Genomic DNA, 72,089 nt, shown 5'->3' with positions numbered 1-72,089 from the left:
AACCCCATGTATCTGGAGTAAAGCCCATTGAATTCAATAGAACTTACTTTTGAGAAGACATGGTTAGGATTGTGCTGTAAATTAATGGGACTTTTGAGTGAACATAGCAAAGAATTGTGTTTGTGTTGTAAATATTTCTCTCCCCCTCCAATCCTATTTTAAAGCAATTAGGCAGGGCTTACAAAGGTATGACTGCTTTTATTTTATAGGAAACTAATACTATTTTTTTAATGTTCTGCAATGACCAACTGGTTTTTACAATAAAGTATTATATGGGGTGTATGTATTTTTACATCTCCAGTGTGTGTGTGTATGGAGTCTTTTCAACAACCCTGTGAGGTAGGGTTGCAGACTGGAAACCAAGACAGCTCACAATAAGAAATAAATCCCTTTAAAATCCAATAACCATAAAAACAAGAATTAACAGTTGCCAAACCTGTTAAAGTGGCATGATTCTGAATTTTGGGTTGGGTGAATGAAGTTCCTTATCACTTGAGGTTGCAGTTCTCAGCATGCTTCCCTGTTTGAGTAAGCCCCACTGAATACATTGGGACTTGCTTCTGGGTAAACAAACATAGAATTCCGCGATAAATAGATTTACAGTTTGTGTAAATAATAAACATATTTGATACTCATGTTTATATAATTATTTCTTCATACTATGTCCTAATATCTGATTTCACACTATGGTTGTACAGTATTACTTCCTCTACATTTTAAGTTTGTCCTTCTTCGGGGTGTTCATGGTTCCCCTCTGTTGTTTTCATCCTGAGTGGCAGATTAGGCTGAGAGATGGTGAGTAGCCCATGGTCACCCAGTAAATTTTATAGCTCATTTCCATTTTAACAAATTAATTAAAACAATTTACATGCAGGCAAAGTTTATTAAGTAGATCCACACAATATGTTTAAAGCACATCCAACTTGCATTTAAAGCACATGTCTTCCCCTAAAGAATCCTGGGAAGTGTAGTTTTCCCTTCACAGTTATAGTTCCCACCACCCTTGACAAATGACAGTTCCCATGATTCTGTGATGTGATTCATGTGCTTCAAATATGTGTTGAATATGCTTTAAATGAATGGTGTGGATCTGCACTAGGTATGATGTGCATTCATTAGTGAAATGAAAAGAAAAAATATTTTTTTAAACAGGGGAAGGGTTATAGCTCAATTGTAGAGCATACGCTTTGCATGCAAAGATCCAAAATTCAATTTCTGGAAAAGATTACTGCCTAAAATCCTGGAGATCCAATGCTAGTCCATGTCAGTACTCAGCTAGATGGCACCAAATGGCTTGAGTAGGAGGTATAAGGCAGATTCTTTTGTTCCTAAAAATGGAAAGAGACCCAAGGGTCATAGTGACTCTAACATGTTTTAATTACAACATTGATATACCACTTTATTATAAAAAATCTTAAAGCACTTTACAGAAAGAATTAAAACACAATTATTGTCAAAAACAGTTAAAGACAGGTATTTAAAAATATTCAAAATAATAATAATATTGTGTGCTGACAGGATCTCACTCATGTCACCAATCGTGCCACAGCATTCTACACTAACTGCAACCCGCAGGTCACATTGTGCTGCATGGGGATTTCTGTGACCTTGGCTAACTGGCTGCCAGGATTTTTTTAGTTTTGGCTTTTGGTTAGGAATCCTGACTGGTTGTCGGGTGCTGAGTTTTCTGCCTTACTCATAGGAATCTTGTTGTGGTTGGTATGGTATTTCTTTTCTTATTTGCATTTTATTTACCTTTATCCTCACTCCCTTTCATTCGTAGAAGCAACAAGAGTGGTTCCATGCACTCTGCTCAACCCGCTTAAACTCACTGATGATGCACCTTGTTGTTTGCATGATGGTTTGTTTCTTGCCCAGTAGTGGTATAAGAGAATTCACATACTGGGAAGTGTGGCTGCAGTTGTTGTTGTTCCCCAGCTGCTGCCTGTGAAGGTAGACCAAACCATGTGTGTTTTCTCTCTTCACTGGAATTGGGCTGGCTGTCAAAGTGAGTTTATAGCAGCTCACAGGAGAGACAGAAAAAAGTAGAGAATCTTCTTATTCATTTCTCAGACCTCTTTCTGAAGTGAAGGGTCAAATCTGTAAAGAAATTTGGAGGAGCCATGTTAAAAGGTAGGGGCAGAGCATTTCAAGCAGGGGGATGCCAACCCTGCTTGGATATGGATATATTTGCAGAGGATTCCTGGTCAACGTTTACCAATAATCCAAACCATATCTACTGAGAAGTAAGTCCTAATGAGTTCTATGGGGCTTAGTTCATATTGGGTCTGTGACCGCATAATAAAATTTGATTTATTTATTTATTTATTTATTATCATTATTTTTGCCTCGTCCTTTTTCCAAAACTGGAACTCACGGCAGCTTCCAGATAAAAGCACACATATAATTAAAAACATACAAAAGTCTAGATTAAAATCAAATTAAACAATTTACAGTATTAAAACCATTCATACATACAGTTAAAATAATTCAAACTCAGTTTAAAATAATACAATTAGGCGACAGCAATGCAGCACCCTTCAAGACCTGTCCTTAACAGCTTTCAGTTCCAAAGGCTTGTTGAAATAAAAAAGTCTTTGCTTGCTGACGGAAGGACTGCAAGGAGGGGGCCATTCTTGCTTCCCTAGGAAGGGAGTTCCAAAGCCTTGGGGCAGCCACTGAAAAGGCCCTATCTCGCGTCCCCACTAGTCATGCTTGTGAGGACGTAGGTATTGAGAGAAGGGCCTCTCCTGAGGATCTCAGGGCCCGGGCAGGCTCATATAGGGAGATACGGTCTGACAGATAGCCTGGACCTAAGCCATATAGGGCTTTATAGGTCATCACTAGCACTTTGAATTGTGTCCGGAAACAGAGTGGCAACCAGTGGAGCTTTTGTATTTGATATTTGATATGATCCTTAGTAAGTGTATGTTTAGAACTGCAGCCTTTGGGGGCATCCATCTTTACTCCTGAGTGCTCCCATCTAACATCTCCACAACACTAGGCTCCTTTCTTCCTACAATGGCCTTCTGTTAACTAGCCTGGCCTGAGGGCACTTAAATCCTTTTTGCCAGAAGCAAGTTGGCGAGATTAAATTTTCCCTATCCAGGCTCCATCTTTTAGCTAAGATTTCTATCTTAATTTCCAATCAGATAAATGTTTTTATTTGAATTGTATGCACCAAGCAACTGTGGTTGATGCTTAATGTATCATGCTTAATTACATCACTCGGTCCTGCCCTGTGACATCACTCGAACCTGCCCTGTGACATCACTCGAACCTGCCCTGTTACATCACTTGGACCAGCCCCGTGATATCACTTGGTCCTGCCCCATGACATCACTCGGGCCCGCCCCCCCAAATCTCAGGAAATTTCCAATCAGAGAAATGTTTTTGTTTGAATTGTATGCACCAAGCAATTGTGGTTGATGCTTAATGTATCATGCTTAATGACATCACTTGGGCCTGCCCCATGACATCACTCAGGCATGTCCCTATGACATCACTAGCTCCCACCCCCAAAATCGCAGGGTTTGAGATGCTTCTGACCAGGCAGCCCTATGAGAGATTCCCAGCAGAAGCTGCTTGGTATGTAAATGCAGGAAAAGCTGGACTTTCTGAACTTTCCCCTTCTACACAACAATTAAAAGTACAAGAATGGCTTCTCTCTTTGTCTCTGGTTGTCCAGCCTATGAGCCTGTTAGAGTTACTGTTTAATTTTTTTTCTCTGTCTTTTCAATTTTGCTCCTCTGCCCAAAGTTGATCTTTTTCAATCTGGACATTTGTTTTCCTTCCTAAATTTTTGCTGTCATGCTGGTGCCCTGCCGGACCAAAAAGAAAAATGGGGGGGGAAGGTAACCACAGACCAATTTGTGTATGTTTATTTTAACACAACATGCACATTCAGGATAGGTACATGCTCAGTCTGCAGAATCCTATGCTATGGGTAGGTGCTGACCATTTTTCAGATTAATTTAAAATAAGTTTTCAATGTATGACTTTGTCCTTGGACACACCAACTGAAGAGGTGGGGATGGGGAACCTGTGGCCTTCCAGATGCTGATCACCATTTCTTTTCTTTTTTTGCAAATCACATTCTTGCTGCCAACACCATTATTAAAGATATATCGAGTGCTTTGAACACTATAAAAGTGCTATATAAATGCTAAACACATTATGTACCCAAAGCTCAGGAAAGAGTTGTGCTTCAGCTCTTATGAAATGAAGGGGAGAACTTATCCATGATTAACATTAGTCTCAGGACATGAGAACAATGAAGAGCCAAAGGAGACATGAAAGGAATTGTGTGAACACAATTAAATGCAGCCTTTTGATATGTAACTAGGAGACATGGAAAAGTCTGAGAAGTCTCTGGACTGTCACAGCCCTGACTATAACCATTCTCTGAAGGTGCTATTTGCATTTCAAGAGAAACCTCCATTGATGCCAAGTAGAATGTAATGTATCCTGTAGGGCTGTGCACAACCGCCTTATCCTGGGCCGACCTAGGGACTACCCACTCTGCCCTGGATCGAGCCTTGAATTACTAGTCAATGAACACAGGGTATGGTCCTGCTGGTGTCTGCTTCAGAAATGCCTTCCCCTCAGGAGGAGAGGGAGTGACCTTGTAAAGAAGTACCCTGTAGCTAGCAGGATTCAGTCCTGCTGGGTGCCATGCTGCTTCACAAGCGCCTTCCCTTTAAATTGCCCCTAGCCCAAAGACTGCTTGCGCTTTTCCTAACATGACTTTTTACATAGCAAGAGAAGATCAGAAACATGTAAACAGTGACAACTATACTTTAATACTTTGCTGTAAAAGTTACAGTTCTTTATACTAACCCTGGTAACTCCCCCCCCTTTTTTTCCTTTTGGCTACACTTTAGTCATTCTTATTCCACGCAGACAAAATAATTACGATAGCAATATCAACAGTTGTAACACTTTTTGATTTTCACTACCAGCAGTGTGATATGGGGAAGTAATATCTCATTACAGTTCAGATCTTTGAGTGTAAGAAATTATTGATAGCTGTATTGTAGCTCTGCTTTTATTATTTCATTTTTGTTTTGACATGTGGTGAATATATCTTTCTCTGGTTTCATTCTCTCCCTCCTCATACTGTTTTTTTCCCTCGTTATTGAGGTGCTTGATCCCCTGTGGCTTACCTACCATTACAAATATGTGTAATCTCTGCCCCCCCCCGGTAATACATTGAAGTAATCCTATACAATTTTTTTAAAATTACTATAATAAAACATATACGAATATATAGTGGTATAGTATATGCAGATTAATACACAGTAGACAATACATCAACTTTTTTAGAAAAACTATTAATTTTTTTCAAAATAAAGCAAAACAATATTGAATATTTGGCTGAATTGCCTTATTCCCGCAATAATCAATAAACCACATCCTATTTTCTCCAAATTTCTCTTTCAGTCTAAAGTGATGCACATTCTCACATTTTGTTTCACCCATTTTTCACAGAAGCTGTTTTTATAGCCTCCAATGTTTTGCATACAAAACCCTGGCCGCTATTTCTTTATCTGTTTGACTGACATAACCATCTACAGAATGATAAAGACAACATTGCTGATGGTAGAAGGTGAGAAACACCTGTTTCTGTGTTTTGTTACTGTTTTCCATTATACTTTTAAGGATGTAAACAATAAATCTGTAATGTTTTAATTCCCTATATTGAAATAGAAGTTGTTTGTGGAATATTAGAAATATTCTCATTGACTCAAACATGAATTCTCATTCTCTGATATCCCTTCAGTGACTATGCATATAGCCTGTGTTTCTCACCTTTCAACGTCTGCAATATTGTCAGAAAAGACAGCAATAAGAGCAGGAGTGAGCAACATTTTTTTCCACCAAGAGATGAATTTCCTTAGAAGTAATCTGTCAGCAGTGGACAGGGCCAGTATACCCAGTGGTTATAGCCACATGTACCTCACACTTTCTCATCCAGCCTTTTTCCCTGCTGGGTGACACTTCCTTTGTTGGTTAGCCCATCCACTGTGATCAAAATGATGATTGACCCCATACTGCTATGAAGTTTGACCCCATGCTTATGACAGTTGACATGGGGGACAATTTTAATCAAGATTGTGGGAGGGAAAGGAAAGGTTTAAACTCCCCTCTCCCTGCAATCCATTCTCTGCTGCTCAGCTGACTGGGAAACAGCTGAAAGTGAAGAAAAGGAGGTTGGACTGCAGAAAAATGTTAATCTGGAGCTCCATCTTTTCTTCCCTCTGCTCAGCTGCTAGGTGAAAGGCCCATGTGAGATTAGGCAGTGGACCAGAAACAGCTTGGGGGAGCAAATTTATTTATTTATTTAAAAAGTTTATATCCCGCTTCAGTTCCAAAGAATTCTAAGTGGCAAAAACAATAACATAATATAAACACCTTATACAATATACAATATATAAAATCAATTATCTCTCACATTATAAATTAAAAGCTAACCGAAATAAAAGGGTCTTAACTTGGCGGCGAAAACGAATCAAAGAAGGGGAAAAACGAATTTCCTGCGGAAGAGAATTCCAAAGGGTTGGAGCTACCACTGAAAAAGATTTGTTCCTAATGCCAATCCGATGAATTTGGGAGAAAGGAGGAATATTAAGGCCGGGGTCTAATGAAGATCTTAAAGGACGAGTAGGCTCATAAAACAAAATATGATTAGATAGATAGCTAGGGCCTGAACCAGATAACGCTCTGAACATTAACACCAAAATTTTAAACTGGACTCGATAAGAGATTGGGAGCCAATGTAGCTGTTTTAGAAGCGGAGTGGTGGGGACTCGCCAACCCGCTCCTGTTAGCATCCTGGTGGCTGCTCTTTGGACTAATTTTAATTGACCCAGTGTTTTTAAAGGAAGTCCTGTGTAAAGTGAATTACAATAGTCCAGCTTAGACGTAACCAGGGCATGGGTAACCGTGGTTAGGTCAGAAAGCTCCAGAAAAGGGTGCAATTGGCGAACAAGTTTTAGGCGGGCCAAGGCACTTCTGGACGTTGCTAAGACATGGGCCTCCAAAGTCAAGGCCGAATCCAGGAGGACACCCAGACTACGGACCTGGGTCTTTAAAGGGAGTAAAGTTCCATCTAATAACGGTACATTCCCTATTTCCAATTTGGTTCGGTCCCCAATCCAGAGCTTGGAAAAGTTACTTTTTTGGACTACAGCTCCCATCAGTGCAATCCAAGTGGCCATGTTGGCTGGGGCTGATGGGAATTGTAGTTCAAAAAAGTAACTTTTCCAAGCTCTGCCCCAATCACCAGCACCTCTGTTTTATCTGGGTTCAGTTTCAGCTTGTTCTGCGTCATCCAGATCTTAACTGCTGTTAGACATTTATTTAAAGGGAGAATGGCATCTCTCATATCCGGAGGGAAGGAAAAGTAAAGCTGGGTGTCATCAGCATATTGGTGAAATCGAATTCCAAAACTCTGGATAATCCCACCCAGCGGCTTCATGTAAATATTAAACAGCATCGGTGAAAGCACCGAACCTTGTGGTACTCTGCATGACAACGGCCAGGGGTTAGAGCTAAAGTCCCCAAACAGTACTGTCTGTGATCTGCCCTCCAAGAAAGAGGCGAGCCACTGAAAAACAGCGCCTCGTAAGCCCATCTCAGAGAGGCGTCCCAAGAGAATATCATGGTCAATCGTGTCAAACGCCACAGAAAGATCAAGAAGGACTAATAGAGACATTCTCCCGCTGTCCAACTCCCTCCGGAGATCATCCACTAAGGCCACCAATACGGTCTCAGTTCCATGACCCGGCCTAAATCCGGACTGAGATGAGTCATAGTAATCTGTCAGCTCCAGAAAACTCTGGAGCTGAGAGGCCACAACTCTCTCAATAATCTTACTTAAAAAAGGTAAGTTGGACACAGGGTGAAAATTGTCCAAGCAAGAAGGGTTCAAAGAAGGCTTTTAAAATAAGGGAATGATAATTGCTTCCTTTAGGCTTCCTGGGAGGCGGCCTTGCTGGAGGGAAGCATTAATCGCCTCGCAGATCCGATTTGCAAGTCCCTTCCTGGACTGTTTTATAATCCATGAGGGGCATGGATCCAATAAACACGTGGTGGGTCTCATCCCTTCCAGGAGATTGTCTATATCAGCAGGAAGGACAAGCTGAAAAGAGTCTAAAGTGGAGGAACAAACAGTCACCGTAGTCGGGGGCATAACATCGGTTAAAGTGTTATTAGAGTCAAGGTTAGAACGAATCTGGGTAATTTTAGTACTAAAATATGTGGCTAATTCTTGACAACGGGAAGCTGAATATTCAAAATTCGGTTTATGTTGGTCTTGGTTAAGTAAATTCTTAACCACCCGGAAGAGTTCTTTAGGTCGGTTGTCAGCAGACAAGATGGCAGCCGAGGAAAAGGCTTTTTGTGACGTTAGTCTAGATGTCATATAATACTTCAAAAAATTCCTAGCTTGAAGTTGGTCAGAAAGGCTCCAGGTCTTCAGACATCAGCGCTCTAAGCCTCTATAAGTCTGTTTCATATCTGCCAATTCCTTGGAAAACCATGGGGCAACTTTAGAACGAGAATGAGTGAGTGGACGTAGAGGGGCAATTGCATGCTTCTAAACCAGAGATAGAAAATAAAGGCATTTTTCTTGGACACTATGCATGCTGACTGGAGAATGTGCAGAATTCAGTTAACATATGCACATTCCACAATGCCTTTGGAACAAATATGCATCCTGCTAGCAGGGAGTGATATTTATTTGACCTTTTAGGTGGCAAATTTTGCTCTGGCTGCTGCGAAAATTAGAGCTAGACATCAAAAACAATTGACGGCGAGCCAGGAACAGTCTTGTATTTAGGCTTTTTATCATTTTTAACCCAATTGTAGATTGTGAACTCTTTTTAATTTTGATATGTGTGTTTGTATATATATTAGTATTTGTATCTGTATTAGTATTTGCATTAGCTTGCGATGGCCGATGGCTATAAGCAATAAAGAATTATTCATTCATTCACAATGCCTGTTGAGGATTATGGATCATGACAAGAAAATGTGTAAAATTCGGTCAATATATGCAGATTCCCCAAGGCCTGTTGAGGATTGTGTACATTGACCAGGAAATGTGCACAATTTCCTCTTCATGGATGGAGTATATGCACATTCTCCATGAGGTTTGGGGAATGTGCACAATGACCAGTCATTATATATATTAACCACTCAACCTACATTCCCCTTAACACACAGACACACACACAAGGGGCTGCCGTCCCTGCTTGCTTTGCTTGCCAAACCCACCTATATCCCATCCAACAGCACCCCAAGCCCTCCCCCACCCACTCTGCCATGTGCCCCCTAGCACTACCCTCATTGTCTCTTCCAGGAACATTTTGCCCTCCCCCACCACCCAGAGCCCCCCACGAGTCTCCAGAGCCTCCCAGCACATGAGTCACTGGAGTTCCCCCATCCACCACTGGTTGCCATAGCTCCCACACACATACAGGCCACCATAGCTGCCCCATGGGTTGCCATAGCCCCCCCACTCCCAGGAAGCTCCCTAAACTGCTCCGAAGCACTTGCCACAGCCCTGCCACCACTGCTTACCTCACTGCCTTCTTTTTGCTGCTGCTACTGTTGCTTACCTGCCCGTCCACCCACTCGCTCCTCACTGCTGCTCCCCTCCCGCTACCATTGCTGCCCTTCTCTCCACCCCTCTCTGCCACCCATGCCCCCTCTTGCTGCTGCTGCCCTCTTACTGTCACCTCTCACCATTGCCCCTCTTGCCACCACCATCACTGTCACAATTTGCGCAACACTACCCAGGAGCACCTGCACAGAAGCATGCTGCTTATAAAAATAATATATATATGATAGTGCTGATATCCACACTAAAATGATTGCATTGTATCCAATGACACATGCACAGTGAAACATCCCCTCCCTCTCCTCTCCCCATCTATCCTATGTTCTGGTGGGTTCCCCCAGCCCTCCAGAGCTGATTTGGGATGTATGGAGGTGCATGGATAGAGGAGAGGGAAGGGATGTTCCTCTGTGCATGTGGAAGTCCTTGTGCAAATGGGAAGACTCCATTTGAAACACTCTGTTACTTCCAAATTTCATCAATAACGCCCACACAAGCAAAAAGCATCTCCCTCCACTCCTTTGCCACTGCCAAATACCCAGTTATAGTTAAAAGACTTACATAGGGATTGCATATCTTGCTACAATTTTTCATTTTCAAAAGTATGACGTATCATATCAGAACTAGGATTTGAAAAACTCGCAATTCTGTCTCTAAGGGAAGATTTATTCTTCCTCCATGTGTAAAATGAAGATATCACATATTTTCATTGACTTGTGGGTCCTCTCGATTTTATTTAGGATGTTGCTGGCCTGAGAAAGAGTGTTGATAGGGCATAAGGTGATCTCATGCTTTAAAAAAATCAGGAATTTCAGCTCAGGAAAAATTAAACATTCATGAAGAATGCATCACTTGCATCCATTTTTCACCAGATGTTATGGGTACTAATATTTTTCTCTCTCATCCCCTAAACCAATAGAAAATAATTGGACAGAAAATGCTCATCTCTTTGATACATGCTTAATAAATAAAATCTTACTTCCCTTACTCCTGGGTCTATAGACTCTGAGCCATTTTAGAAGATGTGATGAATGTCTAGAATTTAAGTGTCTGATTATTTTCTAACTGTACTGTTGTATTATCTGAAGACATTCTCACTAAGGCCCCATAGAGACAATGTGGGCCTTCTATGTCTGGAAAGTCTAAAAACATCTCTCAGTAATTCTACAAGCATTTCCTAGGGTCTTGCAAACTTGTCACTAGCATCTCTTGAACAATGGAAGGGATGGCTGCAGATGTTTTTAAAAAAGAAGGGCGGAAAAGATCAATACAATGCAATTCCCCATCTAGGTGGAGATCATTGATAAATAGCACAGCCTCTGTGAGATTCCCAAGAGTCCATACAGCTGAGCTAATGGCTTTTAGGTGTGCCAAAAGCTATGGAATGGCTTCTCGCTTGGTACAATTCTCCTTAAAAGGGGAAAAAAATGGAAATACATTGATGACTGGCTAGACAGATGGATGCTGGAAAACTGAAGAGGAGAGTTGTAGCTAATGAAACATGGTGTACAGAAGGCAGAGATGAGATAGAGCCTTGCTGGAATCCCCAGCGCTTGGAGAAGTTATTTTTTGAACTACAACTCCCATCAGCCCAATCCAGTGGCCATGCTGGCTGGGGCTGATGGGAGTTGTAGTTGAAAAAAGTAACTTTTCCAAGCTCGGGGAATCCCGGATGGAATGATCAGAGGAAAAGGTGAGATGACAGGGCTTTCCTTATCAACTTGGCTGGGAATAAGTTGCATTTGGTTCCTCCCATCCAAGAACAATGTCCACTTGTGTAGTCATTCCACCTGGCTTCATCAGAGGGAGAAGTATCAACAAGTATCAACATTAGCGGAATAATCAGGAAAGCAAGGCCCCCTCAATTGGCCTAGTTGATACCAACTGGCAATTTGCTCCTTCCCTCCCTGTTGTTGGTCAAAGTAGCAGCACAGATCCAAGTTTTACATTTTTAGGGGGTTTTTTTGGTAAACCACCTGAAGGCATTTAAATTTTAGAGGGTGGGGTAAAACCTTAAATAAATAAATATGCATCTAGCTGTGGCATTCTGAATTTCTGATACATCCATATACAGGGGCGTCACTACTGGGGTGCGGGGGGTGCGGATCGCACCCGGGTGACACCATGAGGGGGGTGACACCCAGAGCTACACCTCCCCCACACTCCTGGTAGTGACACCGCTGCCCCTCGGCACCTGGTCCAGTGCGCGCCGAAAGCAGACACCTGCTCACTGGCGGTGAAGCCTGGACGGGCCTTCCACCATCAGCTTGGAGCGCGGCGAGCACGCACGCATGACCAGCCACCCCTGTCCATGCCCCTGGGAGGGCGCACGCCAGAGGTCCGCACCCCCCCCGCACTCCCGCTAGTGACGCCGCTGTCCATACAAATATATTTAGGAATATATTGTTTTGGAATTGCTGCATTCAAGAAAGAATGACTGTTTATACTTCTATCTGTTTCTATCAGGCAACCAGAGAACTAAAAGATGAATGGAGAGTCGGAGGCCAAAGAAAAATAAATTCAACACTGTGATGTTGACTTACCCATTGGATGACCTTTTTGAAGTCATCAGAAACTGAGAGCCCAGCATCAAAGTGTAGTTCACATTTGTTATGAAAGAGAGTGCAAAACAAAAGAAAGAAAAAAGGATCATGTCACATTCAATTTGTCGCTTAGCAATACTGTAAGGTTATGCTATTGTTGAAAGGAGGCAGTACTATCACATGAAAGAACACAACAGTGGATTTGGCTGAAAGATCCTATGTTCTCTGTGAGATAAAAAGTGCATTAATGCATTTTGTACATCTCTTGGCATATAACATCATGACTGGCTATTTAATCCTGGGCCCAGACATGTCCTTTTGATATGGCTGGGTCAGGTATGAGCATCTAACAATTGCAACTAGATAAAATAATTATCTGTACAACACCCTGCTTAAGTCCAGTGATTTCTCCTTATAATAGAATTGTTCCTTAAGCAATGGATCAGTGGCTGAAGTACATACATGTGGTAATCAAGTACAAAATGTCAACAAATGATGATTTTATAAATCATGGTTGGTTCCTCTCTAGATAGTTAAAAAGGGGAGGATTTTATTGTGGTTTGTTTTGTTTTTTGTTTTGGTTGCAACATTAAACTATTTGTGAAAAGAGAGGGGCTTATTTTTCTCATAATACATAACTTTAAAACATACCCTTTGTGGACATTAGGGATGGGATCCTTTGGCTGGTGCCACTTTGAAAGTATTCTGCTGACCAAGCAAGCAGTACTAATTTGAGTTTGTTCTTTGTCTGCTATCCATTGCTTTTACAGGTCCAATTTTTTTCCTCCCCAAAATAATACTAATATCAGTATTTTGAAAGAAAATATAAAATTAAATTTGTCATTTTCTAACTAGAATGTGTATTTAGAATCAAGGAAACCTCTATGGCCCATTGTGCTTCAATTTTCATGGTGTCATAACCATGCAAGCATGGCATCCGGCTTGGCCATTGTCTCTGGAGCTAAAATGTAAAAGTCCTCCACCTGGAAATGAATCCACATTCTCATTATTGTGCTGAGTTACATGGTGGGCAATGAAAAGAATGCTGCAATTAAGGCACTCTGATGCACAAAATCCTCCAGTAATCTCATGACTCTAGGTGTTTTAGATGACAAAGAATGAATAACCCTTTCATTTTCTTGGTTATCACACTAGAATCTTATTTACAAAAACATCAGCCTAGATAGGAACTGCAACTAGTCGGTCTGTCGGTCCGTCGGTCCGTCCGTCCGTCCGTCCGTCCGTCCGTCCGGCAAGTGCTTAGCACACCAGGAAATAGACACCCACATCACCAGCAGCATCTGAATGCAGCAAATCACTCTGCCAAAAGGAAATACAATCAAACTGGTCTAGGAAACTTACTCAAATGATGTGGGGCACACAAACCTTTAGAGACATCTGATAAATGTCTTAAGAAAACTCTGTTTGAAGCAACAATCTTATTGCCAAAATGTAAATGGCCAACTAAAATCTTAAGCTCCTTCAAAATGATATTTAGCAGATATAGCACCTGACAACCTAATCTAAATCACCCAGTGTTGAATAAGGTGACTTGGACTGATGAACTTGCATATCCAACTTTACCCAGAAAAATTAGGACAGGGAAAGATTCCCAGTTTTTTTCAAGGGCAGAAGAATTCCATATCTCGTCATGAGATCCAAATACTTATCTGACTCCACCTTACCAGCAAAGAGAAAAACATCCAAATAATGGGCGACAGATTTAGAGCCCATTCAGCTTTGTGCTACATCTTTCAAATGCAGTACAAGAGATTGAGCAGCCCATAGGCAATGCTCTGTCAATATAAAATTTGTCTTCAAAGGAAAAAAAAACCCACCTGAATAGTCATTGGGATGAACAAGAAGCAGACATAAAACATATTCCCAGAGTGCTTGAACAAACAATCCGTCTTTCCAAGGAACTCAGAATTGTAGCTCTGCGAGTGGAATTGCGGGGATCTCCCAACAACTCTCAGCATCCATAACAAACTACACTTCCTAGGATTCTTTGGGGAAAGCTATGCCTGTTAAAGTGGTGTAATAGTGCTTTAGATGCATGTGTGCCAGGTATTCAGAAAAAAACCTCACAGTGAGTAATATCTGTTACTTCACCAGCGTTGAATCCCTCCACAGCTGTGCCTGTGAGATGACACCCATCGAAACTGTGAAACTGAATAACTAGTTATTTCCCTGCTTCTTTCCGAACTTTTGTTTTTCTCTGGATTTAGAAGACCCCTTTTCTTTAGACTGCGGCTCATAAAACAGCAAAGAAAAAAGATCTTTCTCTTTGGTCACTAGGAGCAAGTGATCACCTAAAGGAAGACCCATTTCTCCATATGGTACCCCCCAATCTGTAGGTCTGAGGCAGAGCCTTGTTCCCTGGACTAGATAGCTGACCCAGGAATGAGGGAGACCAACAGAGAATTGGGATCCCCCTTACCAAACTTCGTCACATGCAATGTATATGCCTATAATTCGTTTTTATTCTTTGTCATTTATTGATTAGTAGCAGAAATATGTTCATATTTGGCTCTATTAGGCATACTTTTGGGTAGCCAGATCTACCCATTCTATTCTGTGGCCATTTAAATGATGTGTGTACCCCTTTTGTATAACCTTTTGGCAAAATGATGACAGTATGATATATGAACACATGAATGTTCCAGGTATCTAGGGCATGCTAGTTCACACTACACTGCCATATGATCACTTGCTTGCTACACATATTGTTGCCATGTGTCAGTCACCTGCAGCCTGATATCACCTCTGAGAAGGCCCTCTGTTTGCTCAATGTCATTGTTTCAGACAAAGAAGTGAGTATTGTCCATCTAAAATGTAATGTATGGACCAACCAACCAACCAAACAAACAAACAAACAAAAACCAAAGTGGCTGCCACTTAATGCAAGTAATTGTCAAAATAGGTCACCATCATGGTTCCTTTCTATTCTCGGTATTAGAGGGGGAAAATGGGAAAATGAAATTTACAATGAACATGCATAATTTAAATTGTCCAGCTGTCTAATTTTCAGCATGTTTGACTAGTTCATTGCACACACTGCAGTGACACTGTGGATGCAAAAAAGTTAGCCAACCATTTACAAACTGTCAGTCAAAAGCTCAAAATGACTAAGCTTTTGGGGATATGCAGTTCCCAAGCCTTCTGCCTTTTTGCCTCTAACTACAGTGATAGAGGAGAGCATCTGGTTGCTCTGATTCCTTTCAAAGTCATACCAAATATGGCTTAGGTAAATTTGATCAGATATTTTGGCCCTTAGGATACAAAATGTGTTCATTGTCTCTTGTGTAGATTTGTATTTAATCCATCTGTTCAAGAATGTCTTATATTTTAGAAGTTTATATATTGGCACTTGATCAAAGCAACTCCCATGAAAGCTTCTTCGCCCCAGCCCATTCAAAACTCTATAAAACATGCTAATGTTTTTTTAACGGCAGTAAAATTTTAATGTGGTAGATCTGAGGGCCGGGGAGGGGGGGTCGCCGTGGTCTATAGGAGTTCTTTTCCTCTCACCAAGCACCCTGTCCAGACAGCAACTGGTCTGGAATGTCTCCACCTTGTATTGGGCCAGGGAGACAGACTAGGAATACTGTTGGTGTACCGTCCACCTTGCTGCCCAACAGCTTCCTTAGCTGAGCTGACAGAGATAGTCTCGGAGGTGCTGTTGAGATCCCCTAGACTTTTGGTACTGGGGGATTTCAACATCCATGCCGAGGCTGTCTTATCTGGCGCAGCTCAGGACTTCAGTGCCTCCATGACAACAATGGGGCTGTCTCAATTTTCTACTGGCCCAACGCATGTGTCGGGACATACTCTTGATATGATCTTCGCCACTGGACATGGAGATGGTGATCTGGTGGTGGGGTGTTTTTCATCTACCCCATTGTCATGGACAGATCACCGCTTGTTGAGATTTAGACTCACAGCGGCTCTTTCCCTCTGCAAAGGTGGAGGATCTATTAAGTTGATCCGCTCCCAGAGCCGGATGGATCCCTTAGGTTTTCAGAGGGCTCTGGGAGATTTTCCGGCTGATAGGACCGGTGCTCCTGTCGAGGCCCTGGTCGCACTGTGGAATACGGAAATGACCCGGGCTATTGACATGATCGCTCCCGCGCACCCCCTCTGGTGTAGAGCTCATACCGCTCCGTGGTATACTCCGGAGCTGAGAGCGATGAAACAAGAGAGGAGGAGGCTGGAGTGCAGATGGAGGAAAACTCCCAGTGGATACAACTATGCTTTGGTAAGTGCCACCAATAAGTTGTATACAAAAGCGGTAAGGACAGCAAAGAAGCTCTATTTTGCTGCCTCTATTAGATCATCTTTATGCCGCCCAGCGGAGCTTTTTAAAGTCGTGCGAGGGCTCTTACACTCTGGCCCCCACGATACTATGGAAACATCTGAGACCCGCTGCAACGAAATTGCTGGACACTTTCAAGATAAGATCGCATGTATCCGCAGGGACCTTGACTCTGATGTTGTGACAGATGAATCCATTGAAGTGTCCGGAGCACGGCCTTGTCCTTCTTTATTGGATGAGTTTCAGTTGGTGCAGCTCGAGGAAGTGGACAAGGTGCTTGGAATGGTTCGGGCAACCACGTCTGTTCTGGATCCTTGCCCATCTTGGCTAGTGAAAGCTAGCAGGGCTGGGACCACCGGTTGGGCCAAGGAAGTGGTTAACGCCTCCTTGAGGGAGGGAGTAGTCCCTGGTAGCCTCAAGGAGGCAGTAGTGAGACATCTTTTAAAGAAACCCTCCTTGGACCCAGATAATCTGAATAACTATAGACCGGTGGCGAATGTCCCTTTTTTGGGCAAGGTTTTGGAGCGGGTGGTTGCCAGCCAACTCCAGGCGCTCTTGGATGAAACCGATTATCTAGATCCGTTTCAGTCCGGTTTCAGGCCCAGTTTTGGCACCGAAACAGCCTTGGTCGCCCTGTATGATGACCTTTGTCGGGAGAGGGACAGGGGGAGTGTGACTCTGTTGATTCTCCTTGATCTCTCAGCGGCGTTTGATACCATTGACCATGGTATCCTTCTGGGGAGACTCGCGGAGTTGGGTGTCGGGGGCACTGCTTGGCAGTGGTTCCGCTCCTACTTCGCGGATCATCACCAGAAGGTAGTGCTTGGGGAACATCACTCGACACCATGGACTCTCCATTGTGGAGTCCCCCAGGGATCGGTCTTGTCCCCCATGCTTTTCAACATCTACATGCAGCCGCTGGGTGCGGTCATCAGGAGTTTTGGAGTGCGTTGCCATCAGTACGCTGATGACACGCAGCTCTATTTCTCCTTTTCATCTTCCTCAGGTGAGTCTGTTGATGTGCTGAACCGTTGCCTGACCGCGATAATGGACTGGATGAGAGCTAATAAACTGAGACTCAATCCAGACAAGACCGAGACATTGTTGGTGAACGCCTTCCCTGCTCAGATGGTGGATGCTTACCCTGTTCTGGATGGGGTTACACTCCCCCTGAAAGAACAGGTACGTAGTTTGGGGGTTCTTCTCGACTCTTCCTTGTCTCTCGAGGCCCAAGTGGCCTCGGTGGCACGGAATGCGTTTTACCATCTTCGTCTGGAAGCCCAACTACGCCCCTATCTGGACAGGGACGACCTCGCCTCCGTTGTCCACGCTCTGGTAACTTCAAGATTGGATTACTGTAATGCGCTCTACGTAGGGCTGCCCTTGAAGACAGTTTGGAAGCTTCAGCTGGTGCAGAACGCAGCTGCCAGATTAGTGACGAGGACCAGTCGGTCTTCGCATATAACACCTGTCCTGGCGCATCTGCACTGGCTTCCTATTTGCTTCCGGGCGAGATTCAAGGTGCTGGTTTTGACCTATAAAGCCTTACACGGCGTGGGACCTCAATACCTTGTGGAACACCTCTCTCGCTATGAACCTACCCGTTCACTTCGTTCAGAATCTAAGGCCCTCCTCCGGGTACCAACCCATCGGGAAGCCCGGAAGGTGGTTACGCGATCTAGGGCCTTTTCTGTGGTGGCCCCTGAGTTGTGGAACAGCCTCCCCGAAGAGGTACGCCTGGCGCCTACACTTCCATCTTTTCGGCGCCAGGTAAAGACCTTTTTATGCTCCCAGGCATTTTAATCTTCTTAACCTTTTAATCTGTATTTTAATTTTTGTAGTATTTATTTTGTTTTTGCTGTGCTTTTCGTTGTTTGTTTGTATATGTTTTGTATTTTTATTATGATATATTGTATTTTATTTTGTTTGTTCACCGCCCTGAGAGCTATTTCGCTAAGGGCGGTGTATAAATTGAAATAATAAATAAATAAATAAGAAAAGATGAGGAATCTATTGCTTACACTTCATAGTGACTTGAGTTGACAGAAGATGCTTTGATTTCACACAATTATATCTGTATGTGATGTGAACCCAACTTGAATAATTGTATAAAGGAAATGTGTGCAATTCATAAAGTGGATCTATGAATTTGCAATGAACTCTTTGTTCCAAGTCCCACTCATGAATTATTCCAAATATCTTATTTCAGTTCAAACATTTCTACAAGGCAAGTAGGCCTATTACTACCACATTCATCCTATGTAGCATGGTTACATAGATGAGTTAACATGTTATGTTTGCTATTTTCCCAGCGAGGTGAGATAATGAGATAATTGTGAAACTTTCACCTGAATTCAAAATGCTAAGATAAAAAGGAAAAATGTGCTAAGTAAATTGGGAAATTGCCTGATGAGATCATGTGGTCTAAAGCCAGGGTTTCAAGATAGTGGTCCATGAGCTTCATTCAGGGGGTCTGTGGTGTGTCTGTGAATAATGCCAAGACCCTCAGCAATTTTCAAGTGGTCTGTGATAAAAGATTTTTGGGAACCACTGGTCTAAAGTACAGAAACCTAGAACTGAATGTGCAGTTCATTGGGTGATCTCAGACAAGTCACTGATGTCTCATACCTGTGGGTGGGGTTGTCTTTAAAATAGGAATATTAATGATCTATCCCACTAGGTTTATTGTGAGGAAGTTAACAGGAAGGATGAGATAATGACCATAAATTCTTCAGCATGCTGAAGTATTTTATCCTGTAGGGGTGGCCAATCTGGGCTCCTTCTGGGATGAAGGGAGGGATATACATTTAATAAATCATCATAATCATTGGTGGCTCTTCTAGCAGAGATGCACAAATCTGACCATTTTTAGTTTCTCTCTGTTTCTCATTTTTCCATCCTTAAGTTCAGTTGTCCCCATTTTCATGTCAGCTTCTAATTTTTTTCAAAAAAAAAATGTCCACATGAACATTTGTTCACCTTTTTGTGTGCACTTCACCTAAACTACACAAGCTCACCTAATATAAACACATTTTCTAGTATAATGCATTTTTGTACATTTCTAGATTTTGTTTGCGAATAATTTTCTCTAATACATGCTTTTTGTATGCATTTTTTTGGGAGGTTGGGGTTGGAGATTGCATTGCAAAATACAGAGAACTGCACGTTTGAAGGATAGCTGCATTTAGGTTTGAAAATTCATTCAGGAAGTGCAAATTGTGAATCAAATGAATTTCTCCCTCATCCCTATGTCTAGATGTTGTTGGGCTCCAACTCCTACAATCCCTGATCATTGGCCATGCTGGCTTGGACTGATGGGAATTGCAGCCCAACAGCATGTGGAGAGCCACAGTTTCCCCATCTCTGCTGCAGCTGTGGGCTCCTGATTTTAGTGAGTGCTGATACATTCATTGTATTATTTTCCAGTGCTTCTTGTACAGTGCTCTTCACCTCTGAGGGCTGTGAATAGTCCATTGACAGATGTATGGTGAGATAATCAGAGGTTGGAAAAGTTACATTTTTAAACTACAACTCCCATGAGCCTCAGACAGCATGGCCACTGGATTGGGCTGATGGGAGTTGTAGTTCAAAAAAAGTAACTTTTCCAAGCTCTGGAGATAATCAGTAGGTATACAATGTGAGGAAGCAGGGCATTTGTACATTCCAGAGATTCCATGGCTGCTGAACAGAGTGGGAAAATGATTCCTTTTCTCTTTATCAATAGAGGAAAGCTTGAGTGCATTTGCAAGCTATTTTGACCTTTGTGACCAGTCCTGTGCTAGCGCACCTTCCCGGGCAAACATCTCTTCCCTAGGGAGGCAGGGAGCTTTCAAAGATGTAATTTTGTGATGTTAAGTAATATGAGGTGGGCACAGGTTGAGAGGTTTTAAAACAATAAAGAAAGACACCAATTGTTCTCTGCTCTTGTTCTCTGCCTAGTTACTGAAAATCAATGTGTCTGCAAATGTAACTTGCCTCATAAATCATTAGGTCACAAACCTTAACAATGTCAATGTACTGTCATTATCCTGTTCAATTACATTACTAACCAAGATAATATTTAACAGCACATTTTGCTTAGAAGAATGTTTTAATGTATTGATGGGGATGACTTATAGATGTGGCTATCAGCTCTGTTAAGGCAATAGGAAAGCTTAGAATAGAGGAGATACAGAGGGGAAAGCGAAGACAAAGGGAAGCACAGTCACTTTAAAGATGTCATATTGAAATACTGCAACAGAGTTATGAGAAGCACATGTAATTATTATCGAGTGAGGTTAGGAAGTTAGTCTTTGTTCCGGGTCCTTGAAACAGAATGGAATTAGTTGACTTGTATAGTTCAGCCTTGAAAGAAATTCCACACAGTGAGGTGTGCCAAGTGGGATGATCTCTTATTTTCACCAAAACTGTAATTTCAGCACAATCATTTTCTAACAAGTGTACTTCAGACTCTTAAGCTACTACCAATAAGTCACTAAGGCTGCAATCCAATACATGTCTACTCAGAAGGAAGCTCCATTGGGTTCAATGAGACTTACTCCCAGGTAAGTGTGTATTGGATTGCAACCTAAGTTATCCAAGGAAAATAGCTAACACTGGCTTGGTTCTGGAGTTCCTGTGAATACACTCATTGGGTGCTCCCACTAAATCTAAGCAGTTCTGAGTAGGAATGGATAAATCTGCATATTTTGGGTTTTCTCAGCTTCTCATTTTTCCAATTTTTAATTCAGAGAATGCGACCATACAGCCTTTTACTATGAAAGGAATTCGAAAGACACGGTCACTAACTACAGCAGAATTAATCTAGCCCGCTTCGTAGCCTCTCATCACATGACCATTTTAAATGGCCTTAAAAACATTGATGACTGTGCTGAATTTACATACATCTCCAACCACGGCTGCAGTACAATCGACTATGTCTTAATTTCCCAAAAATTGCTAAGTATAATTGATCGATTCTATATCGGAACAAATCTAAGTAGTGATCATCTCCCCCTGAATGTTATATGCATTATCCCTAGAGAGATTCGCCTGGTCCACAAATATAACCTCATTGAAAATTTTACTTCTTACCGTAAAAGACCTATCTGGACTCTTTCATTAGCTTCAAACATAGGGAAATTTTTGACCGCCCCGAGTACTATAGCTACTCGTTCTCTGTTGATGAATTCAAATTCCTCTGATGAAATCCTCACTGTTTACGACTCTCTGTCTTCAGCGTTACGCTCTCTTTTATCCCTACGACCATCAACCGACAATTCTAAGAATTTTGATTGCCCTAAATGGTTTGACAAGGAGTGTCAAGCCTTAAAACTACACCTAAGATCCATCTATCTAAATTACCGTCATCAACATCTTACTTCCCTCCCCCCGGAGTACTATTTAACCAAGAGACTGTACAAGTCAACACTTGCCCGTAAAAAACAACAAGCACTCCAAGAGGAATGGAACAATCTCACTGTTGCATCAAGACAGAATAACTCTGAGAGATTCTGGTTTATTATTACGAAGGCCTTTAGATCTCACCCCATAGCCGTGCACGCTATCTCTCCTCAGACATGGGAAAGTTATTTTTCCTCCTTGTATCGGATTAAACACCCAACCAATCCAATAAATTCTTTGTCCTTTGAACTTTCCCAGCTTCCGGATTGGCCGCCTGTCAATCAAACCGAAATAAGGGTTTTGATTGCGGACCTTAAGAAGGGTAAAGCACCAGGTCCAGATAACATCCCTGCTGAACTTCTCCAAGATAATCAGGATTGGTGGGCCCCCCTATTAGCAAAGCTTTTTACCAACTTCAATAAATCGGGTCTTTTTCCAATATCGTGGCATGAAGCTACCATTATACCCATCTACAAAAAAGGAGACAGGCAAGACCCCTCAAATTACCGCCCGATTAGTCTGCTTTCCATTATTAGAAAACTATACGCCTCACGTTTGAAAACAAAACTACAGTCATGGCTTGATGACCAAAACATTCTGGGCTTAGAGCAAGCTGGATTTCGGAAAGGTTGCTCCACTTTGAATCATTGTATAATCTTGCAATACCTTGCTGAAAAATATAACAAACATAACAGTCCTGGTCTTCATGCTGCCTTTATAGATTTAAAGGCCGCATTTGACTCCATACCACGGGACAAACTTTGGCTCAAATTAATTAATACCACTATCGATAAAAGACTCCTTTTCCTGATTTACAAATTACATCAGAACACATCCCTCCGAGTTTGCTGTGATAAAGACGGTGGCCTGTCAAACCCCATACATACATTCACAGGGGTGAGACAAGGCTGCATTTTAGCGCCTCTCCTTTTCAATTTATATCTAAATGATCTGGCAGTACAGTGTCTCTCCAATGATTTTCATATTCCTAAAATTGCCTCTACATCCTGCCCGTTACTATTATATGCAGATGACGCTGTGCTCCTTTCTTTTACGAAGATCGGCCTTACCCGTATAATAAAGGCGTTCATGTCCTATTGCAATGACAACCAACTAGTCATTAATTTCGAAAAGACTAAAATCCTAGTCTTTTCCAACAGCAAATCCCTCCCTGTTTGGTCGATAAATGGACATCAAATTGCACAAGTTGCCTACTACAGATATCTAGGCATAATTTTCCACGCCTCTCTGAGTTGGTCTACCCACATCCGAGCAGCAGTAACAAAAGCAAGGTGCTCCACAAAGAATTTACTCCGCTTTTTTCATTATAAAGGTGGCCGCTTTGTCCCAGCCCTTATCAAACTATTCACATATAAGATCATTCCCCAACTTTTATACGGTGCCCCCATTTGGATTCACTCTCTAGGTCCTTCCGTTGAAACCACACTTTCCAGTTTCCTCCGCAGCCTTCTAGCTGTGCCCCGATGTGTTCCCTCAGCAGCATTAAGACTTGAATGCGGGATGACCTCTTTGGACTGCCAAGCATGGATCATGACTTTCAACTTTTGGGCAAAAATTTCATTTAACTTTCCCCAAGGCCTTCTAGCCCCATTCTGGAATGACCCCTATCCCTCTTCCTGGATCACAAATATAGAAGCCAAACTGCTGAAAATTGGTCTCTCCAAAGACTATTTGGCCTCCCAATCTCAAAACGATGTACTCCCACAGATCTGCTCTCGGCTTATAGATATTGATTACCAAAACTCAATCTCTAATGCATCCAAAACATGCTCCCCATTGGCCCTAAATTTATCTTTTGCATTTGGTAAACTCGCCCCTTATTTATGTTTTCTTACTTTACCCAAATTACGTTTAGCCTTCACAAAAGCCAGATTCAACGCCTTAAACTCAGCGATAATGGAAGGGAGATTCTGACGAACCCCTTATGAGCAGCGTGTATGCCCTTGCGGTCATGAACAGATCGAAACCCTTTCCCATTCCATTTTGGATTGCCCGCTCTATTCACAAATCAGAACTAAATTCCTTAATCCTATCTTGTCGAACCAGAAATTTAAAAACTTTCCCCCCGAAGATATGATTGCTCTGCTCCTCACAGGCTCTGACAGAGATACTACCATACAAGTTTCAAAATTCGTATTTGCTGCCCAATCAATACGTGCCTCCTCCTAATGTTTGTATCATGAATCTTGTTTTCGTTCTGTATTATATGTTGATTTCTTTTATTCTGTTTTAATTTCTGGGTCCTTGACCGCAATAAACTACTACCACTTGGGTGTGTGGCAGCATTAATCATTAATATCCTAACCCATTCATAACTTTAAACTAAAGAAATCAAAGGACCCTATTATTATAAGAGGTGAAAGGTAGGAGAGATTACCTATCCTATGCCCGGAGTGTGCAGATGAATACAGCTGAAGCTATGTGGAAGAGCTCTGATCCAAAACCAGGAAGGAATCTCTTGGTTTCAAGGTTTTGCACCGAGACCCAGAGTCTCTCCCCGGTTCTGTCCCTGCAGTCCCTCGATGCGTTCCTTGAGAGCGTAGTACACGTGTTGGAGCTCTGATCTTCCTCGGTTCCCCTTCTTCTCTTCACTAGATTCAACCCTCGTTTTAAAAAGACTTTTTCCTCTCTCCCCCCCTCCTGCCAAGGAGGGGTCTGGGAATCTGGTGATTTTGTGTGTGTGTGTGTGTGTAGCTGCATGTATATTTCTAACTGACCCTGAAAAACTAAGGCTCCTTCTAATGAACAATGGGATGCACTGTGGGTGAGGGAAGTCTTCCAAAGAAAAAGATAACATTTATGCAGTAGCTTTTGGTTAATTTTGTTTAACTTTGCCCTTGTTACCCTTCACACAAAACCTCTGGAACGCATCACCAGCCATACCATCAGGTGGGAGTGTGTGAGAGTGGGGGTGGGAGTATAGTTCCTGGCCTTGCACCTCCTGGGTTCCACTTGAACCAAAATGGGGTTAGCCAAGCAATTGTAACAGTAGGAGGTGACAAGGGAGGAGGTGGAGAGTGAGACGGGGTGGAGTGGAGAAAACAATTGTTTAAAAAAATGGATGGTGGTGGTGACGAATGGAGTGGAAGGAAAAAGGAGCCGGAGGGCAAAAACATGCATAAAGGAGGAGAAGGAGGCAGCAGCAGAATGGAGATAAAGAACTGTGGAGATGAAACACGACAATGTGTGTGTGTGTGTGTGAATACTGTATTTGCACTTGGCACACAAAGTGGCCTCCACCACCCTCTTTGACTACTGTGCTGCACTTGCAGCATTTTCACTTTTTTGCATCTCAGGGGAAAATGTCTGCTTGGGTGAGTGTCCCTTAGTTGCTGGCAGGGCAGGGTCCCAGAGGTGGGTAAGTGAGAGAGATTATGCTGGCTGGCTGAGTGGAGGAGTTGCACTTGGTTTGACATGCAAAGATCTGAGTAGTGGCCTCTTCCTCCCTCCCCACTTCCCTTACCAGTGGAGAGACCACCATTGCTATCTCATGGATAAAAAGAATTATTCTACTATCTCTGTATGTGTGTGTTTATTTTTAATGTTGTTTTAGGCTACTTAGATGTGCAGCAGCCAAGGCCAGCACCTTGTAGGCGTGTTTTTTTTAAAAGTAACTGAAATGTAATTGTAGTGATTACTTTTGAGAAAAGGTAATCAGTTACCTTCAGAGCAATTGTAATTGTAATGGTAAATACTACTTTTTGGGCCATGTAATTGTAACTGTAATTTATTACTTTTTAAAAGTAATCTTCCAAGTTCTGATTGTGAGCACCAGAAGGGTAAGCAAAGAATAATTGCTGAGCACCTAGAGGCACCTGAGAGGTGAAGGGATGGCCTACCTACCTCTTATGCCAGTTAGCTTGAGAAGATGTAGAAAAGGGACAAAGCATGGTCCTAAGTGGTCATCATCTCATTAAATGCTGACTGGATTGATGAGCATGCCTCTTGGCATGCCTTTATGGCAGCCTGGCTAAGATCTGCTTTTGTGGGTCTGTGTGCTTTTTGACTGGGCCCAGGGCCTACGGGGAACCCAGACTCTTATTTTTCATTTTTTAAAAAAGTAAGTTTCTAAGTGCTCTGAAAGAAAGTTTATAGACCAAAATGTGAGCTACCCAGCCCCACAATTTATGTGAAAGGAGCTATCTATTCTCTGCTCTTTCAGGTTTTTAGCCAATAAGTCCAAGCTGTGATCTACAAGGGATCTGTTGAACACCAGGCAATAGCTAGAAATCCTTGCAAGTGCTGAAAAGAGCTGGGTTTTCCTGCTTGTCTCTGCATGTTGGTTAATGGTGTGCATGTGCTCGTCCTGTGAATTGAGTAAGCTTATAGCTTTTAGCAGCAGCACGCATGCCTACTTGCCCATGTTTCTCTCTGTGTGCATATCCAGCACAAGATCCAGAAGATCAGACAAGCACAGATAGCACAGCAGGACCTTTGTAGGCATACACAGTAAACAATTTCAGTGATGATGATAAGTGTACATGCAAGTTTTTAAAAATTATTTGCGAAAAAATGGTATATCATACATTTTATCTATCAAATCATTTTTCAACAGAAATAAAAAGTGCACATGCAGCTTATGATGCCATTACAATGTGTTATAGTTTACAAGGAGTCATACAAGTTTAAAATTTCCTGAGTTGCTGAACAGGGCAGTTTATTTGTCTAATTCACAATCTGTTTTGGAAAGCCTCCCAACATGAGGCTTTAATCCTATGCTCACGTTTCTGGGAGTAAAGCTGCAGAGCTAGTCTCACATACCTGGGAGTAAACTACATTGAATTCAATAGGACTTACTTTTGAGTAGGCATGGTTAGGATTGTGCTGTAAATCAGTGGGACTTTTGACATAGACATAGCATAGGATTGTTAATCCTTCTCTCCCCCCCCCATCCTATTTTTAAGACAATTAGTCAAGGCTAACTCAGATGCTCTGCTGTCATTTGGCAGGAAACTTGATTTTAAAATAATGTTCATGAAAGACCAACTGGTTTTGAAAATAAATTGTTAAGAATATGTGTTTGTGTTGACATTTTTTAAAATTTGCTGTAAAAGATCAGAACTGCAGATTGTTGCAGTTAAACCAACAGGGGTGTCTTTGTGCATGCTCCTCCCTCACTGCATGATTTGTGAATATGACATCATATATCTGCACTCACACGTGTGTGTGTATGTGTGAGTCTATGTCTATATATCTCTGTGTTGTCAAGTATTATTTATTGTTTTTGGTAATTTGCTGGATGTATCAGGATTATGGAGTGTTGCAGTTAAAGCAAGGGGGGGGCTGTTTTTGAGCAGGTTTCCCTCCCTAACTGCATGGTTTGTGATTATAACATGATATATTTGCACCTTGATTTTCTTCCTTGTATCTTTCATTTATCTTTGCAACAACCCTGTGAGATAAGTTAGTCTGAGAGTTGGTTCAGTCAAGCTGCAGGTGCTTAAGAGAGAGTGCATATGTGTGTGTCGGTCAGCAGGTTTTTCATTTTGTTTTGTAATTTGCTGTAAAATATCAGGAATGTGGGATGTTGCAGTTTAAGCAATGGTGGGACTGCCCTTGTGCATGCTTCCCCCCCTCACTGCATGGTTTGTGACTATGACATATTTGCATCTTGATGTTCTCCTGGATCCTCCCTCACTCTTTTATTTTTGTGAGGTAGGTTAGACTGAGAGATGGTTGAGTCAAACTGCAAAAGTTTTTTTAGCTGCTCTTATCCTTTTAATGTTATTTTAATGTTTAAATGTTATTTAATAAATATATGCTTATCATTTTGAGCTATTTATAGCTGTTGTAAAATGCCTTGTGAGGGCACAAACTGAAAGGCAGGTTAAAAGCCTGTTAAATAAAAACATCATAAATCAAGACTGTGGATTCAAAATAACTGTTCATATTGGTAATATATGTACATTATATGCAGTTCTTCCCAACAGATTGCTGGGGTGAGTGGGTGGGGGGCAGACAAGTGAGCAGGCAGGGGGTGGGCAAGTGAGTGGGCAGGGGGCGGGACAGCAGGTGAACAAGGGCAAGCAAGCGGTGGGCAGGTGAGTAAACAAGGGGGGTGGGCAAGTGAGCAAGCGGGAAGCAGGCGAGTGAGTGAGTGGGGGTAGGCGAGCAGGTGAGCAGGGGACAGGGGAGCGAGCGGGGGGTGGGCGAGCAGGCAGGGGGAGCGTGAGCAGTGGGGGAGGATGAGCGAAGGGGCAGGCAGGGGGTAGGATGATGTGATGGTGGGCAAGCGAGTGAATGAGTGAGTGAGCAGGGGGAGGGCGAGCAAGTGGGGGAGAGGGCGAGCGAGCGAGCAGGTAGGAGGAGGGTGAGCAGGTGGGGGAGGGCAAGCAAGCAAAGGAGCAGGAGCAGGGGAGAGTGAGCAAGCAAGCATGGGCGGGCAGCTCCCTCACTGCAATCCGCGGAAGGGGAGCGCTACTCCCCCACCATAATGAAGGGCCCCTGTGGGCCATGGGGCCCTTGGCCAGGGCTCCATCTGGCCGCCCTTTGGAGCCGGCCCTGTCTACAGGGGGCAGACAGTGACTTTCCATTATTCCCTTTCTTTTGTATGAGGCCTAATTCTGTAATTTAGCCAAATATCTGTGGGCTATAGGTACATTCTTAAACGGCAAAGTTTTTTGCCTATTAGTGAATACATTTTAAAGTCTGTTTTTATGATGTTTTAGAGTGTTTTTAGTGCTTTTGCTTGCTGCCCTGGGCTCCTACTGGAAGAGCAGGATATAAATCTAATAAATAAATAAATAAATAAATAAAGATTGGTCCAAATGTTTCTAACTAATTTCTAACTCCCATTAGCTTCACCTGACTGAGATAGGATTCTCCATACTTTAGCTAATACTGGATTCACTAATAGGCAAAAAAACCTTGCGGTTTAAGAATGTACCTGTAGCCCACAGATATTTCTACCAAACTTTAAAAAGCAGGGAAATTGGGCAGCTATAGTGAATGCACCAGGGGAGCAGGAGACCTGAACTCCTCTCTGAGATATTGGACTGCCCTACAAAGTTGTCAAAATGCAAACACAATTTGGGTTGGTCTTTCACAGTCCAATCCACTTGCTGTGTAGCTTGGAAGAATTTGGTGACATGTGCCTCTGAGCATATGGGGAGTGGTGGCAACACCTGCCATCTCCAACGATGGAGAATTATAGTTTTGTATGTTTGTTAGTGTTTCTTACTTTGCTTCTTTCCTGTGTTACTAATGTTTCTACAGAGAATCTAAACTAGAAAATTTTATTTCCCTCATTATTCATCCTAGAAATCTGTGTCAAATTTATTTTTATTAATTTCAAAGCCTTTTTATTGGTCAATGTCATATGATGGTGAAGATAGCCTTCTGTGTTTCAAACTGGAGGTTATGGTCTATTTCTATTTTGGGTGCATTAACAGTTGGACCTGAAACTGCAGTTTAATGTAAAATCAGACTGATTACAATATGCTGCTACTTTAGCAATGACTCTATTTGTTGGAAAAAAGGGGATGCATGTTTTCAGCCTGCTATGTTTAAACCACTGTATTTAAGGCAAGGTGTTCACGATCAATTGAAAACATAGAGCACACCTAGAATTTTGCTAGAATATATTTCACCTTCCACTGTTTTATCTTGTGCAAATTGAGACACTTCTGAGGTCCACTGGAGACTATTTTGCAGAAGTCAGTGCCATTATTTCACAATTATGTTTGGAGTTTTTTTAGTATAAATTTTGCAAAGTGTTGCTGTACTTCACATATTCATAGAAACAAAAGCAAAAGAAAATGATTTCCTATAGAAAACTTCACTAAAATTGCAAAGTAAATCAGACATATTTAAAGTGACCATCTCAACTATATCAACTGTCTTAATAATGTTGCTTCCTCCTGGCTAAAACAAGATCAGCACAGGACATATCTTCTTTCTATTATTTGGGCTGATTACAGGTGTTGTCACCACTCACCATATGCTAAGAGGCACATGTTACCAAATTCTTCCAAGCTACACAGCAAGTGGATTGGACTATGAAAGAGCAACCCAAATTGTGTTTGCATTTTGACAACTTTGTAGGGCAGTACAATATCTCAGAGAGGAGTTCAGGACTCCTGCTCCCCTGGTGCATTCACTATAGCTGCCCAATTTCCCTGCTTTTTAAAGTTTGGTAGAAATATCTGTGGGCTATAGGTACATTCTTAAACCGCAAGGTTTTTTGCCTATTAGTGAATTTCCCTGCTTTTTAATCCGGGAGGTAAGAAATGGGATCCTGTGCAAGTTTGCTGAGAATGGATTGATCATTTGCATGCTTACTGAGTTAAGTGGGATTTACACACACACACCAGGCAATCATGCTTAGGATAGGTGAAACTGACCACAGGGGATGGGGGAGGAGGGGGAGGAGGGAGGGGTGGAAAGGCAGAGGGGAGGACTGGGAGGGGAGCAGGCAGTAGGGGGAGGGGAGAAGAAGGACAGATGTGGTTGTTTGCATGTTTATTGAGTTCAGTGAGATTTACTCCTGTGCAATCATGCTTAGGATAGGTAAAACTGACTGTGGGGGAGGGACGGAGGGCTGGAGTGGGCAGGGAAGGCGGAAGAACGAAGAGGGGAGGAGAAAGGGAGAGGAAAGGGGAAGGAGGGAAAAGGCAGGTCTGATCATTTGTATGATTATTGAGTTGAATCGGATATACTCCTATGCAATCATGATTAGGATAGGTAAAACTGACCAGGCTGGGCCTGCCAACCAAGACGTCTTCTGTATCTTTCACAGTTGGGCAGGGGGAAGGGACAATTCTACCTTGTGGTTTTTCCCATTACAATGTTGCAAGAACACCTGCACTTGGCTGACTTTCTCTTCTCCTAAAGATACAGTATCAGTCTCAGGCCCTGAACCTGGCAACCCTACCTCCCACCCAAATTTAAAACAAAGCTGTCCCTGGCCACATTCACACCAGGCCTCTATTACGCTTTGGACAATCATTATTTATTTATCTATTTATTTAGTGTATTTATATACCGCCCCATAGCAGAAGCTCTCTGGGCGGTTTACAATAACTAAAAACATTAAAAACAAATATACAAATTTAAAAACACATCTTTTAAAAACAATTAAAAAAATTATCATGGCTTCTCTCAAAGCCATGGCTCAAAGCCAATCCTGGCTTCTCTCAAAGAATCCTGGGAAGTGTAGTTAGTGAAGGGTGCTGAGAGTTGCTAGGAGACGCCCTGTTCCCCTCACAGACCTTTAATCAGAGTGGCTGACTGTTAACCATTCTCTCAGGGGAATAGGAGTCTCCTCTCAGCACCCTTCACAAACTACACTTCCCAGGATTCTTTGAGGGAAGCCATGACTGTCTCAAGTGAAATCAAGTCTGGTGTGGGTGTGGCCCTCTGATTAGCCAAGCCCAGCAGCTGTGAGGCTTTTAGAACACTGACAGTTGGTCCTTACTGAGCATGCCCCGCGTTATAATAGGCTTCCAGCCAAAATTTCTTAAATTAATTAAAAATCAACCAGGGATTTTTTTAACTTTTAAACTGCAGTAGATGAAGGTCAGAGTATGGGGCAAGGTCAGTATTAGGATTACAGGTACTCTGTGAACATGGCTGATTTTTAATGAATTTCAACAGATTATGAGAACTCGCAGAAAAAAGTCCAAAAGGGCTCTGAGTTTTTTTCTCTTTTTAGACTTTGAACTCTCGATTCTCTCTGACTGTTTTGTGTATCACCATGAAAATTGACAGGGTTGTTAAGCAAGCGTTTCTGAGTTCAGAACTATAAGTTTTGTAAGGTTTTGTTTTGAAATGAGCTTATGGGAAGCCTCAGAATGGCATGGGGGATATTTTCCATTTAACATTGCGGAATGTGAAAAATCCCCGCTGACTATAGTATACAGCCACTCTTGTGGCTGTATAATACACATTGAAGCACAACAGAGTGCAAACAGAATGCGAAGATAGTAGACTATGACAACCCAGAAAGCATTTGGGGACCAAGATGACAGCAGCAAAGCCCAGAAACACTAGCTCTCTTAAGTCAGTTTCAAACACAGCTATACCTATAGCATTCTTGGAAGCTAGCCATACTTTTGAGAAAAGAACGTTAACTTTTGCTTCACTCATACAGAATCTATGTATATATGTAATCGATTCATTATTTCCATTCAAATTTTCTGTTTTTTCATATCCTGGATATGTGTATTCAACTGTATTTTTTTCCTTCAGATCTAATTATTATTATTTTCAATACTGGGTGTTTTTTTCAGGGTCCTGCATCATCCTGAATGTTCTTTGTTAACAACATAGGTTCCTAAAGCAACTTTTCAATGAAGGTGGGATTATAAAAAGGATATGAACAGGGATCCTTTTGTTAAGTGCCCAATATTGTTTCTGAAAACAGTAATTAGCCTTCCCTGCTTTCCTTTACCTTCAATCAGAGTTTTATATAGCTTGCATGTTATTTTACACCATTGCTTTACAAAGCTGAATGCAACTTTGTTGCCTGGTTGCACAAAACATGAAAAGCTTTACAGGGTGGATGGGACTAGCCCACTGTCCACCAGGAAGTTAATGTGTTGTCTCCTTTCTGGTCTTGTGTATCTTTGCATTTATCTATGGATGTGGGAACGGAAAAATCAACAAAGGCACTAGCCTAGGAAACTCAATGGATCTGAAAATAAATGATGGTGTAAAATCATGGCTATTAAATGACATGGCTTCATATTGATCAAGACTTATATAGCAAGCAGGGGTGTAGTCGTTCAGAGTCTCAAGGGGTCTTAGACGCCTTACTTTTTTAGGAGCAGGGTCCCAGCAGGGTCCCTGTGTCCCCAATAACCTATGAGCCAATCAGTACGAAAGGGGAGTGTGTTAGCCATTGAGAAAAGTCTTCTGATATCCTTCCTTGCCCTTTCCTGCTGATTGGAGCCAATCAGAGTATATGTAGGTGAGTCAGCCACTGAGAAGACTTGTTTCAGTAGCTAACTCTCCCCTGTTTCATGCTTAGTGGCTGCTAGGGATGTCTGTTGTTGTGAGAGAGGCATTAACGAGGATCGCATTCTCAACCCAGTAGCAAAAAAAGGTGGTGGTGGCTGTAACTATCATGAAGGGACCCTGCACTTCTGAATTTGTCACTACACTACTGATAGCAAGAGGTCCTCTCTTCAGTGTACTCAGTGTATAGCTTTGCTGATTATTTTACTCCTAATGCACTAAAGAATCTAACCATAAATAACTTTGTATTTTTTAAATCGCTCCTTCAATAACTTTTTTTTTTTGTATGGATCACCTTATACCTGTGCGTGCTCTGATTTCAGACACTGTTGTAGTAGGCTGGCTTGAAAACGCTTCTAGGCTGCAATCACATACACATGACTACCAACAACAACAACAAGTCAATGTGCTTACTTACTTCATATGTACTGCTTTTTGTCACAAATGGCCTGAAAGCAGTACATGTGTCATTGTATAAGTAGTACACATTTTACAGTTCTGGAAAGTTTAGATACCAGTCAATTTTTGATACTGAAAATTGATTTCCAGTCCACTTGCAACTATTCCTTGGATTCCCAGTTTATTTTTATTATTGGTGTTTTAATACCCTAGTCGATATTTTTGCCTTTCTTTTATTTCATCCATACAACATTTTCCCTTGCTTGTTCTGATTTTCAGTATGGGCTGTTGTTAGGAACATAGGAACATGGGGAGCTGCCTTAAACGGAGGCAGACCATTGGTCCATCTAGCACAGTAATGTCTGCTCTGGCTGGCAGTGGGTCTCCAGGGTTTCAGGCAGAATTCTATCCCAGTCCTACCTGGAGACATCAGGGGCTGAACCTGGGACTTTTTGCAGGGAAGTAGATGTTCTGCCACCGAGCTATGGTCCTTCTCCCCAAATGATTGTTTTAAAGTGTTTTTATAGTTATAACTGTTTTTAAAAATGATTTTCTATATGCAGTTTTTAAACTGTTTTGAAATACAGTATATCACTGCTTCATATTCTTATATATTGTAAATCACTTTGGGATTCCTCATGGGAAGTGATTCCCATGGGAATGGTTGATATAATAGTCCATCCAATATGATTCAGGAGAACACTAACATTGCCAAGTTTCCCCATATGTGTTTACCTCAGAGCTTCAATTACATCTTCATGGGGCAATGATTGCAATATTGGTTTTCTGAGCTCTCAACTCTAATGCCATTTCCCCTTTATAAAAACATGTATTTGGAATTTTGTTGATGCAACAATTTGCCAAATACATGTTCACACAGTTTCTATTTGTGTGTGTGTGAGTGTGTTTAATAACAGGAACACAAGCTGTAATTTAGTTTGGCGTTATAGTGAATAATTCTAAGGCATGCTAATCCAGTCAGGTTGCTGAGACTTGGAACAAAAAACCTTAGCACGGAGTCAAGAATTTGGCACCATGTTTTTGTACAAAATGACTATTTAGAAGATATTGTAAGAAGTTGAATCAAGGGCTCAGTCTTTTTTGCACACTGGTAATGGGACAGATATTTGCATATTACACTAGAGTACACTTCACTGGTGCCTGACAGTTTTGGGTTTGTTTGGTGCCTTGGCAGACAGCAAATATTATTGTGTATATTCCAACCATTCTCTGTTCAAATATTTATTTATGAATCTTCCCTGACTTGCAAATCACCTTAATTTGCATATAACAAAAGTAACTCCTAAACCACAAATAGGAAACAAAACTCAAATGACAATAAAGGTCAGAGCACAGCCTTAATTGATGACAAAATGTGGGTTTGACACTTAAGCTTTCATGCAGCACTGAATTAAGCAAACTTCAGAGGCCCAAACATTAAATCCAGGGATAGCCAATGTGGCACCGTCCGGATGCTATGGACTACAGATCCCACCCTCCTCCCATTTTGGCTGTGGCTGGGACTGATGGGAGTCATTATTCATTTAGTTAGTTATTAAATTTATTAGTTGCTTTTGTTTACAATAGTGAAGAGACTTACAATTAATAAACAAATTAAACACAATATAAAAAGCTATAACAAGTTTAAGAACACGGTACATATTTTTTTTAAAAAATTATCTATTGCCCACCCCCTGAATTAGGCTACAACATCAAAAGCCCTTCAAAAACCCTCCAAAATTAAGAGCAGAATGCCTGGGAGAAGAGAAATGTTTTGCCTGGCACCTAAAGATAGATAAAGATGGTGCCATGCATGCCTTCCTAGGGAGAGCATTCCATAAATGGGGGCCTGCCACTGAGGAGGCCCATTCTCATGTTGCCACCTTCTGCACATCCCTTGGAGTTGTACTGCAAAATATCTAGAGGACACATTACATTGGTTGCCTGGTCCCTACATTGGTAGTACATAGAACACCTTTATGGAAGGAATAGTAATATAGGGGGCAGTCATAATTGCATCTGCTAACCAGGGCATCACTCTGGTGTCATATCCTCAGCATAGGCTTGGAGCTCAGGGCTTCTTCACATATTAACTTTCCTCTGTATAAGTGTAAGTATGTGTGAGAGAGGGAGGGAGGGATTTCACTGGTGAAAAACCATGCATCATTATGTAAAACCAATTATGTAAAAACATAATTTTTACATTAAAATTATGTTGCTTTTTGCCATGTATAGAAGTGCTGGAAGTCATAGTGCACAACACATCTTAAGCATGTGTTTTCTGGTAAGGGAGGCATTCATACAATTTTCACATCTGAAAGCACACGCAGATGTACACATTTCTCTCTTATGCATGTGTTCAGGAGTGGGAGAATCAGGGTTGCAGCCAATCCTAGTCCTACTCAGAGTAGACCACTGAAGTCAATGGACATAATGTAGTTTCATTAATTTCAATGGGTCTTCTCTGAGTAGGAGTAGCATTGAAAACAACCCAAAGTCTATTTTCAGTCCATGCCACATTTGCAAGTGCTCACTCAAAGAGTTTATCCTCTCCCATTCCTGTACTAATCTATTTTTTATTTTTTAAAAGTTGTGCACAAACAATTGCATCCACATATGTTTTAAAATATGTGTTTCAATATGTTTCTCAGAAACCTGCACTTTAATTGTCTTTTGATACTCTTTTTTGAGCTGAGAGCAGTGTAGGAGCATTTGAAAAGTGTGAAAGCTAGTCGATGACTAAGCTCCGATCTGCGTATAGTCAGGGAGGTATGGTTTGGTCAGTTCACTAGGAATTTCCAAGGCATCCCTACCATCAAATCCCTGCTGTCAGATTCACAAAACATTGAATCCATAAGTATGTGGCCCTCAATCCTCCCACATAAACAGCAGCAGGTCCCTGTAAGTAGGCAGCTGGGGGTTACTAAGAATGGTACCCATGCTATGGTATAGTTCTGTTCACTTCCTTATCTTCCATCTTTTTATGGTAACTTTTATATGAAATCTAGCTGCTGTCAATTTGAGTCTGATATATTTTCACACATTGGATTTAAACTTAATTGTATAATTTATAGCTTATACCTTTAGGCTATAGGCTTGATTTTTTTCAGCTCATCTGCAAGCCTCCCTATTTCCTTATCGTTATAATTCTTCAAGGGTACAAGATTCGTGCAGCCCAATCCTACACATGTCTACTTGGAAGTAAGTTTCTCTAGGTTCAACGGCACATACTTCCAGGAAACTGTAAAATAAGATATCACAGATTTTGTAGAAGATTTTTCAGAATTTCCACAACGTGGAATATTTTACCAGCTCTATCCATTAACAGCCATAATAATATTTATAAACCATGGGTTATCAAAAACTTTATTAGCTAAGAAGACTCCTGACAGCGTTGAATAACTTTTTTATCCAAGATTCTTAAAGTGTAACAGCACTTGCCTTGGTGAGGTCAGGATGGATACTTTCCCCCTCTGATTCATCTTCATTTGGAGCATTGCAATTGCTGGAAATCAGTGAAACAAAAGGAGCTGTGATTCTCACATCCCAGTCATATTTTGACTTGAATATGCTAGCGCAGAGAGTCTAAGCTCTTGTGGCTATTGGGAAGGGCCTGTAGATCACTCGTGGTGTTTTAGAGGTATATTGGCTTTGGTGCATTCCCTGGTGTCTCTAGTTGAAGGATTTCAGGTTTAATTCTTACATTACATACTCACTGTGGAAGCTGCCTAAAATGCTTCTCTGTGTGCATGGGTGATTATTTCTCTGCACTGGCTGTAATGGATTAAGAGGTGTTCACCTTGCAGATTGTTTACAAACTGTTTATGCCAGTGGCTGCCCGACAGCCTGCCCCATGGAACCATTTCAATCTGGAAGCATGTTGACCAGTTTCCATGTGAGAGCCATAATTAAGAATCAGGCTTAGATAGCAGGGTGATGACACGCTAATATTACTTTATCAGCACCTGTCATTTTGGAATCAATCAAGTCTATTGAGACTTGATAGGTGGAACTAGTTTCCATGCGAGAGCCATAATTAATCAGGTTTAGGCAGCAGGGTGACAATGCACTATTATTTATCAGCACCTGTCATTCCAAAATGTTGGTATTGGTGCCAGATAGGTGGGGCTACAGTGGCAGTCTATCTTGACTTGATAACTGATTGTATTCTGCACCTGCAAGTAATTTTTTTTTATGTTCCCTAAACATTCACACTTGCTCTGGAGGTGCTGTCCTAATCAACTTTAGTCTATATCAAATAAGACAAAAATGTTACAGCCCTTTTCACCCTGAAAACTGCTGTGGAAATAATAAATAGTACTGCCCAGTCATAATGTATCTTCCAAGGACCAAGTATTGGAAGGTGAAGTTTCTTTCTCTGTCCTCCAGAAGTGATGTAACCCTGATATCAATTTAAAAACGTTTCTGGGAAAAACAACTGCAGAGAAAAGGGTAGGTTTGGGGGCTAGAAGGACAAAATGTATTTTATGAAGGTTGTATGACATGTATCAATCACATGAATATAAAAATTAAAAAAAAAGACAAATTTTATTTCATGCGTGCCTGCACAACTTGTGACCTATCATGATGTCTAGGCAGCCTATCAGGTTCTTGAAAGTACCCTGTTTTAACAGTCTCGGCCTGATAGCAATGAGCTTTATTGAGTAGTGGCTGCTCAGCTCCAAGTGTTCCTGGATGAATCGAACTATCTAGACCCTTTTCAATCAGGCTTCAGGCCTGGTCAAGGGACAGAGACTGTCTTGGTCTCCCTGCTTGATGACCTATGGCAGGCATTAGACAGGGGGAGTGCATCCCTGTTGGTGCTGCTGGACCTCTCGGCGGCCTTCGATACGATCGACCATGGTATCCTTCTGGACCATCTAGCTGGGATGGGATTGGGAGGCACTGTTTTATGGTGGCTCCGGTCCTACCTGATGGACAGGACCCAGAAAGTGGTGCTGGGAGACTACTGCTTGACCCCCCAGCTGTTGGCCTGTGGGGTACCGCAAGGTTCCATTCTGTCTCCCATGCTCTTTAACATTTATATGAAACTGCTGGGAGAGGTCATCAGGAGATTTGGAGTACAATGTCATCAGTATGCTGATGACACTCAGCTCTATCTCTCTCTCCACCTGATTGCAGGGAGGGCTTATCCTAAACCGGTGCCTGGAGCCTGTGAAGGGCTGGATGTGGGCTAACAGACTGAAACTTAATCCAGACAAGATGGAAGTACTCCTGGTCAAGGGAAAAACTGCACCATGGACGGGGTTGCAACCTGTTCTGGATGGGGTTGCACTCCCCTTGAAGGAGCAGGTCCACAGTTTGGGAGTCCTCCTGGATCCTGCCCTGCTGCTTGAATATCAGGTAGCTGCGGTAGCCAGGAGTGTTTTTGGCCAACTCAAACTGGTCTATCAGCTGTGTCTGTTCCTGGAGGCAGTTGACTGGCCACAGTGACACATGCATTGGTGACATCGAGGCTTGATTACTCTATGTGGCGCTGCCTTTGAAAACGGTTCGGAAATTGCAGTTGGTTCAAAATGCAGCAGACAGAATGTTAACTGGAGCATGGCGCAGGGAGCATATCACCCCTGTGCTTTATCGACACCACTGACTCCCAATTTGTTTCCGGGCCCAATTCAAAGTGCTGATTCTGACCTTTAAAGCCCTAAATGGCCTTGGACCAATATACCTGAGGTACACCCATATGTACTTACCCTGGATTTAATATCATCTGCCTCTGGTCTCCTCTGTGTGCCTGGAATAAAAGATGTTAGACTGACAGGCACGCAGGAGAGAGCTTTTTCAGCTGTGGCCTCCAAGCTTTGGAATACCGTACCCCAAGAAATCCGCTCTGCTCCCTCCCTGTTGGTTTTTCGGACACTTCTGAAAACGATCTTGTTCCAGAGAGCCTTTGGGAGGGACTGAAGGTAGAGCCTGACACTGATTTTATGCCTTCTACATTAAATTTTACCTTTGTAGTCCCTTTAGTACCACTCCCTATATATATCTATATGTGTGTGTGTGTATATATATATATTGTATTTTATGTATTTAATTGTATTTTATGTATTTCAATTTATTTTAATGTTTTTGTGATTTTACTGTTTACAATTTTATTATGCACGCGTTTGATTTTATTTTTGTAAGCCACCATGAGTGCCCTATTATAAGCAGAGCTTGGAAAAGTTACTTTTTTGAACTACAACTCCCAACAGCCCCAGCCAGCATGGCGCTGGCTGGGGCTGATGGGAGTTGTAGTTCAAAAAAGTAACTTTTCCAAGCTCTGATTATAGGGTAGAAGGGAGGGATAGAAATATTTAAAAATATAAATAAATAAACAAATTGACCCAGAGTGGGCCATCCTATATGGATGAGAGTCTGTTTTAGGGTTGGTGGATCACAAGTTGTGCAAGCCTGGGCTAGAACATGGCCTCCAACTATCGAATTCTGTATTACTTTGCAGATGTCATGTTTGCACCCATGCATGATGGCACATAAAATACAAAGAGCATGGCATACAGTTTCTCCATTGATAACATTATGACTTAATGATCTCTCTCTTGATCTCGATCTCTCCTCCCGCTGCCATGTCTGGTTCCGTACAAATCTGTCTATCCTCATGTAATGGGAAGACCTGGATAATGGCTTAAAATATGCATATAATGTGCTTAGGTTAGTTAGAAGATGCAGTAACCTGGCCAATTCACCTATGAATTGATATCAGTCTCTTAGAACATCTCTAAGAGGATGTTTATGAGACAGATATCTATGAGAACGGAAAGGTGTTTGTTTGTAAGACTGTCCCATAAGAATGATTATGACAAATCTATGGGAATGAATTCATGAGAAAAGACCATGGGATAAAAAGCCAGGTGTCATAGCACTCAGGACCCCTCAGCTCTGCTAGAGGGGAGGGTTAACAAAGCAGGAGAACCATCCATCTATTCCATCCATAACATCTTATCATGACATGTATTCCTATGTACTTTGTACTTTGGCTCTGTGGTATGACTTAGAGTTTAACTTAGTCCTTCAACTATTGTGTCTAATTAAGATGTGTCTTCAAAGTTTTATACTTTGGTGTTAAGTGGATATCCAACAGTTTCTTTTGTGCAGTTATATACATTTCTATTTTTCTGTTTTCTGTTTCTACAATGATGGCTAAGGCCACCTAGAATGCATTTTATTAGTTGTAGTGTGCAAGATATGAATAAATAGCATATATTATAAGTACTGTTCTGCTCCCAAATATGCTATAAGTACTGTTCTGCTTCCCAAGACTCAAGAATTCTTGAGTGGGGTTTATTCTGTTCTCTGCCTACACTAGACAGCTGCTGTTGATAACCTGTGAGCTTAGGAGACCTAACGTTCGACATAAGAGGATTCTGTGTAGATATGAGGGTAGCGAGAAAGCAAGAACCCCCAACCCTATGCATGAACTGGCAAGGGGGTAGTCTTGCTGGTAACACTCATGTCATTCATTTTCATCTTTTTATTTATTTTTTTTGGTTCGCAATTTCCATCTCAGTATGCATACAATACCAGAGCTTTTCAGAGTTTTAACTATCACATTTTTTTTTGGGTGGGGGGGGATATAAAATCGAACAAATCAGTACCATTGGCATAGGATAAATAATTCATACATGTAAAATTAATGACTAGTTTGAAAATGGTTATCAAATATTTAATTTGATTGAAATAGCTAGGCTGGTGTGCTATGCATTTCAGATATGAGGGTTTCAATCAAACAATAAGACTGTTCCATTTTTCATGCTCTTCACATACACTGTTCTCTAGTCCTCTTCTTTAATAAACAATTTTGGTACCTAAATTTGATCATTACATGAAGATTGTCATGGCTGATTATATCATTTTGGAAAACTGATTGCAAGACTGGTTGCTTATTTTCCCCCCTCCTATTATTTAATACTCAAGAATTCTTAGGGGAAGACATGTAGCTTTAGAAACACTATTTAAGGCACAATGGGCAATTTTCTAATACAGAAGGTACTTCTGAGCACCCCTTCAAAATTCCATTTTTTGAAACGTAGGATATTTAATGTGACACAATCAAAAAAATCATTCTGATCTGGATCAGAATGGGAAAACCGGGAGTTTATACTTGATTCAATTCTATCTGCTCCCACAATATATTGAGGGCTTCCCTGCCAGTGTGGTGTAGCGGTTAAGGTGCTGGACTTTGACCTGGGAGACCAGGGTTCAAATCCCCACATAGCCATGAAGCTCACTGGGTGACCTTGGGCCAGTCACTGCCTCTCAGCCTCAGAGGAAGGTAATGGTAAACCCCCTCTGAATACCGCTTACCATGAAAACCCTATTCGTAGGGTCTCCATAAGTCAGAATCGACTTGAAGGCAGTCCATTTCCATTTTTTCCCTGGTCTTTGTCAGGAAGAAACCTCTAGCTAAATGGATGAGGAAGACTAAAATGGTGATTAAAAATGGTGAGCAAAAGCAGAAGGAAAAGGAGAAAAGCTGACATGGTTTGAAAGGGAAAGCAGATGGAGCAGTCCATTAAATGTGGGTGGGAGGAGGGAGCAGGTCAGACAACAGGCTGAACAGCCAAGTGTGATACAATTTTGTATAATGTAAAATGCATATGCAAGAGGTACAGCAGTTTTAATGGGTCTATATCTGCTGACAAAGCCAAACTAGTATGCTGAGAATCTAGGTAACTAAGTTGTTGATGATAGTCTATATATCACCATCAGTGTGCATGGTGCTTTACAGCAGGGGTGGGGGAAACCTCTGGCTCTCTGAATGTTGCTGGACTCCAACTCTCATGACCCTTGACCATTGGCCATGCTGGAGTCCAACAACATCTGGGTTCCCCTTCCCTGCTTTACAGAGTCCAAGAGCTCAGGTCTCTGCTTTGCGGTTCTCACAATCTAAAATTCGACACGGGAAACAACACAAGAAGGAGAGGGAAGCAGAGGAAGAAGTAAATAAGGCAGCAGTATGTGTTTGTTTCAGCTGCACATACTTATGCTTAGTTACAACTGGGCATGGGAACTAGATTATGCATTCAATGCTAGTCTTACTCAGCGTAGACCATTGAAGTTAATAGACATGACTAATGTAGGGTCATTAATTTTAATGGGTCTACTCTAAGTAGTCAGCATACAGCAAAGTGATCATGCTTCTGCTTTACTATGTGACCAGATCTCAATTCAACCCAAGTTTACTTCACCACTGAGCAACACACATTTTTTGGCAGTTCTGTGGTGGTATGGTAGTCCCATGGGGTTGTATTCAACTAAGTCCTACTCAGAGTAGATCCATTGAAATTCATGTACCTAAATTAGTTATGTCTATTGACTTCAATGGGTATACTCTAAGTAGGACTAGCACTGAATATCACCCATGGTTGCTTTGGTACATATGATACTTTGTATGGACCTGTTATCATTCTCAACCAATCAAATGGATTTGGGCACTGACTCCCCTTTTTTTCCTGGAGAAATAGCAAGTGACTGTACACCACTAATAAGCCTAGCGCCTATGCTGCAGTATAATGACACTTTAAAAAAATGTGTCAAATGTAAATTCATAGCTCTTTACTCATGCTTATTCTCATGTACTTGAATAAATGTATTCCACTTCTTCTGCCAGCTAACAGATAAAAAAGGCACTCCTCATAAGTCATTATTTTGAGGGCACAATATTAACACAAAAGAATTCCTTAATCCACTGTTTTGTTTTGTTTTAAAAAAACATTGTTGCCCACGGAAGTTTTATCCAAACTCACTTGTTTTTCATAATTCTCTGTGAAGTATAAGAAACAAGTGGGTGAGGATAAAAGTTCCTTGAGTAATAGTGGCTTAAGGATTTTTTTGTGTGTTGATGTTGCACTGTATAATTCTGTTCATGTTTCTTTTAGTGTAATAGCATAGGGAAATAATATGTTATTTTAATCGGCATACCCATAAGTCTTTCATGGATTTTTCTGAGAATCCTGGTCTTTCTGATGCCTATCTGCCTTCCTGAACTGTTGCCTGCCCCATTTCTTCCACATCAGTGGAATTATCAGTTTGTGGCGTGGTGTGTACCCCGCACATGATGGGGACATTCATCATGTCAACCAACAGACAGCCTAAGAAGATATTTTACCAATTTCTGGAAAGATGTAGCATGGTTGCCTTGAAATCTCAAAACTTGATCCTCCAAAACTAGGTGGATCTTGGGGCCCCTCCAGACTGATGTTTTATTGCAGGTGTATTTGGCAACATGTACTTGACACAATAATAGTGCATTACTGGTGAATTTATTCTTTTTTAGTTTGTTCTGCAATGTTTCCCCAATGCTACTACATTATTGCTGTCCAGAGTAGCTATAGTGGAACAAAAGTAGGATAAAACTCTAACCAGAAGATTGGTGGTATAAAGCTACAGGAAATGCACTGATTGGAAATGGAGCAGTGGGACCATCCCAAAACTTTTGCAGACACAAAGAGTATTTAAAGCGGGATGGTGCAAGACTGCCCCAATAGCATCATGAGCACAAATCCTCATGAATGTATAATAAAAAGGACATCTGAAATCTTTGGAGAGTATTGTGCAAATACCATGGCCCTTCAGCAGGTGAAAATCCATGGCGTCATATATGGAGTGCAATTTAGAGATAACAAATTTTACTTATAGGCCCCAATTTCACTATAATTTGAGACAGCACATTGAACACCCTTTGTAGAGTGGCTGTTGCATTCTGGAAACACAGGAAGGCTGAGCATTGACAAAGAGGGATAAACTATCCTTTGAGAGTCACCTCAAAAGTAGTGGTGGCAGATCTACAAACAATGAATTCAGGGTGTATTACAGTTACCAGGTCTCCGGTTTTCGGCCGGAGTCTCAGTTTTTTGGGGGCACCCTCCGGCTCTCCGGCTAGCACCCCTTAATCTCCGGACTCTCAGCTTCAATTAAAAAAAAAAAAGTTCTAGGTGGTCTGGTTCCCGAGATATACACCAAAATGCCAACCGCCCCCCTGCACAACTTTTTTTTACAGATCTCTAGAACAATTCTTTGCTCGAGCTACAACTCCCATCAACCCAATCCAATGGCCATGCTGGCTGGGGCTAATGGGAGTTGTAGTTTTAAAAAGTAACTTTTCAAAGCTCTGGCTGTAACCCCGCCCTTTCAGGATTGTAGCCAATGAAGCCAGGGTTGTGACTTGTTGATCCAGGCATGCCTAGGCTTAATTTCAACATCAGAAAATGGTGGCTTTAAGATTTTTGCAGTTTGCGTAAGTAATATGGCTTAATGTTGTTTTTTCTCTTCTGTCCAAGAGTCAGACCCTGGGCTATGAAATATGAAAGTATTTAATCCAATATCTGCTTTTCTGGGAGTAAAGCAATTCTAATCCCATGTACCTGGAGTAAACCCCATTGAATTCCATTAGGACTTACTTTTGAGTAGACATGGTTAGGATTGTGCTGTAAATTAATGGGACTTTTGAGTAAACATAGCGCAGACTTGTGTTTGTGCTGTAAATCTTTCTCTCTCCCTCCAACCCTATTTTTAAAGAAATTAGGCAGGGTTTATCACAGTTTTTATTATGTAGGAACCTAATACTGATTTTTTTAAAAAATGTTCCTCAATGACCAACTGTTTTGACAATAAACTATTATATGGGGTGTATTTTTACACCTGCATGTATATGTGTGTGTGTAGGGCTGGTGATTGGAAACCAAAGCACCTCACAATAAGAAATAAATCACTTTAAAAACCAATAACCATAAAAAGTATAAACAGTTGGAAAACAGCTTAAAGTGGCATGATTCCAAATTTTGGGTTGGGTGAATGAAGTTTATTTATTTATTTTTATTTATTTATTATTTAATTTATATCCCGCCCTTCCTCCCAGTAGCAGCCCAGGGCGGCAAACAGAAGCACTAAAAACACTTTAAAAATCATAAAAATAGACTTTAAAATATATTAAAACAAAACATCTTTAAAAACATTTTTAAAAGGTTCAAAAACATTTTTTTTAAGGAAAAGGTTTAAAAACATATTAAAAAGCAATTCCAACACAGACTCGGATAAGGTCTCAACTTAAAAGTCTTGTTAAAAGAACAAGTTCCTTATCACTTCAGGGTACAGTTTTCCCTGGTTGAGTAAGCCCCATTGAATACATTGGGACTTGCTTCTGAGTAAACAAACATAGGATTGCACTATAAATATCTTTACAGGTTGTATAAATAATAAACATATTTGATAGTCATGCTTATATAAATATTTTCATAGAATCATAGAATAGTAGAGTTGGAAGGGGCCTATAAGGCCATCAAGTCCAACCCCCTGCTCAATGCAGGAATCCAAATCAAAGCATTCCTGACAGATGGCTGTCCAGCTGCCTCTTGAATGCCTCCAGTGTCGGAGAGCCCACTACCTCTCTAGTAATTGGTTCCATTGTCATATGCTTCTAACAGTTAGGAAGTTTTTACTGATATCCAGTCAAAATCTGGCTTCTTGCAAATTGAGCCCATTATTTTGTGTCCTGCACTCTGGGACAATAAAGAAGAGATCCCGGCCCTCCTCTGTGTGGCAACCTTTCAAGTACTTGAACAGTGCTATCATATTTCCCCTCATTCTTCTCTTCTCCAGGCTAAACATGCCCAGTTCTTTCAGTCTCTCCTCACAGGGCTTTGTTTCCAGTCCCCTGATCATCCTTGTTGCCCTCCTCTGAACCTGTTCCAGTTTGTCTGCATCCTTCTTGAAGTGTGGAGACCAGAACTGGATGCAGCACTCAAGATGAGGCCTAACCAGTGCTGAATAGAGGGGAACTAATACTTCACGTGATTTGGAAACTATACTTCTGTTAATGCAGCCTGATATAGCATTTGCCTTTTTTGCAGCCACATCACACTGTTGACTCATATTCAGCTTGTGATCAACCACAATTCCAAGATCCTTCTCACATATCGTATGGCTGAGCCAAGTATCCCCCATCTTATAACTGTGCATTTGGTTTATTTTTCCTAAGTGTAGAACTTTGCATTTGTCCCTGTTGAATTTCATTCTGTTGTTTTCAGCCCAATGCTCCAGCCTATCAAGGTCCCTTTAAATTTTCTTTCTGTCTTCCATGGTATTAGCTATGCCCCCCAATTTTATATCATCTGCAAATTTGATAAGCATGCTCTGCACCTCCTCATCCAAGTTGTTAATAAAAATGTTGAAGAGCACTGAGCCCAGGACTGAGCCCTGTGGTACCCCACTCATTACTTCCACCCAGTTTTGTCATGCTGTGTCCCTATAAGTGTCCGATTTCATACTATGGTTGTACAATACTTCCTTTACATTCTAAGTATGCCTTGGGGTAGTCATGGTTCTCCATTGTTTTCATCCTGAGGGGCAGATAGGCTGAGAGATGGTAAGTAGCCCATGGTCACCCACTACAGTTTATAGCTCATTTCCATTTTGAAAAATTAATTAGAACAATTTACATGCAGTCAAAATTTATTAACTGGATTCACACAATACGTTTAAAGCACATCCAACTCGCATTTAAAGCGCATGACTTCCCCTAAAGAATTCTGGGAAGTGTCATTTCCCCCTCACAGTTATAGTTTTCACCACTCTTAACAAACTGCAGTTCCCATGATTCTGTGGTGGGATTCATGTGCTTCAAATGGGTGTTGAATGTGCTTTAAATGAAAAGTGTGGATCTGCCCTAGGTATGATGTGCATTCAAGAGCAAATTGAAAAGAACAATTTTAAAAGATACTTCTTACTCTTACTCATTTCTCAGACCTCTTTCTGAAGTAAAGGGTCAAATTTGTAAAAGATTTTGGAGCAGCCACGTTAAAAGATAAGGGCAGGGTATTCCAGGCAGGGGGTTGCCAACCCTGCTTGGATATGGATGTCTTGGCAGAAGAACCCTAGTCAAGGTTTACCAACAGCACAATCCAAACTATATCTACTAGAAGTCAGTCTTACTGAGTTCTATGGGGCTTAATCCCCTAGTACGTGTGTTTAGAATTGCAGCCTTCAGGAGCATCCATCTTTACTCCCCAAAGCTCCTATCTAACATCTCCACAACACTAGGCTCCTTTGTCTCTGCAGTGGCCTTCTGGTGACTGCCATGGCCTGAAAGCACTTAACTCTTCTTGCTGAAAGCAAGTAGGCTAGATTAAATGTTCCCTACCCAGGCTCTACCTTTTAGCTAAGATTTCTATCTTAATTTCCAATCAGATATATTTTTTTAATTGTATGCTCCAAGCAACTGTGATTGATGCTTAATGTATCATGCTTAATGACATCACTGTGGCCCGCCCCATGACATCACTGTGGCCCACCCCATGACATCACTCGAGCCCGCCCCATGGCATCACTCGGGCCTGCCCCATAGCATCACTCGGGCCTGCCCCATAAATCTCAGGTTTTGGGATGCTTCTGACCTGGCAACCCTAGTATGCATGTTGAACAGTCAGTCCATTTCTGGATGGCTCAGTTTTGAAGGCCCTATCCATCTGACAAAGCTGGAGTGTTATATTTTTATACCCTCTTTCAATACGGATATTCAACAAATCTAATATATGGATATGTGACAGGAAGTTGCAATTTGATATTTATCCTTCACTGATATATCCTTATACAATAGTGACTCTTCAGTCAACTCACAGGTACAAGAGAAATTACCAGCACAAGCATGAATGCCATTGCTCACATTTCTGAAAGGGGTTCTTCGTGAACATATCACAAATAGTGGTAATAGCCATAATCTCAAAGTATTCTCCATCTCAACAAGTTTAAATGGACAAAGCACCATGAGCTAAGGATATTGGAGTCATTTGGTTTGCCCTCTACATTCTTTCAAGAATGCAAAACTGGTTTAAGAGTGAAAACAAAACACACACCCCGAGAGTTGACACATGAATCAGCCCACTTGAACACCACAAAAAGAAACAACACCCCTATTCACCCCACCCCTGGCCACCTTATTTATTTTTCCATTTAAGTGTCTACAGATGCTTCCCTCTGAACAGGCAGTATGCAAACATCTCTCAAATAGCATGCCTGCCCTTGCAAAATTCCAAAGAACGGGCAGCTCATATATTTGACTAAATTAAAAGTACTACTGCTGCCTTTGGGCATTTCACAACTAATGTGAAGAATATCTTTTAGATTAATTCTTCACATTACCTCTACATCATGAAATCCAAAACAGCACCACCTGTTCTCCGTATCACCAGGAGAATGGGAGAAGCCTGGGACAACTTTCTGATTTTAGGTCCCATCTGCACTATACATTTAAAGCACTATCATACCACTTTAAACAGTCATGGCTTCCCCCAAACAATCCTGGCAACTGTAATTTGTTAAGGGCACTGAGGGTTGTTAAGAGATCCCTCTTCCCTGCATAGAGCTACAATTCCCAGAGTTCTTTGGGAAGAAGGACTTACTGTTAAACCCCTCTGACAATTGTAGCTCTGTGAGGGGAATAGGGAGGTCTCATAACAACTCTCAAGACTTTCAGCAAACTACAGTTGCCAGGATTTTTTTTTGGGGGGGGGGGAGCCATGGCTGTTTGAAGTGGTATAATACTGCTTTGGATGCATAGTGCAGGTGGGGCCTTACACATCACAACAGAAGAGGCACCAGAAGTTGGCGGACTTGGATTGGACCACCTTTGAGACAAGTGAATTGCAAAATGAATGGCAGGAAACTCTAATAATGTGGAGGGGGAGATCAATCAATGAAATTACTTGAACCATCTCTTTTTAATTTGGGGTGTGTGTCTAGGGCAGCTCTACATTTTGACTCACCTTTTTGAGTTATCTGTTCTGCACACAGTTCATGAGTTTTTGCTTATGGCATCTTTACAGCTTGAATTGTGTTGCTGTTACTTTTTGCAGGCACACTGCCAGGAGCACCATATTGGCTGTGCCAGTGGACCTGCACAGTGCTGACCTGACTGCCACCTTGACCCTCTCTGTCTCACACCCAGTAAGCAGCAGTGACACTGTTGCCTGGAAGCTAGTGTTGTGGCTACACTCTAATGGGCAAACCACTTCTGCTGCTGGTCCAACTCCCTGAGTTCCAGACCATCTAGATTCTCATATACAGAGGTGTCTCTGATTTTAAAATGTGAGATGTCTGAGACATTGAATTTGTCCATGAAGAATAATTTCAAAAGTCACAGACTGGCCAGGATAAGCTTCCTACTTAGTAGCTAACTAGGGGCTAATTTGGATATCTGAAAATACAGAGAGAAGATGAGGACTGAAACATTATCTTTAGATATAATGGGAGCTGCCCTCTGTGTAAAAATGTCTTTATTACTCTTAGGAATACATATTCTCGTCTCATTATTTTGTTTCAGTAGGAAAATAAACAGAAAGTGCCTTGCTATTTTAGGGTTTTGATTGCTTCATCAAGATATATCTCATGAGCATTGACCTTTTGTATTATTATTTTGCCTGGAGAACAAAGTGAGACAGTATCATTATCAGAAAATATCTTTTTGCTAAGTGAAAATAGAGCTCAAGAAGGGAAGAGAGGGAGGGAGAGAGGGAGGAAGGAAAAGGCACATCTGCTATAGTAAGGGTATAAAATAGCAGAGATGTCTATGCATCCTAAACGTATCTGCACTTTCCCCCCAAACATCCTCTGCTCAGCTTCCCAATAAATAGCGGGGGGGGGGGGGGGAAGCTAGGTGGGAATGAATTTCTGTAGGCCACTTTCCACACATCAGTCATAGTTGCCAGCAGCAGCCTGAAATGGCTCCAAATACCATGCAAAATGAAAGCAGGCAGTGAAGTCAGTGAAACCAAACACAGTATAGATATTTGGATTAATCACTGGCACGTGTCACAGTTTGGGATGTGTCTTGATGAGCTACAGCCTCCTTGCTAAGGCTTTGAAAACACTTCTTCTGCCGTGCTGACATCACTGGTGTGCACTGTACCCTAAAGGCCTCTACAAAGGTGACAGCCTATATAACAGAGATTGTATCATTGATGTATGTAATTCATTGCTACGAGATGAGTTGATTGTTGCTAGCTTAGCTGGCTTAGAAGAGAATTAGGTCGTTCAGCCATGGAATCACCATTCAGAAGCAATATGTGGCTGCCAGTTGCTAGGAAGCACGAGCAGGAATAGACTATTGCTTTCCAGGTTGGCCTTTTTAGCTCCTCGGAGACATCTGGTTTGTGACTGTGGAAGATAAGGTGCTAGACTTGATGGATGCTAGCTGTGATCCAGCAGAGCTTTTAAGTTCTTATCAGAATTTTATCACCAGAACTCTGCTATGGGGATAAGTGGCAGAAAAGACCCAATTCTGGCCACGCCACCTGTAGCGTGCAGCAGGCTTCTAATGACTCCATGTGATATTTCCCAATGGCCCAAAAACCAAGTATTTAAGTCACATTTTCCATGGTTTCTCTGGTTCCTATATGCCTGCATCTTTGTTCTGCCAACAGTTGACCAGATGTGATCTCATGTTGTACCTGGACTCTCATATGGCTTTGAATCAGCACTGAGGAACCATGTTGCCTAAGCTTGTCTCTGAGGCTGCCAGCATAACCTCTGCCTTTGTAGGTTCTAAGGAGCTTATGTGGAATAAATTTTCTTTCATCGAAACCATTGTTGTAGAAAGCATGCAGCAATTAGAGCTAAATGTTTGTTTAACACAATAATCCATCCAGAAAATTAGACAATTTTTGCTTGAAAATTTGGTAGTCAGCCAGTCCAAACTTTCCTTTAATCCACCAAGATGCTGGACACTGCTGAGTTGCTTCTTTGCAAACAGCTTTAGGCCCAAAGTGACAGGACAACCGCAGCAAATTTAGGCCAATTTAGAATTTGCGTGTTGAAGTACATAACCCTGCAATTATAATACCGTTATCACAAATAATACCAGATACACAAAAAATTATTCTCCATCCCCTTGCTTAACCATATATATACATGATTTTAATTTAACTTAGATAAGACGGTAAGAGCTCAGAAATATTATTCACCTCTCTGACAGAACAAGCTTCAGTTTCCCCCTTCGAGGTCTCCACTAAGTGACTTTGCCCTACTGGGCCAAACTAGCCCATTCATAGGCCAACATCTTGCTAAGTAATGTTTCTGCTGTGACTAACTGGAATAGGGCTGGAGAAGAAATTCATTCAATCCACCTTGTGTCACGGCCTGGCCCAATTCAATGGTCATGACATTGCTTGCAGATCAGAATGCAGCTCCTGACTGGACTACACACACTTCCAGATTTTGCAATGCACTTTCAGTGCATTAAAGGTACACACAGAAATATGCATGTTACTGTTAAGGAGCATGTCAAATGTGTATTTTATGGGAAAGCATACTGAAAACATGGGAAAACCTGTATTTTGGGGGAAATGCATACAATAATGCATACAATTTAAATGCAAACTTTTCATGCATTCTTTCAAAAAATCCACACAAAACAGGACAAATGGGCCTATGATTGTGTGCCAGCAAAAATTAAATTGGATGGAATTAGGCGGACTTGTCCTTCCCTGCAGTGGAATAGGAATCAATAGGAAATGAGCTGCCCACTGAAAATATATAAACAAGTTTTAAAAAATAGAATTTTAAGTATATATTGTCTATGTTCAGCATGAACTTCTGAATAAATGATGGGTTTCCGTATTCTGGACCCTTGTTTATTCTTTCTGGCAGTTAAATTTGGCATGAATTAAAATTCCATTTCTTTCCTAATTCAAGCATACATAATGCTCATGAAACTGAGACAAATTACAATGGCTTAGCTTAGGTGCTACTTTAACGGGGACCACATGTCAGTTTAAATCACTTCTGAATTGTGAACATTATTCCAAATGAAGGAGATGGTGCCAGTTCTGATGAACTATTTAGAGTGTTCAGGGTATTTGGATGATGAAACTATTAAGCCTTCCAGGGTGGTTACTGTCACCAAATGTGAATTCAATAACTCCATGTATGCAGCTAATTATGATGCTGTAAATTAGAATTGATAGAAATAAAATCAAAACTAGACCCCCAATATTTATCAGTTGAATGCCACTGTGTGCGTTGTAACGTCTGTGTGCCTAGCTGTCCCCATCAATCTCATCGATGAGTGTCTAAGGCAAAATAAACAATGGTGATAATTTCTTCTGGACTAACTTCATTAGATGAATGTTTGTTTACAAATGAAGGTTGGAGAGTTTGTTTAAAATGGAACCTTTTCTTGGATTAGCTGTTGAACAACTATATAAGGGCCAAAGCTGACCTGACATAATTCACGCAGTTAGTAACTGCGCTAATGCGGGGGCCAGAGGGCACATATTGAATTTTGAGAGAGTGCTCTAGGTGCCAGTCAAAAAATGGCTGCCATGGGTGGACATGGCATAACACAAGGAGGTTGCCCTAGGTGGCATGACATAACATAACATGGCTGCTGTGAAGGACATGACATAAAATATAAGCAGAGAAGGTACAGTCACAGCTGCTTCCCCCTCCATCCCCGGACAACCTCATGCTTCCCATGGGAAGTCAGCTATGTTCTGCTGGTCCTAATTGTGGAGATACTTCAGATAATGGCACAAGAACCCTGTTTTCCCAATGCCAACCCTAAATCAAAGCCTAGGCTGCCATCCTGTACCCACTTACCTGTGAACAAGATTCATTAAATACAAAAAGAGTTACTTCTGAGGAGACATGAATACGATTGTACTGTACATTAACAATGCAATGAACTCTTAATGAGTGACTGGCTTGAGTCCTGCACGGCAGGAGATATACCTAAGTCTATTTGCCGAATTTCCACATTTTGCATTTGCCATTTGGGAAGGGATTCTTTAACATCCACCTGCACTTATTGTGTACTAGTATTTGGAGAAAACAACTTCAAGAGAATACTTCAGTACAGATGAGTCCATCACAGAAAAAGTGCATCCTGGTTGCTAGGAAAAAAGGGCAAACTATGGAGATTCCAAAGACTATGGGAAAATAAGACAGAAGTAGGAAACATGCACCCGGGGGGGGGGGACAGCAGATCTTTAGGACCCCAGGGATTAACAACTCACTTATCAATCACTGCTCTGATTTCACTCATTGGTTAAAAACACTAACAAATGGCAGCAGCTAGTCTGGCTCATTTCACAGAAATCGTTTAGAAGGGTGCCTACACATTTTGCTTCATAATTTTCTTTTTTAGGAGTTATTTTAAAAATGAAAGTTCAGAATCTTGGACTCCTGCTCAGAGGTGCCAATAAAGGCTTTGGCAGGTGTTATGGCACCCTCGGGAGTTGCATTGGTGAGATCAATATTTCTTTAAAGTAAATAGTTGCCAGGGACTCATTTGGGAGGAGATTCTAGACTTTTGCCTCTATCATGGTCCTGATCTGGATTGGATACTGTTTATATCAGAAGCAAGCCCACCGTTGGTGACAATAGGAGTTTTTCTCCTGATGCAAATAGCAGTTGTGTAGGTGCTCAGACTGGGTTGGTTCCAGTTCCCTGTTCCATGCCATGGTCCCAATCTAGTGTAAAATCTAAGGGAACTTTTGCATTAGAGTTTCTGTTGCCTCCCAAAGCAGTAAACCAATGAGCCAAGAGAAAGCATGATGGGTTGCAAGGTAATCTAGTAATAAAATTGGGTTAGATCCAGAGTTGCTCTTCCATGAATGAAGGGGCTCCTTCAGAAGACACTGAGATCAAGTAGAGGCCCTTGCTCATCGGAGGAATGAGATTTTCACTGATTCCTCCTTTTCCCTGTAGCCCTCCCCCAGGTGCCACCTCCCGTACCATTCCAAAGGAGATTTCTACACACAAGCATCCAGAACAGATTTTCAGGGCTGCTGGGGGATGAAGGAATCAACAAAAATTGCCTCCCTCTTCCTCCAGTAGGTGTTCTGCTCACAGAACCATTGCATGTTGGATTGTAGGATTGTGGATTGCAGGTTTAATGCCAAATGAATACATCCAGTTCTGGAAGAAAGCTTTGTATAGAAACACCCTAGGAAAAAGTGAGCTCTACAATACAAAACTGTTATGAGAATGTAGGTGGAAATTGCTCTGCTGCTGGGTCAAGTCATTTCAGATGACTTTATTACAGTATATCTTTTATGCCAATACAGTGATTGGTGCATGGGCCCTAGACAGATTGGCAGGCACACTCTGGACTGGGAAGTACAGAAGATGGCTTCTGTCATCAGCCAGGACAACCACAGGGTTGCTACACTTCCTGCCTCCCAGGAATAACATCAAGGCAAAGGGGAGATTCAACTGGCCCCATTCATTGACCAGAGAAGGAGAAAAGATACTCTAGCTCCATCTATTGGCAGAGGGAACAAGAGCTGCCAGCTGCTATCCAGTCAAGAACACCAGCAAGGAAAGATCAGCCTGGCCTGAACAGGATAGTAATGCTTGTTCTGACCATGATGACCTGATCTCCCTCATCTGTTTTCCCATATATTCCCCTTTCCTTGTGTATCTTATCCTTTTAGTTTGTAAGTCTGATGGCAGCCTTTTCCCTCTCTCTCTTTTAATTGATGTGAGCCACTCTTTTGGGGGTGAGCATGGGGAATTATTGACTGAAAAACAGGATAAAAATAGAATAAATATATACATTTACTCTGGTATTTAGATCACGAAATTATTATTAACTGGAAGATTATTCCTGAAATAGCAGCACAGAGAAAGAAAGGCAGTTTAACTAGACTAACAATTCCTTGATAATAACTGCAAAAAATAATTTTCCAGCCAAACAGAGCAGGTGAAGTAGAGCCATCCAAACACACATGATTCTATGTCCTATGTAATATTGTTTGCCAAAGACTGCCAGTCTCTGTATTAATATCGATGAAGTCATTACCATTATGCTAAAGAACAATGACAGTTGTATTAATATTGTCCATAGGGATTAACAGAAGCTCTAATGAGGAATCTGGTGTTTATGGGCAAGAGAGCCCTAACAGGAAACAATTAAGATTCCCCTTTCAAGTTTAACTCAGTGGTTTTAAAATGAGTGGGTACTTTCCACATTAATTGGTTTGCCAACGAACCCTTTAATGTCTGCCATAGAATGCCTGTGTAACTCAAGTTAATTAGCCGACCACTTATCTGAAGCTAAGAACTCTTCAGATCAGTGCAGGGTCTGCTGTTATGGGCCTGAGAAAATGTGCTTTTGAAATTTTTGTCTTGAATGCTGGAAGTGGAGGCTTGGCAGGAGCTGCATGGCACACCCTTAGTTTGTTAAGCAACATTGACACTATATGTTTATTCCACTGTTGTTCCACTTTAAACAAACATGGCTTTGCCCAAAGAATCCTGGAAAGTGTAGTTTGTGAAGGGTGCTGAGAGTTGTTAGGAGACCTCCCTATTCCCCCCATAGAGCTACAATTTTCAGAGTGGTTTAACAGTCAGTCCCTCTTCCTGGAGAATTCTGGGAATTGTAGCTCTATGAGAGGAATAGGGGTCTCCTAACAACTCTCAGCACCTTTCACAAATTACACTTTCCAGGATTATTTTAGGGAAGCCATGACTGTTTTAAAATGGAATAAAAGTGAAATAAATGTATGGTGTGAATTTGACCCTAGACTCTTTCAGCTTTCAATTGATCCTGCATTATTATTACTATACCACTGTTGCCTCTGGGTTCCCTACCATTCTTTATGGACTCTGTGATCCTGCATATTTCGTAAAACAAACAGTTTTTCACAAGGAAATTGTCAACAGAAAGCTGGAAAGCCATCTACCACTCAGGAACTGCAGTGGATAGTGGTGTCAGGAAATGAAGGCTTCTCTGCTCATCTGATGCGTCAATCACCCTGGAAAACAATCTTTAACTGTTCCTTCTACTGGGCCTGCTTAGAAAGTACTTTTTAACAAAAACTTAGGATAGCAACAATCCCTTCTAAAAAAGGAAACCAATCTAAGGGCCCTTTGTAGAGGGAGATAGGGAGGGAGAGAGAGGCAACATTAATGACAGAAAAATCACTGTGGAAATTTCATTCATCAGCAGCAGCACCAGCAGCTTAAATGAAGTAGTTAATAACATCCTCCCCTCTCTCATTCTGACTCATCTTTCCCCTTTCACGAACAAAAATTGAGCTGTCTGCTTCCTCAATCCTTTTCTTCCCAGACAATCTCTGCTTCTTCATCAATACATCATCGAGGCATCTCATTTGGATGATGCATAGTGATAATCCATAAATGAGATGCAATTACTCTGATGATAAACCACAAAGTGATGAGGGCCAGCTGCTGAGGGTGTCTTTTGTGAGTCTTGGTAACAGTTACACTATTATTTAAAAGTGATGATTTGTTGTGTGTGTGTGTGTGTGTGTGTGTGTGTGTGTGTAAGGGCTAGCTATCAGTTTGGAAAGGAAGAGTATGTTAAGCTTCCAACTAGGAAATGCCTTTTCTCCAACTCAGCCAAGCACATTTATTCTGTAAGTACACATGTTGAGCATTTTACTGATGTAAGCAATGGCTTCCTTTTCATGCTGAGGTTTAACAGATCTTTAACTTTGTACAAAGTACCCACAGAAACATATGACACATGGTGGAAACTGCATTATACCAAGTCAGGCTACTTGCCCATCTGTTCCAGTATGGGCTCTTATGAGTGGCCACTATTGTCTAGGGTCTCTAAGGTAGTATGGTGGGGCAGAACTACAGAGCTACTCTCCTACAAAAAGGATAGCACTGGAGTGGGCTATGGGGCTGCACATGTGGACTGATGGGAGTACCAGAATGGCTCCACTGGTGCATCTGCACACCCAGACCTCACTGCTGCCCTGCCGAGTGCCATCCAGGTAATATGGCTAAGATGGGGTTCTGCATAGCTCTTATCTGCTGTCAGGCTTTGCCTAAAGTGAAACCTGAAGACTAATTTGGAGGTTCCTGCCATAGCAAATTATCTGAGAATTTGCAAAGGAAGCCAGAGGAGTGGTAATGAGACTAACCAAATGTCTCTCATGGGGTCTATTCACCCCTAGGGCCCCATCTGCACTATACATTTAAAGCAGTATTATACCACTTTAAACAGTCATTGCTTCCCCCAAAGAGTTCTGAGGACTGTAGTCTGTAAAGGGTGCTGACATTGTTAGGAGACCCCCTATTCCCTTCACAGAGCTATAATTCCCAGAGTTCCCAGTGAAGAAAGGTTTATTATTAAATTACACTGTGAATTAGAGCTCTGCTAGTTCAGACTAAAACCCAGAACAGATTCACTGCTCCAATGACATCGGAGCCACCAGGCTCCACTGTCTGATCTGCCATCTGTTGTGTTCCTCAGATGTTTTTAGAGACCACTAACAGCTTGTGTTGTACATAGGTTCTCTGATTTTTGTCAGAGTTGACCCAAAAGCCACCTTGCACATATGCTGAACAAAAGCCACATTCACATGTATGCCAGATATAGGAGAGTTCTGAATGTTATATTATATTTCAGAAGCTTTATTGGCTTGAGCACCTGGAAATATTTTACATCCCTGGCTTGTCCTTCATTCCATGCTCATCCGGAGAATGCAGGTTGACTTTGAGAAACAGACCACCCAGCAGTTTCTAGTCAACAGGCAGAGCTTGGAAAAGTTACTTTTTTGAATGACAACTCCCATCTGCCCCAGCCAGCATGGTCACTGGATTGGGCTGATGGGAGTTGTCGTTCAAAAAAGTAACTTTTCCAAGCTCTGTCAGGTGTCTGCTATACAATGCCAGCTAATGAATTCTGTCTGATTCCTATCTCCTTTATAGGGTCCTCATATTGTCCGTCAATGGAGATGCTATAACATTTTGACAATGCAACAAAAATGCACTGTGAGTGTTCACTTTTGGCCACAATCCAAGGTAGACTTGCTTGCTAGAGCCTATTGAAACCCAAAATTCTGCACTGAATTATGGCCTTGATCCACCAATAATATCTGATATTGAATTGTTACTTGTAGCTAATGTGGGCTGTTTTAAATAGGCAATGAAGTATCCCTTTTACTGTGAATTCAGAAAGTGCAACATGGTCACAACAGTGAAAGAAAACTGTTAACTCTGGCAAAGGCCTTTGGCTTTAACAAGCAATCCAAATGGAAGAACAAACAAGTCATACAAAAAGCATTAAAAGGCATCACAGGGTGTCACTAGTACATTTTAAAAATTACCGCCTGGTTGTAGGTGCAGTGATTGTAAAACTGCTCAGCCTCTGCAAATGGAATTTATCACTACAGAAGTTTTTGTTGTTGCCCAGCACTCCTAATAATACTTTTAAAATGTACCTTAAATGCTTTTGTCAAGAAGAGCTATACAATTCATATTCTACAAGTGTGGCAAATTTCTATATGTGAATAGCCACAACTATAACATCTCTGGAGGTCAATCTTTTTCAGAATATTAGCCATCAACACCATTGTATCTATCATAACAAGAAGTGACACATGTTTCAATATTTGAAAAACAGGATTCCTTCCAAGCCATATTCTTGGTCAATACAAAATAATATTGATATGCCATGAAGTCTTTGGGGAAAACAGCATAGAGTCTTATAGCATCTACGTTGTTATCCTTTCGGCGCCAGGCCAAAACCTTCTTATTCTCCCAGGCATTTTAATTCATTTGTATGCATTTTAATGTTTTAATTACCTTAACATTAGGTAGTCCTATTATGTATCTGTATTTTATATCTTGCAATTTTTGTTGATTATTGTTATTATTGTATGTTGTACACCGCCCAGGGAGCCATTGGCTAAGGGCGGTTTATAAATGAAATTAAATAAATAAATAAATAAATAAAGACCCATCTCTGCACTATGCATTTGAATATTCCAGCACTTTAAACAGTCATGGCTTCCCCAAACATTCCAGGGAACAGTAGTTTGTAAAGGGTGCAGAGAGTTGTTAGAAAACCCCTATCCCCCTCACAGAGCTACAATTCTCAGCATTTCCTGGAAAGACGGGTTGATGGTTAAACTACTCTGCAGGTGGGTATGGGTAGGACTGATATAAAGATGCAAGCCTGCAGCCTCCTCCTGATGTCTTATAAGCCTTAGATGTAATCAAGGGAGTGCTTAATAGACTAACTGATGGAAAGTGGTAAATAGGGTATCTAGTAATGGAGACTGGCCCATTAGAGCAAATTGGGCACTGACCCACCAACCTCAAAATGCCCTCAGCCAGTCCCAGCTTGCGTACCTCCTTACTTACAGCTAGGCCAGGGGGTGACACTGGCTGCCACCTTCCTCTTTCTTCGGATCAGTGCTGTCCCAAGATGGGGACAAAGCTAGAATTAGTTGGCTCTGCCTCCATCTACTGTTGGCCTTTCTGCCTTCCACCCTACCAATCCCAATGGGCTCCAGCCACTACTGGTATCTAGGGCTTCTGTAGTATCATGTGAATACAGAGAAGGGAATGTAGCCTGCTCCTGAAGGAAGCAAGGAGCAGCTGCACTAAGACTGTGGCATACATAAAGGGATTTTCCCCATGGGTAGTAGGGATAAGCTGGTTATCTCAGCCTTACTGTTGCAGTACTAAGTGTTGCTTTATTGCTCTAAATGACCTTATAGATAGTTTAAATAAATGCAGACTTTTGAGCTGGATCAATACTGGTTATTCTGTGAATGGAAAGCTCCTTTGCTTTTAAAAAAGCCATGGAGATGCAGCAGAGGCTCCCTGCTGGAAGAAGGATGGAGGTGGTATTTGCCGATTTCCCTTTTTCCTGCATCCCCCCACATGTATTCTACAAGATCCCCCAAGCTCCTAACCTGCCTCTCGGGAGGCAAAGGGGGTTGCAGGAAGATAGAATAGACAAAAGTCACCAGCCTGCCCCAGTAGTGTAGTGGCAAATTTAGAGGTCCAGGGTCCCTTCATGAGTCACCAGGATTGGCCTCTCAGTCCAAATTTGACAGGTGAATGGGGGAACCCACCTGTCAATCACATGACACCATTATCCAACCCACTTATCAAAACCCCTTGCAGGAGGTTCCCAAGCTACAACATCCTGCTGGCAATCAGGTGCTTGGAAATCGCTGTACATGGGGCTAGCTAGCCCTGTGATCGGCGCTTCCCAGAGCACCAGACATAGAGCTAGCAAAGTGGTTGTTGCTCCCCTCCCCATAGGGCTGGGGACAGAAGCTGGTATTTTACAGGCATTGCTGCCCACAAGAAATGTCCCTCCCACAGCTGATCTGCAAAAACCAGGTTTCTTCCCCCTGAGTTTTGCTTATTAGTTGAGAGAAGAACTTCTCTCTTGCATATGATGCCTGTAAAATACAAGGGGCATTGAGATGTGGTGGGTGGATAAAACAAGAAGCCAAAATGTTAGGGAAAGGAGTCTTTCACACTACATGCTCAGTTGTAAATACTGTTGCAGCAAGTTTTACAAGTTCCTCCAGTATTCCACTGGTGCAGGCACTCAGACATTCAAAGTATCTGTATGTTTCTTAGGTTTTAATAAAAGCAGAGCTTTGCTTAACTCAAAATTTCTTCTCCCTTTGATCAACCACATCTACACAGGTTCCACCTCCATACTCAAAATGAAACTGGGCCTGGAAGTGTGCGACAACCCCACACATACCTTGCTAATTAGATTACCAATGCCAGGATGTCTGTCTTATCGACTACTTTCCTGTTCCCTCCCTCCCCACCGGGCATCATGAAAGACCCAGTCCTGGGCTCAGAAAGAAAATAAATATCTGGTCCTCTTCAAAGTACTGATAAGCCTCTTGTTTTAATTAAAATAATAATTATAAGTTCTTGATCTTATCACTAATGGGAGTTAATTATCTTGCATATGCTGCTGTTGCTTCTATGGCTGTAATGGAGTGAGGTTAAATATAAGTGAAATGCAAATAGGTAAAAAACACACAGAAGGTAGTAACACTTTCCTAAATGTAATACCATACCAACCACAACAAGATTCCTATGAGTAAGGCAGAAAACTAAGCATCTCACAACCAGTCAGGATTCCTAACCAAAAACCAAAAATATGATAAATGAAGAAATATTTATATAAGCATGACTATCAAATATATTTATTATTTACACAAACTGTAAAGATATTTATAGTGCAATCCTAGGTTTATTTATTCAGAAGCAAGTCCCAGTGTATTCAGTGGAACTTACTCAAACAGGGACAGAAATGCAACCTCAAGTGATAAGCAACTTCATTCACACAGCCCAAAATTCTGAATCATGCCACTTTACGCTGTTTTGCAACTGTTTATACTTGTTTTTATGGTTATTGGATTTTAAATGGCTTTATTTCTTGTTGTGAGCTGCCTTGGTTTCCAATCCTACCTCACAGGGTTGTTGGAAAGACTACACACACACACACACACACACACACACACACACACACACACACACTGCAGATGTATACATACAGCCCATATAATAGTTTATTGTCAAACCAGTTGGTCATTGCAGAAAAATCAGTATTAGTTTTTAAAAAATCAGTATTAGTTTCCTACAGAATAAAAACTGTAATACCTAAGTAAGCCCTGCCTACTTGCTTTAAAATAGGACTGGAGCGGGGGGGACAGAAAGAGAACACAAACACAATTCTTTTTTACATTCACTCCAAAGTCCCATTGATTTTCAGCACATTCATAACCATGTCTACTCAAAAGTAAATCCTATTGAATTCAATGGGATTTACTCTGGACATATGGGATTAGTAATGCTTTAACCCCCACAAAAGCAAGTATTGGGAAGGTTTTCAAAACACTGCCCAGGATCTGACTCCTACACACAAGAGGGGAAAGAACTGAAATTTATATACTTACCCAATTTATGAGATTTTCAGATAAACAGGGGGGGAAACTGCCATTTTCTGGCCTTGCAATGAGGTTTACTAGACACTGCCACAGGTCAACCACTTCACTGATTGGCTGCAATCCTGAACGGGCGGGGTTAAAGCTACAAAGTGCTATACAGTAGTTTAAAAAAAAGATTTAACGGGGGGGCTGATATTTTTATGTATATCTCGAGAACCAGACCACCTAGAAACTTATTTTTTTAAAAAAATTAAAGCTGAGAATCCGGGCCAGCTAAGGGGCTAAATGGGTGCTGGGTGGCATGCAAAGAATCTGGGTAAAACCCAGCTAACTGGGCAATATGGCAACCCTATCTCTTCCTTCTTAGTGGGACTCCTCTAAGTGTACAACTGGATCAATCCACTGTTTGTACTGAGACAGCTAAAGTGGGTTCACAGGATGGCCTTGAGCTATGAAATGAATACATGGACTTATATTGATGGTTGTATGTGACCAGAATTCATGATTGGTATCCCCTGAGTTACATGGCTGTGATTTACATAGCTGTTTCCTCTTCCTGTTTTGATGTGTTAATGGTAGAGCTTTATAACAGTATGTATGTATTTTATGAATAATAGGCAATTAGAGCCTATTACAATTTTTAAAGGCCTAAATATTAAGGGTAAATGTTAGAATTGTTTAGCGGCTGTCCATAATGGGCTTATAAAACAATGCTCTACTTATGTTGGGGGTTGTCAGTTGTTCCATGCTGGCAATAAAAAGATAATGATAATTTCCCATATTTAAGGGGGGAAATGGACTGATAGTCATTGTTGAAGAATTACACTGAAATGGAAATTGTCAAGGTTGTTCGCCATCCATCCTTTTAATGTTAGTTATCATTCCTTTTGGCCTGTCTGAATTTGTGTTGTATCTCAAAGAAAACAGTCACATTAAATGAAAGACGTTTGTGTATAAATCCCTAACTTTGAATTATAGTTATTTACTGTGCACATGAAATTAGAAACATACTAATAGTGAAAAGAAATGACAGTCTAGAATGTGACACAAATGTGCATGTCATAGCGGTGATAAAACAAATTAATTGCTACTTCTTTTGAACCAGGGGCTGATCTTATTCTAATTACTACTATAACAAGAAAACTCCCCCTTACTTTGATAAATGCCCTGTCAAATACCTCTGCCATTAATGTTATATTTCAACCAAAAAGCTAAAAAATATGAAGGTTTATGAAAAGAAATATATGAAGGCCTAAGATTTGAAAATCTAAGGGGGTTCATCTTGTTATTAAATCATGCATGATGGGGACAATCAGTTTCATGCTATCATCCACAAGGATATCTACTAACAGGGCAATCCTATGCATGTCTGCTGAGAAGTAAGGCCCATTTACTTCAGTGGGCCTAACTCCCAGGTAAATATGTACAGGATTGCAGCTTTTGGATGTTTAAGGATCATGCAAGTAAGGGAGGAGTGGATGGCATCCAACAAATTTTAGGGGGCATCCAACGAAAGGATTTCTGTTTATGCAATGGAACTCACCCCCCTCTCTTCCCATACGTGCCCTATGTCCAGCCCAAATCTGTTCCAGGGGGTTGCAGATAACCCAGAGCAGATTTAGGGGGTGCCCAGGGGGAGGAGGGGGGAAGTTCTATTGCATAAGTGGAAACTGTTGAGCTGACAAAACAAATTTGTTGGCTACTGCCCTCAATCTTGAAATTCCAGAATAGATGCAAAGAGACATTTTTACTATACATTAAACAGAAAGTAAAAATAATATTTATTTACATTAGGACTTCCAGGGCTCTTTTTAAAGGTCATACCCCTAATCTTAAACTTTAGGCCTCCTGCTTTGATTTTTGAGAGGGCCTTTTCTGTGGTGACATCCTGACTTTGGAATGCCATCCCCAAGGAAGAATGCTTGGTGCCGGCATAAAAAGCTTTTTGGTACCAGGCAAAGACCTTCCTATTTGTTTAGGCATTTTATGTTATATAGCTGGGTTTTCTTTCCTTTTGTGTGAGGAGTCCAGATTAAACAGGCAAGACAAAAGCTATGGGTTTAGACTATAGCCGCTTTATTAATGACAACTTGTGATATGCACAGGGGAAAAAAACAATGTGTGAAAAATATTCTAAAATAGTTATCAGGCTCCTAAGCCTGTCATAATTGGGCAAGTCTACCCTGCAGGGAGGAAGTGTGGCTTTAATTAATTAATTAATTAATTAAATTTATTAGTCGCCCATCTGGCTGGCTGTCCAGCCACTCTGGGCGACGTACAAAATAAAAACATACAAATATATTAAAACATTAAAAATCTCAACAATAATAATAAAACCTAACCCACCCCAAAAGCCTGCCTGAAGACCCAGGTCTTCAAGGCCTGGCGGAAGCTCATCATAGAGGGGGCATGGTGGAGATCATTTGAGAGGGAATTCCACAAAGTGGGGGCCACAATTGAAAAAGCCCTCTCCCTAGTTCTCACCAGTCTAGCTGTTTTAACTGGTGGGATAGAGAGAAGGCCTTTTGAGGCCGATCTTGTTGAGTGGCATCCCTGATGATGTTGGAGGCGCTCCTTCAGATAGACTGGGCCGAAACTGTATAGGGTTTTAAAGGTCAGAACCAACACCTTGAATTGGGCCCGGAAAACAACCGGTAAGCAGTGCAACTCCTTCAGCACTGGAGTGATGTGATCTCGCCGGTGGCTGCCTTTAATCAGGCGAGCTGCCGCATTCTGTACCAGTTGCAGCTTCTGGACCGTTCTGGAGCGCATTACAGTAGTCTAGGTGAGAGGAGACCAGGGCATGTACCACAGATGGGAGCAGATGGTTGGGAAGGTAGGGGTGCAGCCTCCGTATCAGATGGAGTTGATACAGCGCCACCCAGCTCATAGCCGAGACCTGAGCCTCCATGGACAGCTGGGAGTCAAGAATGACCCCCAGGCTGTGGACCTGGTCTTTCAGGGGCAATTGTACCCCATTGAGCACCAGGTCAACATCCCCCAACCTTCCTTTGTCTCCCACAAACAGTACCTCAGTTTTGTCAGGGTTCAGCTTCAGCTTATCCAGCCACTCACCGACTCCAGGCACTTGGGTAGGGTTTCTACAGCCAACCTCGGGGAAGATTTGAATGAGAGATAGAGCTGCATGTCATCAGCATACTGGTGACACTGCAGCCAAAATCTTCTGATGATAGCCCCCAGTGGCTTTATATAGATGTTGAACAGCATCGGGGAGAGGATGGAGCCCTGTGGCACCCCACAAGTGAGAGGCCAAGGATCCAAAACCTCATCCCCCAATGCCACTCTCTGGTACCTACCAGAGAGGAAGGAACAGAACCACTGCAATACAGTGCCCTCTATGTCTAACCTCTTCAGGCGGTCCAGAAGGATACCGTGGTCAACGGTATCAAAAGCTGCTGAGAGATCCAGGAGGACAAGGAAGGTGCATTCGCCCCTATCCAACACCCTCCTCATATCATCCACCAAGGTGACCAAGGCCATTTCAGTCCCATGTCCAGGCCTGAAGCCTGATTGAAATGGATCCAGATAATCCGTTTCCTCCAAATGCACTTGCAACTGCTTTGCCACCACCCGCTCAACCGCCTTGCCTAGGAATGGCAGATTTGAGACTGGGCAAAAGTTGTTCAGATCTTGGGGATGCAAGGAGGCCTTCTTTAGAATTGGTTTTATTACTGCCTCCTTGAGAGCTGATGGCATTACTCCCTCTTCCAGGGACGTATTTACCACCATCTTGATCCCCTCGCTCAGTCTGTGCTTGCAGCTCATAATGAGCCACGACGGGCAAGGGTCGAGTAAGCAAGTGGTTGGCTTTAAGGTTGAAAGAACCTTGTCCACTTCATCAGAAGGAATTCTACCTTTTCACCCATGATAAGTGAGGAAGAAGGCCATCCCAACTCATGTCCGCTCAGTGCCCCACAACTCTGTGTGAGTGACATAGGCTATCCTCAAAAGTGATCCATACTTTGCCCTGCAGGTCCCAAAACCCTGGGTGCAAGTCTCCATAATCTTGACTCATCTGAAAAGCATGTCAGGGGACTTGCCCTTTGTGCCAGCCTGTTCCCTTTCCCACACATGCCTGCCAAGTGACCTATTCAATTAACTTATTTAACTCAGTTCTCACCTTCAACTGCTCCTGCTCTCATCTACAGCACAGAGTAGACTAAAGAATCCCCTCTACCTGCAAGTCACAGATGAAGACAAAAATCTGTACTCAGCCCCCATCATGGCAACCGGCTAATCCCACTCTGTATGCAGGGAGGGTAGTCTGTGTCCAGTCTGGAATCTGAAGAGGCGAGGATATGGCTGGGACCATTTTATATACGCCACCCACTCCTCCCTAGTGCTGGCACAGTGACATGGCAGTAAACAGGAAGTGGCTTCTTACCTTCCTTTTGGCCCCACTACAAATACGCTCTCGCCCAGACCTCTTGTCAGTGGCAGAGGAGCTGGAGAAGGAGAGCAGAGTGAGCAGGTGCTGAGAAAGAGGCCGGCAGATCATCCAGGGTGGCACAGGGGAGGGGGTGGGGGAGGGGGTGGGAGGAGAAGGGAGGAGAGAGGAGGGAGCCAGGGTAGGGTGGCCATGTATCCTATTTTACAGAGGGCTGTCTGGTCTAAGTCAAGTTTAAAAATTAAAGAGCCCCTCAGAAGGGAGACCAGGGGTGTGAGCTTGACGTTAACCACCAATAGCCAGCAGCTGGACAGCAGACTGAGCAGGCACACAGCTTACCTGGTCACACTCTTCCTCTTTATGGTAGGAGGTATTTTGTTTTAAATTATAGTAATGATTTCTAAATTTGATACATATATAAGCATGCACATATTTTATGAAAATCGATGTCCTCTTTCATCCTCTTTTTTTGGAGGAGAGGACATTTAAATGGCCACCCTAGTGAGGGAACTTGCCAGTTTCCTTGCCCGGAGCCCCTCAGGGCTGGCAAAACTGCTCTTCCTCTCCAGGGCTCAGATGCCATTTGCTCCGAATGTGGAAAGGCATGGAAGCAGTTCTTCCCTCACTGACGTGATGCCCCATCTTACCAAAAGTGATCAGGCTTGGCATTCCTCAGGGCTTGTTCCAGTCATGCTTGAATTCATTTTCTGTGAGAATTGGCCAGTTAGTCTTTGCTGACACTTTGTCAGCCAGTCGTTTAAGGTGAATGACATGAAGGATTAAGTAAGACGTACAAGAATCCAGTAAATGACCTCTGGAAGACTTTAGTAGTATTTATTTATTTATTGCATTTGTATACTGCCCCATAGCCGAAACTCTCTGGGTGGTTTACACTAACTTGTAGTAACACTAACTTGTACACAATCATATCTGCAGGTAAAGGTTTCTGTTCACTGCATCTCCAAGTTCAAACAGATTATATACCAAAAGTCCAACATTCCAGTCTTGACAGCAATACTCCATTATCTCTAAAGTGTTGTATGCATCAAAATGTGGTCAAAAGTTCAATAGTCCTTAGTTACCATTCAGGGATAGCTAAACAACAAATGTAGCAAATAAATCCCCAAAACAAAAAAAGGCCTGTCGGTTTCATCTTTTGGGGGTGATAATTATCTCTCTAATCTGTACCACTTCTGAGTTTTATATGCTACCTAGTAATTTTGCTTTATATCTAGCCACTTTCTTTTTAAAAGGTTTGGTCTGTTTCTTTTAACTTTCAAGTGAGCAACTGTTGGCATTTAAGGTAAACTTTACAAAAGGGAGAAACTCAAGGACAAAACCAGACCTCAGGTTACCTGCAAGTTAATCAAGGCAATCAACATAAGCTTTGCAAGAGCCCAACTGCAAATCAGAGTTCCTTATATGAAATAAGCTACCTTTAAAGCAAACCTTTGGCCCTCCAGATGTTGCTGAACTACAACTCCCATCAGCCCTAGGAAGCATGGGAGTGGTAGTTCAGCAACATTTGGAGGGCCAGACATTCCCCACCTCTGCTTTAAAACATGTTATGCATTGATCAACAATCTTTGCATGACGTTTACTGAAAATCAGCCCCACACTGGCTATGCGCTTGCAGAGGTACTTCATAGGCAGTGTTAGAGAACAGGAGGTCTGTGTGTGCCTCCCATTGTGTTGTCAGCTGTCCATCCATTCTTCTCCATGCCTTTCAAGAAACTTCTGTTGCTTTGAACATGAAAAGAAAGGGCTAAATGGAGATAAGGAAGGTTCACTAAGATAGGGCTGGATCATAACATTGGGCAGAATGAGGTGACTGCCTCAGGCCACAACAGCTGCATGGTGATGGAAGATTGAGCTGTGAATGCTACTACACAGCCTGCCCTGTGCCTCTGGAGCTGCTCTTTGGTTTGTTCATCCAGTTGGCTTCTGTACATGGAATGAAGGGAGGGCACAATCTTGTCCTGGCACCAAAATGTCTTGGGCCAGCCCTGGCAAACACTTCCCATTCCCTTTAACAGCCCATACTCTCTCTGTGTGGCTGCTGATCCTCTGGTGCAAGTTGATCCATACCCTATGTTTCTCTAAATGTAAATTAAAAAGAAGAAAGTTTAAGGATGAATATCAAATCAGACCACAGTATGCTCCAAAATAAGTACTCTGACCCTAAGAATTCATGAGGCAGTGAAAGCTTGAGTCACAGGGAAGATTTTCATCTCATATTTTTTGCTGTGTGTGTGTGTTGAAATATTTAAGTGTCTTTCTGTTGGTATATCAGGATTGCAAACATATAACCTGGAACCATTGAGATACTTTAAAAATCCATTCCACCTCCAGGAGCTTAAAGGCTTCCAGATGCCAAAGATCAGGCATAATCTTTTATGTAAACCTTTGCACAGATGATGTATAGTATTCCACCCCCCCAAAAAACTCTCAGATTGAAGTAACATAAATGAATCTTTTAGACAAACTGGAAAGTGATGTATCAAACCATATGGAAGGAATACTGCTGTCAAGAAAAATAAAACAAAATAAAAAGCAAGCCATATGAAGCCTCTAATCTCCTGCTAGCGACATTACGAGTGTGAATTGAAGTGGATGTCCCATTTTTCTGAAATACATCTTCCCCATAAGCTTGTGTTGAAGTCTTAAGACTGAAACAAATATGATGAGGAAAGTTCTTGACTTGATCTCCTCACGTTTTAATTTAAACTTTAAAGCAGAGTGATCAGAGTGGTGGAACAGGGGGAACATGTTTAACCTCTCTGCATTGTTTTCACTATCTAAATTACCTGCTGTTAGCCCCACTGTGGGACAAAGACGGATGATATAGGTGCCTGTATATTTTCACAGTGGGGAAAAAGCAGTTAGAAAATGGTGTGGGCAGAAAAGGTTAACCCCATTGGGAAAAGTCTGAAGCTCACTGGTAGAGCACTTGCTTTGCATGCAAAATGTCTCAGGGTCAATCCCTGGCATTTCCAGGTAGGGCTGGGTAAAAAACACCTGTCTGAAACCCTGGAGACCCATTGCCAGTCATTCAATGTAGACCAGGGATAGCCAATCTGATGCCCTCCAGATGTGGTTGGACTTGGGGATATACAAATGTGCTTCAATCCTTTACAACATTTAGTTATGCTTTTATCTGGTATTTTCAGTTTTGCAATTAGTGTATTTGCACAAGTCTTTTGTTCCAGTTTGACATCAGTTGGTGCAGAAATTTGTTTTAATGTATCTCATAGTGCACAGTAGAGACAGATATATACACCATATAGCACCCTGGGCATCTTCTAGGAGGAAGGGCAGGATATAAATTTAATAAATAAACAAATATTTATACAGTAATACCTCAATTAGCAAAGTAGATGCGTTCCTGGACATTATTTCTTTAACAGATACTAGAGGTAGGAACAGCATGGAAAGGATAGGGATAGGTTCTTACACCTGCTCATAGATGGTGAGGGCAGCTTCAACAGGGGCTCTAAAGGGTGCCTGTTCAACACCCACCCTTTCCCCTCCTCTGAATCGTATTGGATCCTTCCCTCTCCAGTCCTGGGAGAAAGCAAGAGATCTCTTTAATGCAGAGCAAACACATAGACTTATCATAGCAAAGCAAAGGTGAAGACATATGAGTTTACTAATAGCAAAGCAAAGACACATGCTGGTCAGTTTCACTTTAAAGCAAAGAGGCAGGCTTGAAAATGTATCCATTGCAGAGCAAAGCAGGTCAGTTTCACCTTTTAAAAAGCCTTGGTTAAAAGGAGTTCCATCTCTGGAGGATTTGTTAATTGAGGCATTACTGTAAATCAATTACCTTTTCTGTGCATCCCTTTCAAAGTTCATGAATTTCCAAAGGGGTAGCCCTTTCAGACTTATGCAGCAAAAGGAAGAGAATCATGTGCATCTTAAAGACAAACTTAATGAAATGAATAATGGCCCATCATAAAGCCATCTATGCCTGCGAGTATGCACCTCTGAATCCAGTGAGACTTACTTCTGAGTAAACACGGTTAGGATTATAGCCTTCATGTATATAGTCTGCCTAGGGTTGCCAGGTTCAAGGCCTGAGACTGACCCTGTATCTTTAGGAGAAGAGAAAGTCAGCCAAGTGCAGGTGTTCTTGCAAATCTGTAATGGGAAAAACCACAAGGTGGAATTCTCCCTTCCCCTGCACAAGTTTTAAAGATACCTGCCAGGCCCAGCCTCCAAGAGGTCTTCTGTATCTAATAGATGTCTCGTGTGTCATATCTGTTTTGATCCATAATATGATGCGTTTAACCACAACATCCTGTACATATTTACTCAGAAGCAACTCCCATTGATTTCAATGAGGTTTATGCCCAGATAAGTGTAGAACTTTATTCTTCTGTCAGTTTATATCTTGCAGAAACATTAAAGAAATCAACTAGAGTCGTTTGAAGGTCCCCTCAGCAAACTGTTGGTAAATCTGGAAAGTGTGACTATGAGAAACTTTCAGATGCAGATCTCTGGTAAATTCTGGCAATCTCTGGATTGACTATAAATTCATATCGGGAATCTTACAGAAAAGTTAAAGTGTGACTGATCTAAAATATGCAAATGCCTCCGAGTATAATCAGGCATCACTTGCTCTCACATTATAATGTCAAACTAGCTTATCAGCTCATAAGGAAAAACAGATGGGTATCATGTAATCAAGAATCATCCAAAGTAAGATAAATACTGGCATATTTAATCACTTCCAATCAGGAATTCTCAAGAAGAAAATGCCCTTCTAACAAAAGATCAAAGTTCTAGAAAGGGAATATTTGCTGTGTCAATAAAATACTTTTCATCGAAGAAGGCAAGTACTACACCTTGCAATTATCTTTTCATATTTGACTTTGAATAAGAATTTCCATTTCACTACCCAGCTTTTGCCTTCTGCTTAATCCTGAAATTAAACCTCTATTTATGGCATCAGCATCTGTTACCATGGAAAAGAATGTGATGATCTAACGTTATGGATTCACCAGAGATGACAGTAGGCGAGTAAGAGGGCTTGGAAAGAGTAAACATTGGTTCATTTAACTTATTTTCATAATTAGCAAAGGAGGAAAGAAGTGGGGGGGGAGAAGGGAAAATAAATGCCTTTACAAATGGCTTACATTTTAATTGTGATATTTGAATGGTGTTTCCTGATTTTGTATGGGAAAGCTTCCATGTGAAGACCTAAGGTAAGATGAAAACAACAAAGCAAAGCAAAGGTCATGTCATTTGCACAGTATGATGTGATAGCCTGTGAATTTTAGGACCTTTCATTTTTCAGATGAAAGAACAAGTAAGCTTTGTAGAAGCATCCAGGAATCAAAATCTAATATGTAGGTCAGTTTTCTGCCTTCCAGTCACCCTCAAGAGATAATGGTCTGATCTGATCTCTCTTAAGTTCTTAACTTTGGCCAGTGTTGGTGGTGTTATTTTTTTAAAAAAAAGAAAAAGGGGGGGGAGAGGAGAGTGCTCCTTTTGCAAAATAAATAAATAAATATGATAAAATAAAAATGAATAAATATGATAAATAAAAATGATGTCTTTATTTAATGTTTCAGCCTTGTAAAAGATTTGTCCCAATACCATACAATTTTAATCTTTTTACAGGTGTTTGTTATAAATGTTGCAAATGAATTTGAGGCTCATACATTGATGAAGGAAATATTTCAAGAGGAACAGGTGGATTGACTTTTGGGCCAATGGGAGGGATAAGCCA

This window comes from Rhineura floridana, chromosome 2, assembly GCF_030035675.1.
Source record: "Rhineura floridana isolate rRhiFlo1 chromosome 2, rRhiFlo1.hap2, whole genome shotgun sequence".
NCBI classification, from domain to species: Eukaryota; Metazoa; Chordata; class Lepidosauria; order Squamata; family Rhineuridae; genus Rhineura; species Rhineura floridana.
Note: the sequence above shows the minus strand (reverse complement) of the source record.